The 72,089-nt window shown below is 38.9% G+C and overlaps 3 protein-coding genes across 3 annotated transcripts in view; 2 read left to right on the top strand and 1 right to left on the bottom strand.

Annotated features, from left to right (window-relative positions):
• Positions 1-332: 332 nt before the first annotated feature.
• trappc12 (trafficking protein particle complex subunit 12) lies at positions 333-15,997 on the bottom strand. The gene is given in 13 exon segments (XM_043263143.1): positions 333-840; positions 919-1,006; positions 1,536-1,639; positions 1,868-1,966; positions 2,266-2,339; positions 4,597-4,669; positions 4,782-4,894; positions 5,833-5,971; positions 6,970-7,083; positions 13,857-13,973; positions 14,039-14,217; positions 14,220-15,206; positions 15,937-15,997. Coding segments are annotated over 12 exon segments (2,310 nt in total). The 5' UTR covers positions 15,187-15,206; positions 15,937-15,997; the 3' UTR covers positions 333-597.
• Positions 15,998-16,124: 127 nt separating this feature from the next.
• On the top strand, positions 16,125-47,121 carry eipr1 (EARP complex and GARP complex interacting protein 1). Its single transcript, XM_043263558.1, has 10 exons — positions 16,125-16,277; positions 17,122-17,205; positions 19,894-20,026; positions 23,086-23,242; positions 30,534-30,633; positions 36,741-36,877; positions 42,431-42,598; positions 44,177-44,344; positions 46,531-46,710; positions 46,791-47,121. Exons 1-9 carry the CDS (start codon positions 16,236-16,238, stop codon positions 46,703-46,705), a joined length of 1,164 nt encoding a protein of 387 aa, XP_043119493.1. The 5' UTR covers positions 16,125-16,235; the 3' UTR covers positions 46,706-46,710; positions 46,791-47,121.
• A 21,595-nt stretch (positions 47,122-68,716) lies between these two features.
• The window catches only part of myt1lb (myelin transcription factor 1-like, b), a 94,474-nt gene continuing 91,101 nt past the window's right edge, over positions 68,717-72,089 (top strand). Inside the window, 2 exon segments of the mRNA XM_043263264.1 lie at positions 68,717-68,891; positions 69,184-69,344. Coding sequence (XP_043119199.1) covers positions 68,717-68,891; positions 69,184-69,344 — 336 coding nt within the window.

Raw genomic sequence — 72,089 nt, forward strand, 5'->3', positions numbered from 1 at the left:
CACTATTCCAGGTCGTTGATTGGTTTAAAAACAACCCGCCGATTTAGGCTATGTAACATATTTTTGCTGCATACATGCCAAAACAGATGTAAACATGGATAAATGGTTGACAACGGGATCACTGAAAAGGGAAAATACTTCATCTACATTCATTTAAACTTTTTTGCAGTGGGCCTCGAAAACATATGTGTTTGGTTGTGTGGGCTGTGAGTTAAAAAAGGTTGGGAACCACTGCCCTAACCTAACCTAACCCTATATATATATATACACATACATATACACACACACACATATAATTAAAATTAATTAATAAACCATATCTCAACACCAGCTCAGGTTTTCACACATTTATTACCAAGATTTCCTTTTCTCTTCTTCAGAAATATACAGTACAGTTACAATTAGCTTAGACTCTTGGAAAACAATCATTTAATGTGTTTAAAAGCATTTCTCTCGATTCTTGAAACGTAGGTAACCTTAACCCTTTTTCCAAACATCGTTGCGTTATCAAGTTAACTTTGGTCCCGTCTGAACACGGTGGAAGGTGTAAAAGCGTCAGTGTTTTCGAGCACGGCCTGCGTGTGGGACGGCGGCGTCTCATACCAGCTTGAGGCACTGGACGTTGAAGCTGTCTCCCTCCCGACAGGCGGCGGCCTCCAGCAGAGCCTGCTTCTTCTGCGTGCTGCGTGACGACTCCAGCTCGTACATGGTGGTGAGGTTGAAGAGCACGCTCTCGTGGAGGTAGAGCGCCGGGTCCTTGTGCACCAGGCTCTCCAGCTGGCCCAGGGACTCCTTCAGCCTCCCCAAGTACAGCAGGCACACGGCTGCGTTGTTGTTTGCCTGAGGAAAGAAGGCGGCGGCGTTAGCTGTGCGGCGTTCGTCCGCGGTGCGTCGCTCGGACACTCGCGTTCAACTCACCACCGGGTTCTTGGGATCGAGCTTCAAGACGCTGGAGAAACACGTGTGCGCGTCTGCATAGTTATTCTGGCTCAGGTGAACAAAAGCCCTGTGAAACACGTCACAGACCACACATCAAATCATTCTGAAAGAAGGCTCTTACGCATTTATCAGAATTTTCAGCGTGATCCTTCAGAAATCATACTAATACACTGATTTGCTGCTCAAGAATATTTCTGATTATTATCAATGGCGATGCATGACATTTCACGAAATAAAACTAAATAAATAAACGCTTGTGTTTAATGAGAGCGCGTTGAATTGATCAGAAGTGACAGCGTCTTGCTTTAAAAATATTTATTTCAAATTCAAATCGTTCATCAGATGCTGAAAAGGTGAGATGACTTGCATAAAAATGTTCGGTAGAAAAAAAAACATTAAAACATCATTAATGAATATTAACTGATGATAATTGAGCGGCAAATGTTAGACGGATCGTGTGACGCTGAAGAGTGACGCCGAAAATGAAACCCAGCCCGAAGTTCAACAGGTATCCTCATAAAGACCTGCTGTTTGAAAGCATTTCGAAATATCATGGCTTGACTGTTTTGTATCAAATAAAGAAAGCGAGCGTTCACCTGTTCATCAGCACGGACGTGTCTTCATTAGGTGTTTTTCCCTTTGACTGACAGGCTTTCTCCACGTCCTGAAAATACTTCTCAGCAGTCCTGATGTCTCCGATCTAATCGTACGAACAAACAGAGCGTTAATTATCTCCTGCGCGGAGATGAAACACGAAGAGCCAAGCAGCAATCCAGATAAACACGCCGCGTTTCAACCGAAAATGGGTTTCTTCCCTCTATTTTCCAGAGCTCCGCAAAGCCCTTGAGGGACATAATTATCCGCTTCTCTTATGGACGGCAGACGCATGCTAACACGTTCTGATGCGGTGGCTCCGGGGGTCTCTCACCTGCAGGAAAATGCGACCCATTCCACTCAGCAGCTGCACGCTTTGCTCCGGCTCGTACTCGATGATGGAGCGGTACGTCTCCACGGCCAGCACGTAGTCCTTCACGTCAAGGAGAAACAAGTCACCAATGCTCTCAAAGATCGACAAGCTCCAAAAGAACGAAAAAAGGCATATGAATAATGCACTACAACAGGAGTTACTTCGGTGCGTCGCCACAGTCTTTGGCCAGCAGATGGCACTTGTTGAACATGAGAAAAGGCATTTCTTTATGTATGCTATGAAGATATGTGCACACGCACTGTTTTCTTCAGTAGGCGCCTGCTTGAAGGAGTCTCAGCGCGAGCACGCATGGGACTCGGGTCAGATATGAACGTGTGAGTGAGTGCATGCTCACGTACCTTCATCATGAGCAGACAGTTGGCCATGGAGTACATCACCCTGCTCAGACGTGACCTCCACAGCTGGATGGAGGCTGAAACACAGAGCGGAGAGAGAGAGAGAGAAAAGACTGAGCAAATGGAATAGAATTGGAAATTGCAGTCTTTCCCTCCTTTTCCCGGCTCTAAACCATCAATTATTTGTCTGCTGGCGGGAATTATAGTGCAGGAGGAAAAGACACAGTGACAATCACATTTATTTTCCCCCTCTGGCTCACTGTAGACCCCCATCAGCGAGCCAATCTGATCTCATATGTGTGTGTGTGTGTGAGACTTCAGCGCATGTGTCTCAGTACTAATGCTGTGTGACCGCACAGACAACACACGACATCACGCTTCCTTCACTCCTGCCACACGGATCAGAACTGCGAGACATGCTAATTATGGGTCGTGAACTGAGAAACCAAAATTCCCTTGATCCTTTGACAGATAAGAGGTCATCGATCCGCATAAGCATCCTTTAAGTTACAGAAAATGTTGTCGTTGGATAAGCACCGCCTCCACGGAAGATGATATTTAGCCTATTTAGCCCCGCCCACCGATTCTACGTCACTGTCTGTTCAGCCCGCCCACAATTCCACGTTATTGCCAGTTTAGCCCCGCCCCTGGATTAAACGTCATTGACTGTTTAGCCCCGCCCGCTAAGTTGTGAGTTCTGAAACTTAAAGGAAGTTAAAAACTTAATTTCTCAACCAGAAAGCACAAAAAATGCTGAAATATTTGTATTGTACCGCATGCTATGTCATTGTCTGCACTTAACTATAGGTAGGCTACATATATGCATAAAAATATAATAAAATATGTATAAAAATAATCGCAAGGCTTTCAAAATAATTACTTTTTTTGGCTAAACCTATTTATTACTATGTTGAATTTGTCACACGAAAAAAAAAAAGAAATGTATGATCATTATCTCCATTAATGTCACAGTAAGATGATGTTTGAATGATCAAAACATAAAATGCGATGCAATCCGATGACGATCGAGAGCTAAAGAAATAAACGCTCCTCAAAAGCCTGACGATATGCAATATATAGGAAGTGTGGCACCGGGCCTGAAATCACACGCTCTCCTCACAGCTACGCTGAAGCGTGTATTTATCTCTGTCTTCACCAAAACAACATGTGAGGTAGTCAATGGAGCATGCGGGACTTACAGACGCGTCAGCTATCAGCTTTGATGGATCGCTCGAGACGAGGTCTTCTCAGGGTGTTTTAGTGAGCCAGACAAAGCTTAGAGCCTCCGAGTTCATTTTAAAAGTGACAGTAAATGTAGATTTTTCCATGGCTAATATATATTACAAGTATCTACTAATAACATAATGTGGACAAAGTATTTGTATTTTTCACACGAAAATATATTTTTTAATTACATATCATTTAAAGGAAATGTATTTCAAGGCACAGGAAAGTAAATACATTAACTTAAAATACATTAAAGGTAAAAACAAAATGTATTGCGGTTAATCACATCCAAAATAAAAGTTTTTGTTTACATAAAATATGTGTTTACAGTGTGTGTGTGTGTATATATATATATATATATATATATATATATATATATATATATATATATATATATATATATATATATATATTTTTTTTTTTTTTTTTATTATTATTATTATTATCAGTTATGTAAAAAAATACATAAATTATATATATATATATATATATATATATATATATATATATTATTCTACCTAATTCTATTTTATTTATTTAAATAAACAAACAAAACAAAAATCACCCTTGACCCTCAATTTATTCTCTAATTTTATTTTTACTAACTTTTTTCTTAAAAAACTAACGCTAGATTTATTTTTGTACTTGTTTTCTTAAAACAAACAAAACAAAAACAATGTAGGCTACATATATGCGTAAAAATATTATAAAATATGTATAAAAATAATCGCAAGGTTTTCATATATTTATTACGATGTTGAATTTGTCGCACGAAAAATAAAAAAACATCGTCCTGAATAAATTTGTGAATTGTATTTACAGTAATTTGTCTAAGAAGAATGATTCATTATAAAATGTTAGTTAGTTTTGATTGTTTCTATGGTCCTCGTTTGTAAGTCGTTAAAGGTTAATTACATTACATTTGACCTCAAACTATTTTGGTCCTAATAGGACATCTGGCTATTTTATCATGTTAAAAACATTTTAGTATTAAAAATGCATTTTTGCTAACTTATCTGGAATCTTATAAATAACTACTTCGAAGGGTGATGACTCGAGGGTTTCCTACGTGTCTGAAAGCAGAGGAGAGGTGTGAGCGGTCAGTACCGAGTCTGTTGTCCTGTGTGAGGTTCATCATACTCCCGTCCTCGGCCAAACCTTCCTGCAGGTTACTCAGGATCTGTGAAAGGACAGGAGCAGAAGTTTTACAACACTAATTACGGCGAGGCTAATTCAATTTTGCGAGCAGGTGCGGGCGCTGAGGTGTAGAGTTCAGGTCGGGCGGCGCTCACCTTCTGACAGACGCTCTTTATTCTGTGGAGACGGTCCAGGGTTTCCTGAGGCTTCTGCAGGTACTGAGGGAGCTCGGCGTGCAGGACGCGCATGGAGAAGGGCACCATCGAGCCTAGACCGCGCACGGGGGAAAAAAACCATCATTAACACTAATGCATGCTGTTTCTCCAAATGCACGGTTTTTCAGCTTTTCTGCCGAGAAGCGCACTGCGGAGACGGGCTCGTGGCGGTGAAACGAGGGCCTGCGGCTTTGATCACGCGCTTCTTTGATATCAGGACAGATCCTGTAAAACAGACCCGAGTCAAACACTGCATCGCCGTCTCGAGATTTCACCTGACCGGCTGCGCTAGGTTTTATATTAAAATAAAGCTGTCGGGTGATTTTTATTTTTTATGGGTTTTTTTTTGCTCCCTAAGCCTGCATTTACTTGTTTCAAGATAATATTGTGAGATGTTTGAGCTATTTAAAACATCTGCTTTCTATTTGAATATATTATAAAATGTCTTTTATACCTGTGATTTCAAAACTGAATTTTTAGCATCTAATCCATCCATCTCGCCATCTATCAGTAAGCAGCAAATTATTCGTTTATTCTGTAAAAAGTCATAGTTAATAGGTAGTTACTGGTGAGAATTGGGCCTTAGAATAAAGCGTGACAAAAAAAGGTAAATTTATTTGATCAAAAATACAATAAAACCTGTAATATTGCGACAAACGCACACATACACAAATCATCATTAAAGTCACAGGCAATGCTGTAGCATAATCCCAAATTAGTACACGTATAAACTACGCTAATAGAAGTTAGTTTAGTAGTAAAATGATAACTAATAAAAACAATAAAGGTAATAAGGGTGACATATACACAAAAAAAAGAGATTCAAAAAGAAAGCACATTATTCTGAGTGTGGTCAGCCATTCAATAACAATCTTGGCACAGTATTAATTTTCGCAGATTAAAAAAAACAGCATTCGTTTGAAATAGAAATCTGAGATGATACACGTCTTTACTCTCACTATTGATTGTATTAATGCATCCTAACTCTTACCTCTCCTTCCCGGATAAGCGGTGGGATAATATTCATAGTAGAGATTTGGATGATCCAGATTCCCGAAAGGCTCCAACTCCAGCTCTGCGTTCTGGAAAAGGTTGAGCTTTGCCAGTAGAGAGAGACGGACAAACCACAGCTGTAGAGAGAAGAGAGCGGCCTGCTTCAACCAAACAAATCAACATCGACTTCCTCCTGTAAGTGCTTTCTGTAACTCTTCTGGGCAGCAGCACGCGTGGAGAAAGAGCTCAAGCTCCCATGTCGTTCAGCAGGTCGGGTGCTCTGCTTGATTTATGGAGGTATAATGGCCTCTCGGATCCCCTCCGGGTTCATTGCTTGTTGGATCGGGTCCAATTCAAAGGTCCTATACATTCTCCAGCATTTGATCCCGTGCGCTTACACTCGGAGCGAAATTTTAGAAAATATTTGAATAATTTAGCATTTGTTGCTTTGTAAATCTACATGACCACAAATGCTGTCGATGCAGCTTGATTTTAAACGCGAAACACTTCTTTATCTTTTGCACAAAATCTATATATAAATGCACAGAAACGCTGCATGCATTTTTTTTTTTCAGATTTGGAACTGCTTTAGTTTGAATTATTTGTCGTCAATCATTTGCATTTTCGGCAACGGCGACATCAAATATTCAATAATATCCATTTTAAACAAAAAAATGTGGCATAATTCGCTTGAAATGATTTTACTGTTTAACATTTACATTATTAGTAGTAGTAGGCTATTGTGATTGTATTGAATTCAACATGCTAAATAAAGCACATACCCAGTAACGGGATAAAAAAAATACAGATGAACTTCAGGCATTATGAAACTAGCAAAATTCGCCCTAATATAGAGCACGCATTATCTTCAGCATTACACACAGTGGGTTAATAATACCAACATCATCTTGCAAGTTAAAGCAAATATCAAAAAGGCAATTATAATAGTCAAGTGCATGTCGTGAACTAATCATTTTGATCGCTTACCGAATGTGATCTGCTACTGATTTCAAATGACATAAATGTATGCGAAAAGGAAGTTACTTCTTGACTGACTTTGACCCGTCTTGCTTATAGCGTAGATTCGAATAGAAGCCTTTTATTCGGCGAGGTCCGTGCCGGTGCTTCTGCTCACCTGTAGGGAGTCAGTGGTGTGGTTGGTGGGCTGGCCGCTCTTGCCGTATCCCTGGCCGTGAGCCGTCAGCAGTCTGCCCGTCAGGTCCACGGCCGCCCTCCAGTTCTTAGTGCTCTGTGAGAGGAGATGAAGCCATTAAACACAGCAGGAGAGAGCTGACGAGCCTTAAAAACACTCGAAATAAGAACCGAAATGGACTGAAGATCTACTGAAATACCAGCTTCTCTCATACCGAAAACGTACTCGCATGTGGCATTATATCAGTCAGAAGTGGCTTCATGTGCATATACACAAACGAATCTGCTTTAATCATAATGCTAACTAGATTGAGAAGTCCTTGTGTTAACGCCTCAACTGATGCAATCGATTTCAAATATAAGTAGCACATGAATGAGTCTTGTCTCGACAAGAGATGCAGCTAAAATTCTCACTATTAACTAGTTTCATATTACTGATGTAATTATTATTATGTATGACCATATCTTGGATCTCTCTACTTCATACTCAAACATACTATGAATTTTTAGCAAATTATGAGTAAAAGTCGCAGTTAATAGTGAGAACTGGACCTTAATATTGATCTCAACTTCTTACAGGAAAGAATATAGATGTGTTCACGCTAATCAATCAGCTAATGAAATAAATTACTCTACAATCATTTTTTGCAATGGTCACTTCAGCACAGAAATATTCGTAATTCACCTTTGCTAAAAAAACCAAAAAATTGGATTTTTTTTCATGTTGCATGAAACGTTTTTCTAATTTGAGCAGAGCGTTGTAATCTGCGACATCCCTTGGATGTGATGCCGTTTGTTAGCACGGTTTTCCCGTCCGTGTTCATTTCTGAGCCTCACTTCTGCATTTTCAGCACCATTATAACCTCCTCTTACTTCTTTCCTTCTCTTCTGCTTTCTCTCTTTTCTGTCAGAGACCCCCAGAGCCTCTAAATCTTCATTAAAGCGGCAAATGAAGCCGAAAACCACTGGCAGGAAAACGGGCAAAAGCAGCAGCCGCCACTGAGATAAAACATAAGAGAAGTCAATGACAGGGGAAATGAGGGTCCTTCCTGATGTACTGCACACTCGGGGACTCCACACACACACGCACACACACACACACATACGCTCTATTAAAGAGAGAGTTCGGCCAAGAAAACGAAAAAACCTGCCATCATTTACTCATCCTCAAGTCATTCTAGACCTCTGTAGAACACAATAGGAGACATTTTCAATAATAATCATGTCAGAGTTGAACTATCAATCAGTGAATTAAAAAGGTTCTTCTCAAAAGGCTCACAATAATCTTTATCCCCAAAAGCTGCATAAACAAACCAGTAAACAGGTCTCAGTGTATCTGTTTGCTGGAGAAAGTGTTTACAGCAGTGCAAACTGAAAACTTTTAAATTAATCAGCTAAACCCTTTTTAGGGCAAATTTAGGTTACATTTGATTATTTCATTTTAATATCCCGATATTAGTAAGAAATAGGGTTGAGTATCGTTTATTATTTTTTTGCGATACCGATGCCAAATCAATGCTTTTAAAACGCTTCCGGTGCCTAAACCAATACTTGATGAACTGGCCATTAGCACGATAAACACATGATGTCGCTTTCATTCATACGGGACGCCAGAGGGCGCCCTTGCACAGAAAAAAAAAACATATATCCAGAGAAGTAGCTAAACTCTATCGCTGTAACCGAGTAAACAGAAGATTAGACTATAAACACTCGACTGCATCAATGTTTGGTTTATCACTATTATTCAAGCCATCTCTCTAATAGGTCCATTTCTTTCTGCATATTTTCTGCCTCGTTCTTTGGCAAAAAGCTACATCAGATCACAAAAGGAAGCATCCGATCTCTTTTGTTGGACAACAGGTTTAAAAATGCGAACTTCAGGCATTTTAATTGAAGCATGATTAGCTTAGCTAGTTAAGGGAAGGCTATCTGCTGCCTCAGAGCAAGTGGAATTAACGCATTCAAGTATTCTCTTCCTTGGTAGGCATCTTGATCAAAACAGCTCCATATTTAATGAAGCACATACAAAACTTTTCTACATTCATGTCAACACTGTGCTAATGGTAAAGCACCAAACAAGGGAATTATTAAAACGATAAACTCAATCCACTCTCAACGCCGTTCTGAAACTCATTATTATTCTGAACGTTTTCACCAAAGTCACCTTTACGGCAAGATTTTATTGAAAGTAATTTACTAATTTACAATCAGGCCAATGGCTCAAAAGGTGGAGGTGGCGCTTTACGGTCAGGCAAGCGCTGACGCCATAAAAATTCACACAAAAATCACCGATGCGTTTAAGGCTATTTATTTACTTAATCCAAAATATGTGACGACAGCCTTGTAAAACAGTTACTAGCCAGAAAGCGCTACGGAAACCTTGTTTGTCACGGTTTGGTTGTGGAAGGTGAGCGAGTTAAAGGGTGTGGATCTATTCACATCAAATATCACAAAAACATGTGATAAAATGTATTTTCCAGATTTATTGTTTTTAAATTGTTAGTATTGTTTGTCATTGGTGCATTTATTGTTTAAAAATCCATGTTGTCAGTGGAAACGCACCTTGAGTCCAAGACATATTTCCCAAACAATTTCAAATCAACTGAATTAAAAGTTGAATTCTTTTTAATTTTAACATATGCTAAGAAGCAAACCAACAAATACCAGTCAAACACTATGGCAACAAATCAAACTAAGTAAACATAGGAATCGATGGGAAGACAGGATACGTCAAATATGAAACTTGTAAATTGAAGATTGTCTTTCAAACTCAAATTTTGTAAAAAAGCCTACTTACAAAATGAATTTCAATAAACGTACTTACTGGTATGAACTCTACTAAGTGTGCTAGCGATGAATTGGCTGATTTTCTCTGGCTTTCTCAAAGAAGTCAACTCTGTTCATCATATTGGTATAAGTCGCAGCACGGAAACTTATTATTGGCGGATCGTAAAGAAGCAAGAATGCAGCAGTGAGGTCAAACAACCAGCAAACACTAAAGAAGACTGAGCTGAAACCTGCTGACCAGACAATCACCAAACTCACGCTTACTACATGCTATAATATGCTCTGATCAGCCAATCATCACCCAATGTCCAGGCTGAGTGATGGATGAAAACCTGATGAACCAAATAACTGCTAATTACTAATTAGCTTTGTCATATTATAAAAAACAATCCAGTGTATTCCATAAGTTCTTGTTCAAATCAAATGCAATTGATTTATATTGCAGTGCTGAACGATTTGGATTTATTTTGATGATGGATTTATACGTTTAGTTTTCGTAGACGAAATTCGAACCGATTTCAGACATCTCTCTCTGCTCTCTGTGACAGTTTGAGACAGTAAAGGAACATCATTGCTTTGGCGGCTCATTTATAAGCTGTCACAGCTTGACTTCTCATCAACACATCAGTTGTTTAATTAATCATTATTAAAATCAAGTTAGAAATTATGAAGCCATTTTGGATAATCTTGAACACTGTAAAAAATATATATTTTTATGTAAATAAATATGTTTTACAAAAGGTGCTTAATTCAATGCTTCTTTCCATTTCTTTGAAATTGAAATGATTGGTACATTGAAAAAAAAAAAAGTATTTTGTTTAATTTATGGTGAAAGCCTGGCAGCTGTGGTTGATGGAATTCTACAGTAAAAAAAATACGGTAACAACGTTTTTAGTTTAATACCGTAATACCGTCATTAACTGATATAATGTAAATTTATCGGCGTATTAAGGAACTGAAATCTGTTTTGCACCTTTGAAATACATTGGTAACCAAATGCAGGTGGTGATGAGAAAGTCACATGATGAACCAAAGCCCATCATGAGCAGCTTTTAAATGATAACATACATAGAAGCTGCTAAACACTAAACACAATCATGGTGAGACTCATTAAACTAAAATATGCAATAAACAACAAACAACATTAGATGCAACATACAACCAAAACATAACTGATAAGAAAAATTTTTGAATTGCAATGCAGGGAATTCTGGGAACGTCAATTCACGGTTTCCCCTGTAAATTTTACAGGAATGTACCGTTAACCATTTAACAGGTTTTTACTGTAGCATTTACAGTTTTTTTTCTGTTAAAATCAGTCATTTTTTACAGTGTAGATTTGTCATGTTTATAAATATTTGATGACAGGTTTTTGTATCTGACAATGTTGGTAAGGAAAAATACTAAACTGAACGAAATTTTTATTTTTGCACTTTTGTGGCCAGTCTCGTCCCACCTACTGAGGGTTTGTTTTACTATAAACGCATTAACCGCTGGATGTAACCCTATGCAAATCCCGTCACATTTAACAGACGACCTCTAAGTGATCGTTTCAACGTAAATGCAATGTTAGTTATCTAAACTGAACCGAGAGACGGAGTGAGATTCGGTGCAACATTATTTTGAAAAGCTGGAGAAGAAGTCAGGACGGTGCGGCAAGAAATAAGAGTGATTCAGAGCCAGAAATAATCGCTGGAACCCCGTACGGAGAAGACAAGAGCCAGATGAGGAGAAATAGAGAATAAAAGAGAAACGAGCAGACGAGGGGAAACGGGGGTCTCCTGCAGAATGAGTGATTTCTCTCAGGTTCGGGTGAAGCGCACTCGTCTCTGTCTGACACACACATCTCTTCTCTCTGGGGATGACGGATCTGGATCAGCATGTGCTTCTACACCAGTCCCAGACTCATTTCAGTAGTTATTCCTTAAACGCCCTGTGTACAAATATTATTCAACACACCTCTCCAAACTATCTGAGGCTTTTCCTTTGCACACTGTAAAAAAATCCATCATGTTGGGTTTCCATGTTTTTTGGGGACTCTCTGTAGGCATGGCGCTTTTCATACTGTACAAATTATATTTTCTGTCACCTTACCCCCGACCCTCACACAAATGTTTTCCTCGTGGGGACAAAGACATGTCCCTACAAGGACAAAACTGACTGGCATCTGACATTACTATCCTTGTGGAGACATTTGGTCCTTATGATGTAGTGCGTGCACACCAACATTTAAGATTTATGTATTTGAATCGCAGATTAATTTGTATTGGTGAAAAATGCAGATCTCTTCACATACTTTGTCCGTATTTTTACATTAGCACAACTTTTTTAGTATAGGATTTCAGAAATGTTATGGTTTAAATATGCAAATGAGGAAGCGTCTAATTAAATATGCACTTTTTTGTTATATACTGCAGTTAACGTTTTTTTTACAGAGGGCGGTTTCGTCTTTTTGTCTTTGCCTTTAAAGACATGCATTGGAATTGAACTCGAGAGACACAAAGCGAAGAAGATAGACAAACATTTAAAAAGTGAATTTTGGATGTTTTCTTTGCACTAGTCTGCGGTGTTATTTACAATAATCACTCAATAGAGACTCCTTCCAACAGCTGACCGTATCGACAATGCAACAAATTACAAGTTAAACGCTAGAAGACGTACATTGTGCAAATTCCTGCACACACCACACACAATGCTTCTCATTTAAATACATAAATGGCTTTGCAGTCTAACATACACCCCGAAGAAAAGCCAAACAGATTCACTGAACCAAAAAATGAAGGTATTTGGAAGCGCATCTTACATAACCTTTCTGAAGGTTAATTTAGGGATCTAAAAATTTGAAATGGCTTGTTTTTAGTTAATATTTCCTATTTGTTAAGAGCGGTACAGTGCACTGCCTGTGAATGCTTTTCTATATACAGAGAGGACTGATCTTCTGTGTGTTTCTCTGCTCCAGAGCTTTGTGATCTGGTCTGTGAAGTCCAGGATCTGGGGATTAGAGCTCAAGCTTCCACAGGCTCAGCACTAACGCTAGACACACACACACACACACACACACACACAGTGTATCCTTGTCATTCGGTGAAGGACGTGGGCACAGCGGGCAAGGCTGTCTGTGTGTTCAGAGGTAAATCAGTGAGGCAGTAATTCTGGGACCCTAGAGCTCCAGCTGACACCTCATGCTGCCCGATGCAGCACTGCACACACACACACACACACACACACACACACACACACACACACACACTCAGACAGAGACGGGCAGCACGATGGGATATACCGTGTATATGGATGACCTATTGAATGCTGGGCTGATGTATACCGTATACATGTGCGTGATGATTTTGCTAGCGATGTAAAATCAAGCAACATAAGCATGTTTACATGCACTCAAACGACCCATTTATTATCAGATTGAATCGAACCGATTTATCATCAGCTCAGTCGAACTGAAAAATCTTCATGTTAACGCCTCAATTGATTCGGAGTTCACTCAGAATGAAATTGATCGGATCAGAAGGAGCGGTGTAGAATTTAAATGATCAGATTCAACAGAAAACGAAAAGTGACAATTTTCTCAAAGGGATAGCATACAGTTGGAATCAATTTGTCTTTTTTTTCCAGGTCTGCGTTTACTTCTGTCAGTTGTATTTCAGAATCCATAAGTTGTGTTCATATTGGGCTAAACACTTATCATAAACCTCTGCTGGTCACACAGCAACAATCTGATAGCCAATGGAAAAATCCTATTGGGTTTATGTTGAGAAGATTCAATCCAGATAGCACTATTGTAAATGACTTTATTATATTTTGTTTGTATGTCCTGCACTAGTCTGAGAGAAACATTGTTATTTGCCAACTAATGGACGGAAGGGTTTTAGCTCCAATTTTTGCACCAATTTCCAGGTCGGTGCAAATCAGTGCTAGCTTTTCCAAGTTTGTTTGGACATTAATGAAACTCTAAAAGAAATGGAGAAGGTGAACAAGTTCGCCATAAATGTTGCTCACCTCAAACTTTAAATGTCCCAGCCATTACACAAAAAGGACACAAATTAGGATTAAATGTGATGTGCTACTCACTATTAGCCGCTTGAGACCCAGGAAGTTCTGCTCCACTGAGCTGGCCGAGAGAACCTGTCTCTTCATAGCTGCCTGGTCACCCAAAAAACGCTGCATGAGATCTTTCACCGCATCGCCCTGTAAATCAGAGAGCTTCAGTTTCTGCTGTTAAAACACCAAGATAAATGTAGTTTTGCGCTGACCTGTAGGTTGTCAAACTTGAGTCCGGGCATGGCCAGCTGCTCTCTGTCTATCTGGACAGGACTGATCTGCTGCGTGGCCACCGATATCAGCACTTTCCTGGTGTCTTCTGAGGGAAGCCATGCGTCATAGCGCTTATCCAGCTCGCTGGTGATCAGGGCGCTTGCGAAGGGGTCGTCCCGCTCGGGAACACAGCCTGGAGCTTGTTCACGGGCTCTACGGGACTTACTGGAGGTTTGGTAGCGACGGGGGTGAAGTAGGTGCTGGTCGGTACAGCTTCCACCGCCGTGGGAGCCGATAAGAGAGGAGACTCCGGAGGGGCGGCTGTCTTGGGAGACTCTGCGTTGGGGTTGCTGATTGATATGAAAGAGGTGGAAGTCGTGAAGGAATCGAAGAAATCGGAGGCGGGGTTGACCGCGCCGTTGTCCGTGAAGAACTTGCTGAGGCTGGGGCTCGGCTGGCACACCTGAGGGACCAGCTTGTTGGGGGTTTCTGTGTTGCCGATGGTGAAGCTTGGAGATTTTACCAGCGTGGGCTGAAAGCCGTCGGGAATCAGGGCTTGTGCTTTGGATTGTACGCCCTGGCTGAAGATGGTACACACCGGGACAGCCTCGTCTTTGGGGGGCGTATCTGCATCCATCTCAAGCGCTGTATCCTGAGTTTTGGGAGCCTCTGGTTTCGGGTCATCCGGTGAAACAGTTTCCCTTTTGTCATCCGCCTGCACAATCTTCTCCTCCCCGTTCTCTTCTTTAAACAAAGCCTCAGATGTCTCCTCAAGTTCAGCAGCGCTGGCTGTGCTAACGTCTTCGTTTCTCTCTTCTGTATCTCCGTCGGATGTTTTGGCCTCCTCCTCTTCATTCTGCTCCAAAATCGAGTCAATGGGAACCACGTCCTCTTCCTCACTGTTCGGGGAGTCGGATATCATCACGCTCTCCATCATCTGGTCGTTCAGCTTGCCTATTAGGCTCTCAGAGTGACTGCTGTCCTCCTGAGGTGAGACAAACGCTTCGGCGTCCAGGTCGATGCTCTCCTCTCTGAAAGATGCTTCTGCCGGGTCAGTCTGGGGCGGGACGGAGGTTTCTAGCATATCACCCGCTCCATCTATATCCAGAGTAACAGGCCTCTGGGCTGGACCTTCACTGCTGTCCATGAGTCCAGCCTGGATGTTCCCTGCGATCCCGTATCAAATAAAACACAGACCAACGATTCAGGATAAATGACTAATAAATATAGTTATACAAACAACCTTGTAAAAGTAAAGGACACTTTAGCATATTTGCTGAGCCTGGACCACAAAACCGATCATAAGGGTCAGTTTTTTAAAATTGAGATTTATTATAAATCACCCGAAAGGTGAATAAATAAGCTTTTCATTGATGTATTATTTGTTAGGATAGGATAACATTTGTGCAAAATCAAAACAAAAAATTGCCCTAATGAGGTTCTTAGCAATGCGTATTATCATATAATTTGTTCATAATCATAATATTTAAGGAAACAATCACTTTCCAAAATACTATAACACAAACCAGAGGAGTAAATAATAGAGAAATATGATTTGACAAATAACATTTAACTTGTAATATTTTAAAACAATAATACTCGTAAACCTTTTTTGGTTTTCTTACTAAATACAGAATATCAAACGAGTCCCTGCAAACTTCATAGTAGGCAAACGTTCTGAAGGAGAAAATTAAAACAGAAATATGACTAAAATGTAGTTTATCGATAATGCTGATCATATGCTGCATATCTGAAGAGCTCTGCTGCAACTGCATGATGACTTTAGACTGAAACACAACAACCCTGAATTGTCTTTTCTGACACCGTCGTGTTCTTCACGGCACTTCCGCATAGAACATAAACATATTATAATAAAACGGTAAAAACAAAATTTTACCTTCTGTGAAATGAACGGTAGGATGACAGCAGTGTAAACACGCGCATGCGCAATGACGTATGGAAACTAAGCCTACGGCGCGCGAAAGGTGTCATACGTCGTCGCTACGGCGGAGGCTGGTATTCACGAACGAAACTTACGTTCACAAGCCCTAAAGCACTGCGAGTGTTACGGTAGTTTCCGTGCGCCGTTTGCGTAAGTCTTATTACGCTTCCGCGGAACTGCTGTACCTGTGTTTGAGAAACAGGAGAATGTTTTATTCTGAATTAATAGATAAATGAATACGTGAATGAATAAAGATGGAGGATGATGCACCGGTTATTTATGGCCTGGAGTTTCAGGTAATTACTGTATCTCTGTTTACCTTTTCAGTTTGTCACACAACATAGAGACATTACTTGAGCTGTTTTGCTTCTGGTGCCTGTGTTTCACATGTTAGATATAAGACGGTTATTTAAAAATATCTGTATTAAACTGTATTTAAACGATTTGTATTAAACGTAACAAATGGCGGCGTATTTTCCGTTTCAAACGTCTGTCGCAATGTAATAAGTGCAGAATCAGATGATAATACCATAGCGCTTAAGTGTACTATAACTGGCATAATCATATTTCATATGCCATGGCAAAAAATAAAATGCATTTATAGCAAATGCAATATATATATACATACATACATGCATACATACACACACATATAGATATATTATGCATTGTGTGTGTGTGTGTGTGTATATAATAGCCTCACCAGACTAGATCAGACAGTATTTATGTATTCTAGCTATCTAGTGAGCTGCCTACCTAGCCAGTATTTTTTGCATTGCCTACCCAGATGTTCTGCTAGATCTCTTAAATGATTGATTTATCCAGACAACATATTTGGGCATCTGTTGAGCTCTCTATAACAAAGATTTTTGATAAATAGCGAGCTGCTTGTCTAGACTGCGTTGCTTCCCACGTAGCAACAAACATGCATCTAGTGAGCTGCTTGCTTAGTCAGCATTCTTGCGTGAACTAGCTTCCCATTAGGGCAGCAAACATACTAACGAGCCCGCCTCGTAATACCTAAAAATGCAGTCTAGGCAGCACCTCGCAGGCATCCGGCGTCGTATATGTATTGCATTTTTTAGTATTTTGGCTGTGTATCATTAATGCATGGGCTGTCGTTCTCTCCGTGTGTTTCAGGCGCGTGCTCTGACAGCGCAGACAGCTGAGACAGATGCCATCAGGTTTCTAGTGGGGACACAGTCACTCAAATTTGATAACCAGGTGAGTGGACAGATGCATGGGACTTTTCTAGAATCCTCAAATTTGCTGTAATGATGGGGACTCTTTTTTTAACGGGTTTCTTTCTTAAGTCGTGTTGCATCAACCGATGTTAGGCCTAACATATAGAAACGTACTGTGAAGTGCAAAGACAACACAAATCTTTTTATTTGTCACCGTGGGTTAAGAGCAAATCGCAGATGTACGGGTTTAGTGCATATGTAATGACTTGCCGGCAACCTTTCTGATACTGTATCAAGACTATTTTATTGTTGTTTATATCAGACTTTGATTTAGTTGAAAAATTAACGTAGCTACATAAAAAAAGGCATTAATAGTGATTGGTAGCAATTGTATATCACAAAAAAAAATAACACAAGGCAAATACATTTATAATAATTGAGATCGTTAATAAATAAAATACAACAAATGAAATAATAATAAAATATATAATAAAAAATACAATCAATAATACATGAGCATGAATCTAAAATGAGTAAAAAGATCAATAACAAGATGACAGTAATAAATAAGATCGTGCATTAGACATTTAAATGGCAAATTTAGTAATATTAATAATATAAACGAATAATAGTTATGGTCAATAAGTAGTACTAATACCATATAAGATTATTTAACAAATAAGGTGATAACTGCAATTAAATAAGTTAAATAATAAACACATAAGAAAATTAAATGATTAATGCAAAGATAAATTAAATTCACGGTAAATAATATCAGATATTATTATTTAACACATTTAATATACATGACTGTAAAAAAAAAATAAAGTTAAGAAAACTTAAACATTTAAGGCAATCTGTTATTTTCTCAACTTTTTGTTGTATGAACTGAATAAGTTGAGAAAACTCAAAAATGTCCTGAAAGCTGGTTGCTTTAAACTTTTAAGTTGTCTTAACTTAAAACTTAAAACCTGATTTTTTTTTACAGTGTATTGTTTTCTAATAAACAAAAAAAATTCCAATTAATAAATAATCATTTATAATTCATATTTATAAATCCAAACCTGTTTGGCTTTCTTCTGTGGAAAGACGTAAAGAAGATATTTAGAATCATTTAATGTGCAACCAATCCGTCGATCCTGTGTGCAAAGAAACCTCTCTGGCTTTCGTACTTTTAAATAAAAATAAAAAGTTATGAGCACGACTGTATGACGGGTGATCGCGATTTTCTTATTTTAAGCATATATAGTTGAGCGTAGCAAACGCAGTGTTGGAGAACCCATGATGTTTGGCAGGTGGGCTCGTGTCATTGAGCCCCTGACCGCTCCTTCACATAAGAGACGAGGCTCATGTGATAATTCACTCAGCTTCTGTAGAGGCTGATAAATCACGAGCGAGTCTCTTCGAGCCCGGCGCTCATTACAGAACCTTCCAACGCCTCCAATTATCCTGTCCAGCCATCGGAATTTATTTGTATTGCTTCCCTCCATAAAATTATAACGTTGCTTAATATTTCTCCTTCAATGCAGTCCGAGCCAAGGTTAATGGCTTCCTCTCCAGCTCTGAGCAGACTGAGCTGAGTTGTCCTCATGTGTGCGTGGGCTTCCCACACAGGTGACCAGCAGGACACGTCCCTTTCGGCCAGGTTTTTGCAAACGGTTCATTAATATGATGATCATTTGCTAAAATCGTGATGTGGAGAATGATTCTGTTTACTGAGGATACACGGCAGAATCCAACATTCAGTATAAAAACACTGAAAAAAAGGGTGCCAAAAAATTATTTTATTTATGCATGCCAAAATAACCGTCATTTTAAGCAAAAGAGTACGAAAGTTTATTGTAAATATGTGTCACTATATATTATATATATATATATATATTTATATATATATATATTTATATAAATATATATATATATATATATATATATATATATATATATATATTTATATTTATATATATATATATTTATATTTATATAAATACAATATAATTATTATATTTATATATAATATATATTTATATATACATATATATATATATATATATATATATTTATAAATATATATATATATATATTTATAAATATATAGAGAGAGATATATGAATAAAATAAAACTGCTGCTGAAGTGTATATTTCAGACTCATTTTTGAAATCCACAGATACAATTGATGTAATTGAAATCTACAGATGCAAAAAAAAACTGCTGCTGAAGCATACTCATTTTGCACAGATACAATTGCTACAGCAATTGCATTTGCTTGGAGTGCCTTGTCCTGAAAGATTATCTAAATTATTCACCTAAGATCAAGATTAAAAGTCCAAAATCTTCTTCGAGCGAACTGATCTTGTTTAAAGGCTGTTTAGATGTTTTCAGGCACAGAATATGATTTTCATACAACTCCATTATGCCCATAAAGACAACACTTACAGTAGAATATTACCCACAGCGTGCATGAAGCAACTTCCGGCCGCCTCTTCAAATGTGCCGTGCTTTGCATATAACTTTTAGGCATCTAACATAAGTTCAAAAGATGCAGTCACTTCAAAGTTGAAATAAAAGCTGGGAAATGAGTGTCAGGAGCGTGTGAAGTTAAAAAGCGTTTGAGATTTCATTTACTGTCATATTAAAGTAAATATCTGCGAGTGAAGTTCCAGCTCTTTGAACTGCCGTCAGGACGCTTTCCTCAGCGCTGTGCTTTTTTTTCCTCTCTCTCTCCTGCAGATTCACATCATTGACTTTGATGATGAGAATAATATGATTAATAAGAGCGTCCTCCTGCATGATGCTGGTGAGATATGGCACATCGGCGGCAGTCCTGCAGACAAGGCTGTGCTGACCACGTGCTACAACAAGAGTGAGTCTGTCTTTCTCTTCCTCTCGCTGCTGACCGCTGACCAAATGAAAAGGATTCGACGACGAAGGCGTTGATGGGTGCATTTGTTTTTAGGCGGCAGATCTTATTGCTTATTCATTTTTTTGTGAGAGGACGATATGAACCACGCAAAGTGATTTATTAAGGTTCGCCATGTCGTGCTGATTTGTTCTGCTAAGTAAATCTGACCCTTAAAGTCAAAAAGAAATGTATTTACTTTCCTGGTCTCGTTATGTACAATTCAGCGAAGTGAAATATTCATAATAATGGCTTTTTTGTGCTCAATAATTAAATCAATAATCCATAATTATATATGGATTGCATCGTATCCGTTTCTACAAGTATATCTGACTGCTTTTGTGATCGAAGGTCAGATATGGTCATCGAAAAAGGCATTAATACGGCTTTAATAAGTACTAATGATCATCCACTAGGTAGTAGTTCGCTATATAGAATCGCATTTGTATTTTGAGCATTACAGTGTTGAGAAGGGAGGTTAGTTTCTTAGTAAGTTGTCTTCCGCCAGTACAAGGTTTCGTACTCGCGTTCGGTGTACTTCTAACCTCAAGAGTGAAACTTCACAAAAGACTTTATGTGGTTATATTCACCGGCACAGTCATGTCACAGAGGCTGTTAAAGCAATATATGACACATCCTTGCGCTCGCCTCGAGGCAATTAAAAAAAACGTACACAAACACGAAGAAACAATCGAAAGCGGAAATTTTAATTAAATCCCGTGTTTGTGAGACCGACGCCCGTGGCTGGTTACTGACGGTTCACGTTCTTTACCGAGTGAAAACTAGGATACCGCTTTTTTTTTTTTTCATTTCTCCTTCCATCTTCATTATGATGAGGCCAATGTGCAAGATGTCATAGTGGAGTTCAAAAGAGGAATGTAATTACCGTGACATTCAAGCTAATGGAGTAGCCGGGCGGCGCTGAGTCTGCCTCCATCATCACCCCCACCGCGTCCCGCCGTCTGATCTGAGAACAGCTCTTGCTCTCACACTGCTGTAGGCTTGTGCTCCGCCGCGCTTCCAGAGCCGGTTCAACGGCTTTAGCCGCAGAAAAGAACCGCAGGATGAAATCTGCACGTTCGTAGCTTAGTCAGCGATGCATTAACGGACTGAGATCTACAGCGTTGGCCAAAATGATGGGAACACTGGTGTCTTCAGCGGCTGAGACGGTTTTAAGTCAGTTCTTTCATTTTGCCGTTAATTGGGATAATCCGGTGAGATTTATGATTGGAGCGAACCGAGATTAAATCCAGTGTGAGGACAACATCTCAGAGACGCTTCGAGAAAGCTACCTTCAGAAGAAGCTCTGCTCAGGTGTAACGAGGGCAAAAGCTGCTTTAAACACAAACGAATCGCTGATTTAATTTAGTTAATGAACGTTAATTGATAATGAAATCTCGCTGTTTTTGACAGCGTCCTCATTTTACAGCGTTTCACAAAACTTTGAGGTTTATAGAAGTGTCTTGAAGACGTGTATCTCTTCAGAATCATTAATTCATTATTTTTTACCGGGAATTTAATCCAGTGTTTCTACAATGTGAGATTTAAGATTTAAAATAGATGAGAGAATACCTTAGCCATGCATTATGGCGTATATATATATATGTGTAATAATTGGCTACAGGTTTTATCTGTAACCCATAACCAGCAGTACGCTTTTCGGCTGATGCAGAAAGTGCTGAGGTGCATTTCTGAACGTCTCCCAAAGCGGCCGTTACACCGGAGGAAGCAGCCCTGCACGAGCTCCCACACATCAGAAGAGAGACTGCTGCCTCTTTTATATAACATTACTTCATTTTTAATCATTTTTCCCGTAACATTGTACAGTAAGATCCAACATTAACATTAGTCGATGCATTAACTGCTACCAAGTGACAATTAGCTTTTTTTTAGTTCGTGTCGGCTCAGTTCCATTAAATGATCGCAAATATTAGAGTGTCTATTTACGCAGTGCAAACAGCCCATCTTGTTGGCTATTTACACTGACTCCGCCCACTGACGTGGGATTGGGCTAGTCGAAATTTGAAAAGATAGCCGTCAGTCATTAGCTCCAGTCGCGCAAATGGTAAAGCGTTGTTTTACAGTTTTTGGCGTGATGGACCCGTGTTCGAATCCGCACTTGAAAAATGTTTGTTTTCAATAAAAATGAGGGTAATAATCAAAAAGTTTCAAATAAAGTATGGGGTAGGTGTAGAGTGTGCTTTATCGTCCCATTTAATACATTGAATTTAATTAAAACTTTACTCTCAGTAAGTTATCGTATGTTTGCAATGTATTACAAAAACTGAGGTGCAGCTACGTGCAAAAAGTAGAATAAATAGCTGAAAACCTGGCTATTTTAACAGTTTAAATAGCCTCTACCTTAAATTATATGAACAGATGAAACGTTTGATTTTAATGAATACAATTTAGCAAATGTTGAATGTTAGTTAAATGAACTAACATTGTTTAGACAGCTTTTTAAACGCTTTAGAAGTTAGTTCATGTTAACCTTAATGTAAAGTATTACAGATTTTCTTTGTTCGTTTTATTATTTCCAAATCTCCAATGCAGTGAGCAAGATATGTTTGTAACAACATGATGTTAATTCATTCATTCATTCATTCATATATCTATTCCAATCTTAGAGATGAGTATTTGAAATAATAAAGCGCCATGAGCGATGTGGCCTCCAGAGGCAGTATGCACTACTGAAAGCAGAAGGCCGCACGCTCCTGTACTGTTCATATGGCATGTGCTGCTGGAAGACAACCCATAGATGTATTAGAAACAGACCACACACATTCCTCATGCGTGCATGTATATCGAAAGCGTTAACTGTCAAATAGCGTGATCAGACTGATACGGTTGATGGTGTGATAATGTCTTAATGCATCTCTAAAAACTCAGCCACTTTTGGTCTTTGTGCATTCTGCGTGCTTCGGATTGCAAATGAGCCGAAGCGACAGCGCCGGTGTTTTTAAGCTGTTTTGTGTGCATGCATGCTTATGTGAGATTCTTTGTGTGTGTCTCCTGTCGGCCAGCGTCTGAGAGTCGAGTGCTCACATGTGCAGCAGTGTGGAGGATGCCCCCGGAATGGGAATCAGGCAGCCACGAGTCCCCCGATGATTCATCAAACAACCCGCAGACCTTGGAGCTTCTCTGTCACCTTGACAACACGGCCCATGGCAGCATGGCCTGGTACGCCACACGCTATCGATTTAACCCTGCAGCTTCCCCGTCCTCTCTCGCTCTTTCCTAGCTTTGCTTTCCTTCTCGTCATGGCTTTTATTTCCCTTTCTCTCTCTCCGTCTCGCTTTGTCTCCATCTCTTGCAGCATTTTGGCTCTGCCTCCTTTCAATCTATTGTTCAGTTCTTTTGTAGATGTTACAGAAATCTATTCGCTCTGTATTTCATGCACGCATCGGTTTGGTTTTATTTTCAACCTCGGCACATTTCTTTTGTCTCAGTCACACGGTTTATTTCATGCACCATAATTCACAACACAGAGTAGAACAAAAAAAAAATCCTGGTTGTGTTTTGAAGCTTTTGCCAAATGCTTTTGCCATCATACTCATATCCATCAGATGAGGGAGTTGCACATACTAATGGAATTTCTCTTCGGGTAAATGGAAATATTTCGTGAATTCAGATCTCCTCCTCACTGTATTAAAATAATAGTTAGAACAGTTAATAGCTAAATAAAATTTTTGTCATTGTGATGTTGCTCCAAAACCTAGCTGCTCTTTTCTAGACCACCAAAACAAACGTCATTGAAGTTAAAATTGATGCAACATGTTGCTAGTTTGAATATGGATAAACATGAATGACTCTTGACTCTGTCATCAGGAATAGCTTGATTGAAGATATTCCTGACCATCGTTTCCCCATCATTCATCCATCTGCTAGGGTATAGTGGATACCGCACTGGGACCATCAAGCAGATGCCAGACTGATTAAACTGCAATGTTTGTGCTATACCAAAAAATCCAGTGTTTGATAAACAACAGCCTGATGATGGATCAGTATGCCCGAATTACAGTAAACCCCAAAGTAACCCATATGCAGCCGTCCTAAAGTGAGACTGAAGTAATAATGGGACATTTCTTAGCAAAGGCTTCGTGTCACTGAAAAACATGGCAGCTTGGAGCGTGTTTGTCTTCCCCTGAAGAGAACAAAAAGGCTGTAGGAATGATATTTCTTTTTTGGGTAACACTTTATTTTAAGGTGTCCATAATACAGAGTAATTACCTAGTAAATAATTAGTAGTAGCCGTCGTACACAAAACCTAAATATAGTTTATGGAACAGTTTGTGCTAACAGTTATGTAGATGTAATAGGCTGCTACTGTTTTACACTTGTTACAGAGTCTGTTGCACAACTATTTATGTAACCAAATGATTGTCACATACAGTATGTGTTGCAGATTTTATACAACTTAAATATCAATTGAAGTACACAGCCATAAGCTGCTTAAAATAAAGTGTATCAGGATCGTACTTAAGTATAGTAGCTGTGCAACACACACTTGGTCTGTTACATCTACGTAATTAAAAATTGTAATTATAGTCTGTGGCATAAGTTAATTACATGATAAGTACATTATATTTAATGTACAACAGCTATTACTAAGTGCCTAATTTGGTAATTACTCTGTATTATGTCATCTTAGTTAACTGTTAACTGTAGTTATTTGTGATCTCTACCATTGTGTGTTTGAGTACTGGAGTAAAGATTACAAGTCAACAATATTTGAGTTTCAAGTGTAAATTATATTGGCATGCTGGCCAAAGCAGACATGCAAATCTAAATAAACAGATAATAGTTTTTGGTTTCAGCAGATCAGGTGGAGGTTGGCAGTCCATTCCACAATGGAGGAACAAAGACGGGTGAAGGTACTAGAAAACGACTTTGTACCTCACAGTGAAGGAACCACCGGGAACCACAATGACTCTAAATAGGGTGATAGAACATGCACTTGTAGGAGATTAAGTGAGTAGGGTGGTGTATTGTGTCAGTCCTGAAGGTCAAAGTTGGTACAGTTGTAGGTAACCGGTGGAGTGAGACCAAGACAGCTGTTTGGGGATCCTTGTTGGCTGATTAAAGACTGCATGCACTGCCATTTTCAGTATCACTTGCAGGATTTAATCATGTTGGCCAAAAGTCTGAATAACAGCCTAGTCCAGTAGTCCATTCTTCTGGCTGTCCTAGAGTTGTGGGATACAGTTGTATAGTGCTGTTGTGATTGACTGATTTCAAAAGGATTAGAAGAAGCTCTGTCCTTTTTGAGCTTAAATAAAAACTGCCACTCCTTCGTCCATGCTGAAAGGTCTGAAAGGCAAGCAGAGATACGAGTTGAGATGGTGGGATCATCAGGTTGGAACGACAGATAGAGCTGCGTATCAGTGACAGGAGAAGCTATGTGCCTTTATGATTGTGTCCAATCAGTTTGCATATCAAAGAGCATTAGTGATTAACCGGTGTGACTCAGATACCCCTCCTCTTCAGGAGACCTTGTAGGATATGCCTGTGAGGCTGAATTGAAAGCAGCAAACGGCATTGTAGAAATACAGTATTTTGCAGATGTTAAAGGACTGGATATAAGGGATAGGTTCTACATTATATGACATCTACAACAAATAAATGATGGTGAAAAAAACTTAACCATGTCATTAGCAGTCAGAAAGGATATTGGGATATAGGGGAGAGCAATGTAAATCATTTGCGGATGTCTGATCTTGATTTTGACCACAGAAGCACTGCAGTTGTTGGAGAATGTCTCACATATATGGATGTGTAGAATCATCTACGAAGGAAACGTGAGCAAAAGGATGCAGATACGGCAGAAGCACGTATGGAAGAAAGCACAAAGGTTACAGCTAGATGTTTGCATCTGGGATGTGCCTTAATTCTTGCAAGATTGAGCAGTGTAAGGGACAAAACAAAGTTGGTTGGAAGATCGAAGGGATCACAGATCCACCTCTCAATTCAAGATATGACAATGGGTTTTGACTAACTGGTGAGGAAAAGGGGTGAAGTTAGCTCAGTTTACAGCCAACTGACAATTTCAGTCTCTACATTATTCAGTAAATCAACCTAAAAAATCCCTAGTACACAAGTCAACAGACTAGGACAACTCACAAGTATTGCACATTAGACAGTAAGTACAAGCTCAAGGCAGTACTTATAGATGTTTCTGTACAATAAACTTGGATAAGAGTATGAGTATAAGATTGAGTATGAGGTTTAATTGAGGTATTGTTTCTGAGATTAAATTGGATTTTATTAATGAGTTGATTGAGATTGACTTCCAAGTGCTGCTGAGGTAGGGGTTACGTTACTACACCATCTCCATGATTCTGTTTGAATTGGCAATACATTTATGTCAATCAAGCCTCTTCCCCCAATCTAAAACTGGTGTGCAACCACCAATAGTCTAGGTCTTCATGACTTACAGTACCTGACAGTCATTGAAAAAGAACCAGTAGTACCAGAAAGCAGGTTCATCCTACTGAAGCTGATTGGATGAGCAAAGATGTGAAACAGGTCATGAAGTTATGAAGTCCAGGTCACTGGTCTTAATGGTTTAGCAGGAGCCTGAAGGCCACAACAGCAGTTCAGGCCACCTGTCACAAAACTGAAAGGTCGGTTGAGAGCAGCTGACTAGTCACAGCTGCCTGTACAAAGCCTGCATGGCATCCAAGTCTATAGTGGATGTTGTTGGTATATGAGTTGAAGTATGCAGGTCTGCAGCTTTCTTCAGCGTTCAATGCGATACTACAGTTACCCTTGATGTCTCAGACAAGTAAGGTGATGATGTACAAGGATACCAGATATCCAAAGGTGGCCCAGATGGAGAGGGGAATGTTGTAGTGTGTTTCCACTGGGACAGTTTCTTTTGAAAGAACAGCAAGGTCCAGGAACCACCACAGGCTTCCATCCAAAGCAACTTGCATTGTATTCAAGGTATGGGTCCTTACATCGGCCCATGACTGGTAGGTAGGTCTCAGTAGCTTTGGTTAAGGAATTTAAAGTATTTATTCGCTGTTGGGAAGATGGGGTGTCGAAAAGTTGACTGTCGAAAGTCCATCAGATGACTTTTCAATTTTGCTGACAAATGAACCGGTACTGGTAACACAGAGAATGATTTAATAAATCTTTTACATATACTACTCTTTAAAGGGTTAATTCACCCAAATATGAAAAATAGCATGTGATTTACTCACCCTCACAGCATACTAGGTGTATGTGACTTTCTTCTTTTAGACAAATCCAAATGTAGTTATGTAAAAAATTATTTTGGCTATTCCAAGAGTTATCATTGCAGTGAGTGGGTGTCCAAAAGACGTAAAATAAAACGTATACATCCACAATAAAACATATTTTGCATGGCCCTGAGGCGTGAATCAAGGGCTCTTGTTGTGAATTCATGTGATTTTGTTTGAAAAAAAATGTCCATATTTCAAACGTAATAAACACTTCTCTCTCAAATCATCTAACTGTCGTAGCATGACGAATGCGGAGAGAGAACAGAACAAAAAATGCCGGTCATGAATTAGCAGTGCAAACCAAGGATTTATTAAAAAAAAAAAAAGATGGAGGATTTTAATGTAAACCAAGAGGATGCTAGTTTTTCTTTGCTAAAGTAAGGAAACTCTGCTTTCTTTGCTCCTGTAAACATACTCAGAGGCACACGTGACTCATATGTTACCTTCCACGGTGTTCTGGTAAATAACAGTGACAGATAAAAGTGTTGATAACACTTTAGAACAGATAGCACTTGTGAACTATTAACTGCAAATTGTGCGTCAATACAATTTGCTGCTTATTAATAGTAAAGTGGTTATTAAGTTTAGGTATTGGGTAGAATTATGGATGTAGAATAAGCTCATGTAGAACAAGGCATTCATATGATACGTGCTTAATTACTACTACTAAATGGCTAATATTCTAGTAATATGCATGCTAATGAGCAACTAATAGGTATAGCCATAAAATAAAGTGTTCATTACATTTGAAATATATGGATATTTTTCTTACTTTCAGGCTTTGTTCTGGTCTTTCAGACAACCAAGTTCTTCCACCTTTTGTAGAGTTCTTTGCTCTAGATGGAACATTTATAAGAAGCCAGAAAATTGTCTAGTAGGATTTTTGTCCAGTGCTTTCTTCAAGAGTTGGCCATGACAGAAGAGCCATGAGGAGTAAAGGCATTATCAATCTGAAAAACCCTCAAGGTTTGGATAAAGACTGGAAGCATTGTGAATGATCAATTGTACTTTATCTGGGTGAGGATGTGTTGATCAGAAAAGCGTGGTTAAGTTATGTAGTGTGACGACTGAGTGAAAGTAATTGTTGTGGCAGGCTTTTGGCAGCGTTGCCAGAGATGGTGAGAAATGTAGTTCCAACACTTACTGGAAGCCAGTGTAGAGCGCCAAACTGATGATCAAATTGTTGGATGTAAGTCAATTGGCGGTCTTTAATATGTGCTTAGTGCAGGTGTTGGTGAATCGACAAGGTGCGAGGTAATCTAGTCATGAAATAGAAGACACTGGGCAACTGTTTGTAGAAGACCTTGATTTCCCTTGCACCGTAAACCATAAGACAGCAGAACTGTGATGCATCGGGGTGCTCAGATTTGATCATATTTGGGTTTATTTCTGTGTACAGTCAAGCGTAATGCATTTTTATGTTCTTTGTAATTTCAGGCAATTGGCTGTGTGATTGGGATCTGATAATGTGTTTGGACTACTGATATTCTCTGACTTCTGACTTCTCATAGATCAGATACAGATGCATTTCACACATTCTGGTCAAAAAGACAAGACTCTGACCATGTGACATTAATGTTAACACGGATTGCAGGGAATGTTCATGCCAAAATTTCTGTTCTGCTCTCTCTAGCGAGTATGTGCCTGTTTTGAAAACATTCCAATTTAGGTTTCCCTGAAGAGTATAGATGAGATATCAATGAAAAACGTACCAAAAAGACTTGTTGTCACCTTTGTTCGCAGAAAAGAATTGCTTGATTTTTGAAAGCTAGCGGACGCCTCTTAATCATTGCCCATTGAGCACTTTGTGGCCAATGGAGCATTTGTGAGAATTTGTGCCTGGGACGTGCTGAGCGTGTAGCGAAGGCAGCGTGAGACAGGCTAATGGCTGTGTGATGGGTTATCAGAGCCACCGCTGCTAAATCAATTGGAAGAAGAAACGAAAGCAAACTGTGTTATATAGGTCAGTCAATACTTTCAGTAATGATGGAGTAATCTCTGTGATTCGGGGGCTAGTCGATGCTCACACACCTTTTATTTTGTGGACATTTGGTACACATGGCTTCCCTCCTGACATCTCTCCTGCTGCTTTGCCTTCTCCTCAGATCAAACTTGAACCATTTACCAAAGCATCAAATAAACTTCTTCCTGGTTAGTTGTATATATGCTGCAGATACATGGATGTGTGTTTTTTTTTTTATCGACATCAATATTTTAATGACATTTACTAAATAAAATATATATTTTAATACTTTTAGGAATTTGTCTCAGCAATTTTTGCAGTACTAATATTCCATTTAGTCTCTCAGTTTAGTTTAGATCATAAAAAGCTGCATGCATATTAATTATGAAAGTAAATGGGGTGAAAAAAGTTCAACAGATGTTTTTCCCAAAGTTGACATGCAAATGAAATATAACGTCACCGACTCTAAAAAGTGGTCAAATTCACCCCAACTTTGTTTTTTCTTGACTACAGATCAATAATCAAAACATCTAAACTTTCATCTCAGTACATTCACTGAATTGTTATGCTCTTATCAATATTGTCTGTTCATCTAAAACATATGTCGTTTTAATTTTGATGTAAAAAAAAAAAAAAAAACTCTTGAGGTCTGATAGAGGTATTATTTAATAATGGATTAGAATTAGGTTCATTTAAAATATCTTCATTATTCATCATAACCTAGGGAGCAATTGAGTCGAGTCATTTAATCTTATTTGATGGTCTGTTATGACATCCCTTCAATTAAAATAAAAGCCTGCATATTATTCATTAAATTATTATACTGTAATTAATTAATAAATCTAAACTAGACTGTCAAACTGCATACATTTACCTTGAATATGTGATTTAGTATTTTACACTAATGATACCTTATTAAAAAAATAAATCATTAATGACGTTATCGGGAAAAGGAAATTGGGCTTGATGACTAAAATCCGCGTAAACAAAAAAACTTTACTGGTTAAAGTTTGAATGATTATTGCACTCCGTTTGCATGACACGTGCTTCGTATAAAAAAGTTTTCTCACACGCAGGTGTTTTCTGTTGATAGCTAGTGATAATAGATGTGTGGTTAATTGCTGTACACCTCGTAACTGTATCAACAGTCTTCATTCATATGCAAAGATCATTCAAACATTGTATGATTGTCACTGGATTAATGCACATGACTGTATTTGTGGCCATGACTTGTCGGTGTCCTCTCTCGTGTCTCCTGCAGTGTATTGTGGGAGCCCATGGGTGATGGGAAGCGTGTGATATCTCTGGCTGAAAACCACGTGCTGCTCTGGGACCTTCAGGAGAGCTCCACCAAGGCCACGGTGAGGTTCATTATTTTCATAATAGCTGCGTTTCGCTGCTCTTCTCACACGGCATATCAATGATTCAAGGCAACACGTTCAGGGTCCTAACAGTGACATTCACTTGAAGTTCCCACTAGATATTACTGAGACAATCCGATGAGTACAGATGTATGACTTGCTAGTGAATGTAGTTAGAATTTGTGTGAAGGAAAAAAATTGTTCCCATACATACTTTCGAATCTCTGTGAACTTCTTTCTTTAAAAGAGTGCAAAAAATGGGCTTCGATAAATGTCCGTGCTTTTCGTAAAATGAAAACGCATGGACTAGTGAGCTCTGGAAATGATTAAAAAGCAAAAATCTTAACAATTTTGAATCCTCCAATACAGTTTTGTATTTTTTTTAGAGTGTCTCAAGGGCAAAAATGATATAACATTAGCTTTAAAGGATTTTTCCAACCCAAAATGAAAAATTTGTCGTTAATCACCCCTATGTCGTTCCAAACCTGTTTTAAGATGATAAAATAATTGTCTTCTGGAGGCTTGTGGCTGTTCTGCTGACTGACGAGTAAATAAATATGAAAGACATCTTCAAAACAGTCCATGTGCCATCAACTGTGACGCTACTGAACTATGAACTAGTATGAACTATACTTTTTGCACTGAAAGAAAACTAAAATAATGACTTTGTTCATTAATTTGGCACCGTAGCATCTCCACAGTGCCATTTTTTTTCTAATCTTGTTCCGCTTGTTAGCCTCCTGTAAATGTACAGCCCTTGTGTTTCTTTAGTTCTTTGTGAGTTGTTGAATAAAATGTCATTCTGTTCTTTGTTCCCTGCGTTTTTTGGGGAAATATCTGCACATAGATCCTTGCCTCTGCCTGTTTTCTCCAGTAAAAGTTGCTAATGTCTTTGATACTATCTGAGAAGATACTTTATTACTGTAATTAGTTTTACTCTAACATCTGTGTTACCGTTGAACCACCGATGGCAGACTCTTTTTCTGGACCTTGACCTCGTTCATTACTTGGCAGTCAATCAGACGATCACAAGCCTTTGGCTATTCATCCACAATATCTTAAATTGTGTTTCCGAAGATGAATAAAACTTTTACTGGTTTGGGACAACATAAGTTGTAAGTGATTAATTTTGGGATGGAGTAACCATTTAACACCATGTCAAGCATGCTAGTAAAAAAATGTAACATATTAGTCATTAAAAAAATCAAACAAAGAATAGCATCTATTTTTTGAATGAGGGTTTCTTGTCAAAGAGAAAAGAAAATTGATTTACCAAAGTGAATTGATTGAAAAGAGTCTATGAGGAAGTTTTTTATTAAATGCAATTTGCAAACATTCTTTAATGTAATCCCGAAAATGTTTAGAAACTGGCTCCAGTTTCATCGTTCGTATCCCTGCATATTACTGTTGTTTGTTTGACGTTTTTATCATTTGCATTTGTAAAATTGTTTAAAATGTGCTGGAGTTCTTGCTCAACTTCTGTAAAACATAGCGGTAACAGACAAAAATCATCTTTGTCTTGATTGGTCATCTCACGGACCAGACGGACCATAGCTGTTAGACCAATGATCAGAGTTGGTTATCTCGGTATTGAGAAATATCCTTAACGCTTGAAGTACAGTTATAATGCAGTTATAGCACAATTTTTACTGTACATATAAGAAAAATCACTGGGGCCCTCGGGTAAGGCCAAGATCATGCACTTTACAGGTCATTTAAAGCTATTCAGCAGCGTTCTATGTTCCTCTGTTGTAATGGATTTAGAATAAAGCATTTGCTAAATATATGTAAATGGATGCTAAATGTAAAACCTGAATGTAAATTTCAAATTACTTCCCGAAAACCTTCCCATCTCCCGTTGCTTTCATATCTCATTCACACTTCCACAAATGTGGTGCTTCACAATAGAAACCTGTGAGATGGGATTTCAGCTGGTGTTGTTGATGTCTTCATTCACCCAAATGTGCAATAAGCTAGCACAAAAATCATTTAACATGTTAATAAAAACTACACAAAAAATAAGCATGGTTTGGTCAAAACCTGGAACAATTTTTTTTCTGAAGCTTAAAGTCTTACCGAGTTACCCAATGGCTGGGTCACAATAAAAATCTGTTTTATTTTTTTCTTAAATTAAATTTTTTCAAAATTCCGTGTTTTCTGTTTTAACTTTTATGGATTCTAGATTTTAATTCAGTTTTAAGTAACTTATAAAACTTCAACAAAATGTTAACAACTTTATTAACATTTTAACAATAATATAATATAATAGAACATAACATAATATAACAGAATATATAATTAATAGAATTATATCATTCAAGTTTTAATTAATCGTGCACATTTTACAAAATTGACTTTATTTTAATAATATAATATAATAAAAAGGTATTTTATTTAATCAGAAATTTTGTATTTTTCTGTATTCTCTTTTATAATAAAAATACCAAAAAATACCAATCAAAAATGGTGGTCAATGGATCAAAATAATTTAAAAAAAGTGTCTTTTACAATGCGAGCATATAAAATTTAAACTTTTTTTATGTTGAAATGAAATGAGTGATTGTCAGAGCAGCTCTGGAAATGAAGTTGATTGTTTTTGTATTTTTACTTATCAAACGTACATCCCTACTTTTGATTTGTCCTTCCGAAATTCGACAAATTTGCCGACATTTTACTGAATTCTGTGATTGTTTTCTGCGCCCTAAATGCCTAATATTCGTAGCGAGGAGAATCTTCCCCGCTTCGCTGTCAGTGCTATTAGTACGAAACAGCTTTGCGCATAATGTTCAATAATAATCAGCTGCAGTCGTTACTAATTAATGCCTCCCAGCCCGGCGCTCACAGACCGCGGTGTCACAGGCCTTCGCGAACGTAACCTTGACTCGACATTTGACGAAGCGTGGCTCGCGAAAACACTCTCGCTCTCCGTGGAGGCTGGAGAAGAGGCCCGTGGTTGACATCACACCGAGCCGCTCCATGAGGTCCCGCTATTGTCAGCTTTGCATGCAAAGCGTGGGGAGGTTATGGAGTAGCAAGGCCTGCTGAGTGCAGCGCCCATTAAAACACCACAGCCAGGGAAACGAGGGGGAGGCAGAAAGAGACAGAGAGGATGTTCGCAAAGCTCTCGGCACAGCTAGATTCCAGCGGTGTCGTGAAGAATGCTAATCTGCCTCATGCAAATCTTCCCTCATGCCGCCCCCATCCTCACAACACACACACACACACACACACACACACACACACTCGTCAGCCTCCCCCATCCGCTCATCCCTCTGTTCTTCAGAACAGCTCAGGTTGATGTGTTTATCACCACGCTGCGTCTGCCAGTGTTTTATTCGGATATCGCTGAATCCCACAAACAGAAAAGGAGGCGAGGAGCAGCCACCACGCTCACGTCTGCACGTATCTGGGGCGTTTTCTCCAAAGAAGCGAGCGTCCTCAAACTAATTGGCTGAGAAAATAATCAACAGCGCACTCTTGAATGTAAAGGTTCTTTATTGGCACCGATGGATTCACGAAGAAGCTTTAATATCATGAAATCTTACGGGTGCACAGAATGTTCTATATAGCAAAAAAATTGGAATCGTTTTAAGAAAAAATGCAATTTTTGCAAAACAAATATATCAAAATATGAGCTCAAATAGTGCTTCTAACTAGGTCGGTAAGCTTTGTTAATTGCGTGGCTGACACTGTTTGCCCAGGTTGGACTGATAGAATACAGTGTCATTTTCTCAATGCGATGCTACGTTAAATATAATGAACTATAAAAATCACGTTCAATAGAGCTGACAAGCGCGCAGCAATTCTGTCTTTTGAGCTCCCAGTCTATAGCATCACCTTGAAGAGAAATAAGCTGCTGAAGTGGATTGAACGAAAGTTACCATATGCAAATAATATTCGAAGCGGATGTCATAACCAATATCGGTTGACCGGGAAGATTGAGCAGTTGAGGAAATAATGAACAGAAGATGAAAAGGGGCGGAGCTTGAGTATACAAATAAATTGCATAAGTTGGTAATATGTTTCTTTATTTCTTTATTTATCACTTTAAAACATGACTGATGAAAAAAAAAAAAAAAAAATTAAACGCTTTTTTTATTATTTTATTTTCAACATGGGCAGCAAGCCCTGCACTAGAGACTTCCATTAATTACCGCATTATTGCGGTAATACATAGATTATTGCGGACTTAATTACCGCAAAAAAAAAAAAAAATGTTTTTTTAATACAGACCCCTAAACATTTTTTAAATCAAAAAGTCATTTTGCTTCTCAAATAAATGGATCGTAAATTTTAGACAAAAATACTAAGAAAAGTATGCTTGATAATAAGCTAAAATATATAGCACAGCAATATTTGGCTGTATATTCCAGTTTAATTTGACTGAATTGTTGTTATACGTTCTTTAGCGTTATATAAAAAAATAAGTATATTTATATTAAATATTTCTCTCTTTTGAACTTTTCAGTGAGCTTGTTGGAATGCATTTTGCGTTTCATCTCCTCAGCAAAGGACTGCCTTACAATTTAGGCGAAAGAAATCATTTTAAAAAGGAGCATAATACAAATAATGACGCTCCCTGCTGTTTTTGAGTGTTTAGTATGCATTCAAATGTCTGATAGGGAGATTATCAAAGGTGGATCAATGTATTATTGTTCAGTCGCTCAGACTGGTGTTTGTGCAGGAATACTGAATGTGTTTTCTCTGTGGTCAATGAGCTACGGCAGAGCAACAAACCCTGAAAAAAATCCGCAGGAGGGGTTCAGAGAACGGGAAAATCTGCTTCTCAGCCACAACTGAGTACATAAAACAAAGCGCTCGCTCAATGCTCTGTGATTATTTATTAAAGAAAAGACCGCTTTTGTTAGGTTTCTGAGTATTTTCTAGTGACTTCTCAGATTGCCTAGACTATGTTCTGGTTTTAGCGGCTTACATCTCACTTTAGAACATGCCTCTACCTTGATTATTAACAACGTAGCTATGCATGCGCTTCACTTCAGTTTTTCCAGCTGAAATAAACACGAGAGCCAGTAAAACGCACAAAAAATCTTCCACAATTAATTAAATAAAAATTTTTGCACATACTAGCTTTAAACGCTTGTTATATAGAGCATGATTTGTAAACAAAAGCATTTTGGTGTTTGCATCACATAACCAGCTCTATAGTAAACTTGCTTGCTAGCGCACCCGGTACAGCAAAGCTTACAGACTTTCAGAAGGAAGATCAAATTCTATGGATGCTTCGGCAATTTAATTTTATCTCCTGTTTGCTTTTGTTAACTTAGGAGTCAGGTTTAATGTAGATGCTACAGTATGCCACTCACTAGACATTTCGTTACCGAAATGCCACGGTACGTACAACAACCGACAAAATAAAACATTTCATATTCATTTCGTATCGCTATTAGCTTCACTTACTGGACTTTTCAGTTTGAAAGTGTCATGAAACATCATTTTTTTTTGCAGAGATGCCATTACAGGCAGGCTTTTGCCAATATAGGTTATCGCTAATTATTTTTACATGATATGTGAGTGTGTACTGTGTATATCTATTATGTATATATAAATACAAACACGTGAATGTATCTATTTAAAGGTGCAATTGTAATATTTAGGAGTATCTATTGACATATATGCAATATGATACATGCAACTATGTTTTCAGAGGTTTACAAAGACCTTACACACTGAACCGTTTTCATTAACTTGAATGAGCTATTCATATCTACGTACACCACGGGTCTCCTTACGTTCAAGTACAGAAAACTGAGTGTGTTTCATCCCTGTGTTCGATTTATGGTATAATTAAGTAAATATAATTAATTTGCCTTTGTGAAGAAACATCTGGCTCAGACTATGACATAATCATGTAAAGGCCACTGTAGCTTCTCTAAAGGATAGCAGAGGAATGAGCCGTTGAGTGCATGTTTATGCATAATAGAGTAATCTAAATATATACTGCATGCATGTGCGTTAATAGACTTTCCAGGCACCTTTTGCATTGATTGTAAATGGCGCACTGCTCTTCGACAAAGGCACCGCCTCACATTGCCGGCGAATATGCAGCCATCGATTGAGACGTATGTGGATCGATTCTTCTCTCGCAGATCTCGAGCAGCGCCACTCTGGAGGGCAAAGGGCAGCTGAAGTTCACGGCAGGCAAGTGGAGCCCACATCACAACAGCACACAGCTGGCCACGGCTAATGACACGGCCATCCGAGGCTGGGACCTGCGGAGCATGAGGTAAGACGCCAGGAAAGCCGTGCGCATACAGTGCCTTTAAAAACCTCGTTGGTAACTTCTGAACTTTTGAACATTAGCTCGCATGAAAATGCGTTCTTAATGTGTTCTAATCCACGCCATCATCACGTCTAGAAATCTTCATGTCTTTTTGCGTTCGTGTAAAGAGTATCCAGCTTGCCAGACAGCGGTATGGTTGACTGAACGCTTTCGACTTTAACGCGGTGTCAAACATCACACCTTAAAGAAATGCATCACAATATGCTCGTTTTAACACCGCGATATGTTCCTCATCGCTCGTGCATTTCCGATTCTGGTGATCCGGCGTGTGTCTGTGAGCAGGGAAGCTTCTGGAGAGAAATGAACGTTCACGTGAGCTCTGCTGGAGCAATGATAATCACAGCGCTATTGATCCTGGATAACAGTCAGACCTGATGAGATCAAATGAGATGAGAGAGTTTGTGTCGAGGTACAGAGGTGAATCCTTACTGAGGTTATTATTGCATTTATGCTTTTTCCGTGCACGTACATTTATCACTATGTATGCACACATAAACACGGCGATGACTCTACACTGTCATATTCTAAAAAGTTACTCCAAAAAGTACTATCTCTGTTACTTATTTTTAGCCTTACGTGATGAATGTCGGAGCAAGAGAACTCTGTCATATTTCCATCCGTAATGCGGTTTACATCAAACTATGTATTAAACCCACAAAGCTGAGCTAACTTGAATATGATCGTATTATAACATTGATAGAGGATGCTCTGGTATAAAGTGCAGTCTGTGATAGATTGAGGTCGTATGATAACTGTTGAGTAAAAATATGCCCTGCAGTTTGATTGCACTGATTTCAGGAGATGTTAGCACATTCATTTACAGCTCAGTGAGGAAGGTGTTAAAGAAAAACTTCTTCAAGCTTCGGCATAAATGCATTTTTCTTTCTCGCTCTCCAAGAATAATATGTCCAATTTAGTTTGCTCTTGGCAGTGATTAACATTTTCTGTATCTATTTCAGATTAACTGGTCATAAAAAACTATTTGGATGTTGTCTATATGTTATGTTTTTTTTTATGTTGCTTCATCAACCAGTATTGAGTCCAGTAAAAGGATTCATGTGAATTTTACTGGTTTAATTTACCAGAAACATACTGAAATGACTTATTAATAATCAAACAGAAACTGTTTGACTGATTTGATTTACATATTGTGACATCACGAGCTCTTCACTACAGAAAAATGCGAGCCACGCACGTCAGTGTTTTTACACCGGACATCTTCGCAGTGTGTCAAACATCCACACACTGTCTGCTGACCTTTTAACTTTCCTGCTGTCTGTCTAATAACCCGTAGCCTTCAGAAAGGGCCATTTCCTGCGGAGCATTTAAGAGCTGTTTGAAATCCACATGCTTTTAAACTGTCTTCCTCGCAGAGGCAGACGTCGGGCCTCTAGCCCTTCCGTTCAGCCGCCGGTGCCTGGCTGTTGCCATGGAAACAGCGGTCCGGCTCCTTGAGCGCCGGGGAGCCGCAGCCCGATCCGCTCAGCCTCGTCCATTTATCAGCCGGCCTTGCTTCGCTGCAGTGCGTAACCGCGGCTCAGAATGACTTCTGCGGCCAGGAAAGGGATGCAGATTGGCCTGTGCGTGTCCGCAGGCTTACGGATCAACACAAACTAATCTCTGTCCGATTTTGTGTGGCGGGTGCTCACCCAGGCTTTGCCTGATCGGATCCCAATTTCACATTTACAAGCATGAAGGACTCAGGAGCAGCGCCGCTAACCTCATTTCTTGCTCCATTTCCTTGGCTGGGTCGGCGCTGGCTGTGGCTCGGGACACGTCCCTTGCTCCTTAAACGGGAGAGGGAGAAAGTTCGCAACCCGTCCGTCTGCTAGAGGTCTGCTCCGTCACGTCTGCGTGGTTTGAGAAGGCCAACTAGAGGGCATGAAACAATATCAGCATAGAGTCCGGTCTGTTTTTTAAGAGCAGCCTATAATGCCCTTTTATAAGGGACATTTAGTGTTTGAGGGATAGTCCAGCTAAAATAAAAATTCTGTATTCCTTAACTAAACACAAAAGAAATAATGTGTAAGCAAGCAGCTGGTGCCCGATGAATTCCACAGTCTAAAAAAAATGACCATGGAAGTCAGTGGACCGGAAATAGGTTATTTTATTTAAATATAATCTTTTTAAGATGTTGGTGCATTGTATAAACTCTTAATGTCATGTATCATGCATTACTTCACTGGTCTTGGACTATGTGTACTAAGATTAAATACCTACAAGACTATACATTTACTGTATAAACTACATGTTGTTCTGTAAAAGTTGAATTTTTACTGCTAATATTCCGTATTCCGTATAACAGTAATGCTACGGTTAGGATTGTAAAGGTTTTGCATTACAATTAGGGATGAAGCTAACAATATAGCTACTATGCAAATGATGATTAATGCAACTACTTTAAATGTAATTATGGTGATACTTTATTTTAGGGAGCACATATTCACTATTAAGTACTAATAAACTGCTAATGTTATGCATTCTAATTAATAATGAGTAATAGCAGCTAGTTAACAGTGTTCTGTAGTGTTACCGTAATTACATTGGAGCAGTAAATATATCGTATCACACAGTTAAGTGTGTAGTATGTAAGGCCACCAACTTATATAATCATTTCTTTTTTAAAGGTGTAATTCTAAGTGAGCTTATGAAGAACCGAATCACTTCATAATTCATCTTTTGGTCACAAAATTCTGAAAAAGATTTCTACTTATAGACTTCAAGACTTGTGCTGTTCATGAGTCTCTCATTTGGTGTCCGAGTTAAATCGATTAAGTAGATTTTTTTAAATGCAATTTTTGTTCCTGATATAAACCTGTGCACCTCAACTCTTTTATCTTATTTAACAAGCTGATAATCTGAGCCTGTATTTTCTACTTTTGTGGGCAAAACGCGTGAGACGGTCAGTAAACAGACTGAGGCTGTGCAGAAAATGCTAAGATGACGGAGTTAAGGCTACAGCAACTAATCAAAAGGAGCACTAAAAATCAATAATGATGGTCAGCAATAAATTTCATTATGAATTAAAGCTGCAAGCGTCGTTGAAAGGGTCCTTGCACCCAGGCTCTCTGCTGCCCGCTGGCTTTAGGAAACGGTGAATGGTCAGCAATATACATTTCAATTGGTAAATATAGGCCGGAATATGTCAAATACATGTATGTGTGCATTTATATTTGTAGAAGACCTTTTATATGAAGTTTGGTGCAGAATGAACATGGCATGTTTGAGTCAGTGTAAAACATGACATATACGGGATGTGTTCAGGTCACGTGAAGTCTAGTGCAGATTGGACATTGCTTGTTTAAGTTATTACATTTTTCCAGCAGATGGTGTTATGGTTAACAGAATTTTGGCCTCAAACGAGTGAAGTTTGAGACAGATTGGACATTGGTTTTTATCAACTTCTATTCCCCGTGGACGAAACATCAAACCCTTTAACGAAAACTCAAGATCTTTACAATTTAACATCGCAAAGGCCTTTGGAGTAGACTGACCAAATATAATTTTTCATGTCAAATCACTAGGAGGAGTTTGTTAGAGAGTAAATGCCACTTCCTGTTTGAGGCAGGTGGCGCTATTACTATAACTGAATATGGGCATATGTTCAGGACAGGGCTATTATCAAACATGTGAAGTTTGGGTTAGATCGGACACTGTAAGCCTGATTTAGAGCAACTTCCCGTTTCCTAGTAAGAAATCTAAGGTTGTTAAGCTGACACAAACAAAGCCTTCAGGGAAAACTAAAGATCTTCGCAAATTAGTGCCACAAAGGGCTTTAGATTACACTGACCAAATTTAGTGTTGACCTGTCTAAATCACTAGGAGGAGTTTGTTAAAATACAACGCCAGCAAATTCTTGACTTCGTTCTTTTTTGTAGGTATTGTTGTGTTACATGTGTCTGCTGAATTTCATACAAGTACATGAAACGTAGCTCGAGCTCGAATTTCTCAAATCCCTATACAATGTAAATTTTCACCAGTTCTGGGCTGTGTGCAAAGTTTTTGAGCACATTTAGCCCATAGATATGTATACGTAGATTCTTCATATAGTGACTGTTTCTATGGGCCGCTATACGCAAGTTATCTGTCATATTGTAATGGCCAACTTGGCGTCATTCACCATAGTGATTGGTGATCTTGGGCAGAATGGCGTAACAGTTCTGTGTGAACACCAAGTGAACCGTTCCAATATGGCCGCCACATCTATGTAGCTGCAGTGGTAGAATGGGGGATCTATACATATCTGTGGTCAAGGCCCTCAGAAATTTGATTGATTTTAAAGAAGAAGAAACTTTTAAATTAGCTGGATCTGTGCAGTATTAAGAAACCTTCACGAGTAATGAAAATAAAACCTTTTTATTAAAATCATCAATAAATCTCAGTTTCACGTGACAAGATTTGTGTCTTTGATAGATTCTCTATGTGTTGTATAGGTGAACTATAGGTATACCATTATCTGTAAATGTGATTAAATCATAATGTCATCAGTAGTATTGTCATTACTGCTTGGCAATACTACTTGAAATAGAATACTAGCATATTACTCCGATAAAAATCATTCTGTACATCCTATACAAAATATAGAAAATGAAAGTAGTATGTTATGCTATTTTAATTTCTGCTCTTATTTCACAGAAAATGAGATGGCGATTTGACAAAGGGTTTGTTGTTCATCAATGAATGAATCATATTTGATTGAAAAATTATTTCCTGATTACTTAAATATGTAAATTTACAATTGATGAAGGGAGAACACCAAGCTAGATCTATTAAATTAAATGATCATGAAATAAGGAAACATATATTTTTAATTATTTGAAAAAGAATTAAACGATTGAAATAAATATGTGTAGATAAATAAAGAGTATTTAGTTGCAGCCCTAGATGGCATCTTAATATCCTTTGCTATTGATTTAGTATTTCCACTCAATAAAACGAGACTCTCACTGTTAACATGACTCTCCAGTGACTGAGTTAGACTTGTCTTGGATGGAGACTTAATTGAAGCTCCGTACACTCTCACGCGTCAAATATTTCACTTCCTGTTTTAATGAGATTTTTAATTAGCATGTTAATTGTCTAATGAGTGTGCGGCAAGATAGCCGGCTAATGGGAGTAGAAAAATCCAGACGTGATGGTGTAGTAATATGTCTGGACTGCGTTTAGGCCATACAGATGAGCCAGAGGTCCACACACACACACACACACACCCTCACACCTTTACTAATCCAGCCTGCAGCATAGGAAGTCATCACCTTGCGAGAGGACGCCAGCAGCCTGTACTTTATGGCTTGTCACACTTTTATACGCCGCTTGATGGAGGTTTGACCTTCAGACCCAGACGCTCGGGCAGCATTTGATTCATGAGAAACGCTCTATACTTATCTCTCGCTTTCCCGCTCTGTCTGTTCCTCTCGTTCTCTTCTGTGCTTCCCTCTCCATCACTCTCTCTCAGTTGTTCGTTTGCGTTGATCTGAGTGTTTTTGTCGTTCACAGCCAGATCTACTGCATTGAAAACGCTCATGGGCAGCTGGTGCGGGACTTGGACTTCAACCCTAACAAGCAGTATTACCTGGCCAGCTGCGGCGATGACTGTAAAGTCAAGTTTTGGGATGTGCGTCACATCAACGAGCCCGTCAAGTGTCTGGAGGAGCACTCTCACTGGTCAGACACAGAAATGACACACCTACCACTTACACTACCAATCAAGCACTGGAAGCTGAAATAATAGTGTTTTTCAAAGATGCATGTTTTTTCATCCAAAATATAGCATCTATTTTCTACGTGAATATACTTTCAAATGTAATTTATTTCTGTGTTGTACATGACGGCATCATTACCCCAGTCTTCAGTGTCACATGATCCTTGGGAAATCTTTCTAATATGTTGATTTATTAACAATGGATCTTTTTGTGTTTTTAATAACAATTCTGTTCAAATTTTAATGCATCCTTTTTTCAGGATTCTCACTTTTAAAAAACATTTGAATGGTGGCGTATCACCGTTTCCACAAAAATATCCATCAGCAAAAATACAGCTTTTTTATATTAATAATAACGATAAATGCTTCTTTAGCAGTAAATCATCATATTAAAATGATTTCTGAAGGGCCATGTGGCACTGAAGACTGGAGTAATGTTACTGAAAATGCAGATTTGAGCTAAATGTCTTCATTCTTTATTCAGAAATATGAGAAAATCTTACCAACCTTAACTTTTTTGAACTGTAGTATTTTTGCTTATTTAAAAACAGAATCGAATCTGTCAAATAACGAGTCCACCTTGTGTCCTTTTCATTATATCAGTAGTAAATGACACCCAGCTTTTTATGAGATAGAAATGCCTGCGTGTGAGATCTCTGTTAATTAGCCGTTAATCTGTCTAATGTGACTTACCTTTGCAGGCGCGTTTATAATTGTATTTCAGCCGAAGATAATCGTCTTTTCGTGAGGTTTGAGGCTTGTGTTAGCGCGATCTTTCGCGTCTTTCTTGAATCCAGCTGCACTCAAAGCCGGTCTTCCTGCGCTATTTTATCTGCGCGTGTCGGGTTTCAACGTGGTTATCTTAAATGTAGAAGACAGTATTTTAATTAGTGTGTGTATATCTGTGCTCTTACATCTTGCTGATGCTATAGTTGTGTGTTATAGCGCTCTGGGGTGTGTTAGCGTAGCTGGATTTAGCTCGCTGCAGATCTATTTCAGTGGAGAAAGAGGAGTGTGTGTGTGAGATTGCGAGAGTGTCTGCTCGTAGGTGTGAGTCACTGGATATAATTGCCTCAGAATCGCGCGTATTGCTTCCTGCACATACACACACACACACACACACACACACACACACACACATGCGCACGCACCAATCAAGGCATGATAGCATGTCAGCCACAGGATGCTATCTCTTAAAGATAGAGGCGCCGGATCAATCAGAGCCGTTTTGATCCTATTTAGATAGGAAACAGCCACGACAACAACGTCCCGAACATGATTCTCATTTCTTGTGTTTGCAGCGACAGGGATTCGTCTGAGCCTCGGGCTGGGAGGTATTAGGGAATATTTGGGGATAGGAGACAGATTAGTTAGGGAGAAGTCTTGACTGAGCCAGATTTTACTGCTGACAGCTGAGTTATCCTCCCACAATCCCTGGCTATGAGGGCTGGGATCCTTTTCTGAGCCGTGCCCGGGGCTTATGCAGACGGAGGAAGAGAACAGAGAAATAAGCGAGGGTGTCGTGTGTGTGTGTGTTTCAGGGTGTGGAGTGTGAGGTACAATCACTCTCACGACCAGCTGCTGCTCACCGGCAGCAGCGACAGCAGGGTCATCCTGTCCAACATGGTGTCCATCTCCTCAGAGCCGTTCGGACACCTGGTGGACGACGACGAGCTCAGTGACAACGACGAGAGCCAGCAGGAGGACAAGTACGCATCCCTTTCTGTCTCTCTCAGCTGGAAAGAGCACCTGAAAGCATTCCCAGAGTGGGATCGCTCCACTAGACGTTAGAAGTCACCGATACCAAAAGAGAGTGCTCTGATTTAAACGGAACTTGAGTGTTTTACTTCCATTAAATGCAGGCTAGTCAAAATGACGTGCCAGCGAAAGATTTAACTTCGTGGAGAAGCTGGAGAAAGTTGTGCAAAAGCTAGAGCAAGCAACGAGAAACCGCGAAGGAACAAAGAACGGGATGACATTGCGTTCGACAGCTCACAAAGAACTAAAGAAACGCTAGGGCTGTGTATGAACGGGAGGCTAACGAGAGGAACAAGATTAGAAAAAACACCACTGGAGACAGGAAGCGACGCAAAAGAAACGCAACAGAAACAAGAAAGAGCAGATTTGCGAGGAGACCAATCACGTTTATTTTCTAAAGCCAAAATAAAACCTCAAAAACAGAACAAACTAAAAAGCTATATCCTTCAAAAAGCTTTCTTCGGGATGACGGATAAATAAAATAATGTTAAGTAAAATTAAAAGTGCCCTGTAGTTGGCGATGGCGAAGAAATAAAATGACGCAGAAAAGCTTGGTTTCATGCTAAATGTAATGCGTAACTACAGCAAACTATTCGATTAAAGTAGAAGTAGTTCAGATACTCGTTCAGAAATATTGTGAAGTAGAGAGTAAAAGCTGCTGATGTTTTTGATACTCTAGTAAAACTAAATAGATACTTAAGTACGGTAATTAGTTACGTTTACTCAAGTACTTTACGCATCTGCATCAGCTTTTTTGTGTATATAGACTTTCCGTATATAAATGCAATGGAATTGGTTCCTTTGGAATTCTAAGATATTGAGCTTCAGTTCCATTCGATGGGGCATCTATCCTGTGAAGTAAATACATTGTCACAGAATATGCAAATAACTCAATTTTGACAAAATGTCAGTTAGACAGATGTTCCTAGGATCTTCCAATTTGAGTTCAGTACAATTCTATTCATTTAAATCCCATTCAGGCAAATTTAGTTCAGCTCAGTTCAGTGTGTCAGTCTGTTTGATTTGGTTAAATTCCACAAAATGTCTTCTTTTTAAATGAGTTCAGGACATTTCAGTTCATTTCCAGGTCAGTAGAATTTAGTTTAGGTTAGCGATGGGGAACGAAATTTCAACAATAATTAATGTGATTATAATTCATAAAAGTATATAAAAAGTAAGATAAATTCAATACCATTCCATTAACTTCCAAAAATTTCAATCCATATTAATATAATTTAGATCAGGTCAGATCTATTTTGTTTAGCTCTTTTTCAGTTTAGTTTGATGCAGTTTAATTATTGGAATTATATTTGCTATTTTCAAAAGAGTTAAATACAGTTCAGTAAATTTCTATTTAATTCAGTCAAGTTCAGTTAAGTCTAACCATTTTTTTCCAGTCCAGTTTGATTGAGTTAATTTCTCAAAATATATTTATTTTCCACTCCATTTATTTCAGTATAGTTTAGCAGAGACCAGTTTAGCATAACTCGGTGTGGTTCTATTACAGTTCTATTCATTTCAGTTCAGTTTAAATCAGATAAATTCCACAGAATATATTTTATTTTCAGTTGATTTGAAGAAAATGATTTTTCATTTCAATCCAGTTCAGTACGATTTATTTCAGGTAGATTATTTTTCAGTGGAGTTGGATACCGTTCTACTAAGTGATCGTAATGTCAATCCAGTTCAGTTCAGTATAGATGAGCTCAGTTCAGTTGAGTCTAGCTCTGTCAACCTCCACCAAAAGAACCTATCTGTTAACTTTAGTTCAGTGCAATTCTATTCATTTCCATTAATTTCAGTAAAATTTAGTCGAGGTCAGTCCAGTTCAATCTAGCTTGGTTTTTGCTCCAGTTTGATTCCGTTTCACAAAATACGTTTATTCGCAGCACTGTTCAATTCTATTCATTTTAGTCTAGTTCTAGCTCACTGTAGCTCAGTGTTTTCATTCCAGTTTGCGCAACATACGTTTGTTCTTTTTGTTTTTCCAATTACGTTCAGTACAATTCGATGCAATTTCAGCCGAGCGTGATAAAATGAAATGCATGCTAATCATTACGTGTCAGTTCAGTTGAGTATGGTGCGGTCGCTATATATTACCAGCGTCACTTACTCCGCTCGTGTCTGTTGTGTGAAGAGGGAAAGAGCCGCTGCAGGACAGCATCATTGCCACGTATGAGGAGCACGAGGACAGCGTGTATGCGGTGGAGTGGTCTGCTGCGGACCCCTGGCTGTTCGCCTCGCTCAGCTATGACGGCCGGCTGGTGATTAACAGAGTCCCCCGAGCCCTCAAATACCGGATCCTTCTGTAGAGCTGGTGAGCATCAGAAGGACGGAAAACAGTGGCGCTGATGAAGCTATTCAGCAAAATAACAGCAGGTCTTTCTCTTTTCCCAGGATGAACCCTCGTACCCGGCTCCTGCAGACGTGGATGAGCGAAATCCCACTTTGACTTCATGCACGGGACGGTTTGAGCGAACGCATCAGACGTCTGCAGCAGCTGAACTGTTGGCCTGCCGTTCGCCAGCGCCCGCAGACATCGGTGTTCTCGTGTTTTTGCGCGTTCTGTTTGGTGCTGTGGGAAATCAGAACCCTGAAGATTAATTATGATTATGTGTCTTATCATGTACGCCGTAACAAAAGCAATGCTCTGTGGAGCTGTCAGAGAAAGCCTAATTACCCCTGTATGTTTCCCATAAAACGGCTTTAATTAAAGAGCGCGATTTGATGTCCTTCTCTGCTTATCTGGCTCTGCTCTCCTCCGTCTGTAATTGCGAGGCGAGTGTTGGTTAAAGCACCTCCAGTGACAGTCTGCTTTAATTGCAGCTTGACTCTCCACGTCTCGGGCTGCCGAGGGACAGGCCGCGGTCCGATCCGTCAATACCAGGGCCGGCGGAACGAGTCTCTGAATGCATAATGTCAGCGCTCGCTGTCTCGAGCGGCGCCTCGGATTCTTCACGTCCCCCGTCTGTTGTCAGTGATGCGGGGAAGTTAAATGCGTTTAGAGGATTTTAACCCTCCGTGGACCGTCACAAGCCCGTGCTCTTCTGCGTCTCCGTGAAAGGTTGCGTTCACTTGTGAAGGTGCCTAGAAGTTCAGAAATGCTAATTGAGCACAACAGGCTCACATCACATTCATTACGCCGGGTTTCTGTGGGGTTTGGAAAAGTACGGGATTTAAGTATTTTTTGAGGTTTGGAAATCGGAGTCTGGAAACGTGCATTGTAAAGTATGCATCTCTAAAGGGAAGATTTTCCGGTCAAAGACTACACTACCCACAATCCCACCAGTTAGAGAAGCCACTTTTACTGTGAAACTCAACAGTGACCATTTATTGCTCTGAAATGATGAAACCTCGAAGATGATCGAGTTGCTTTTTATGCACTCAGACTTGCCTGTGCTATTTAATAAATCAAAAGCAAATATAATACAAGCACTGATGTTGATATACCAAAATATTTCACATTAAATTCTACTTGATAACTACTGTAATGTAGTAAAGTGGAAAGCCACACGATAAATCTGAGTTATCGTACGTAGCTGTCTGTGATCAATGGCCATATAATTCATATTAAGGGTCATAAACAACACAACACACAACACTACAACAGTGCCATTGTCTTAAACTGAATAAATGCCCTAATATTATGTCAAATATGAATTTTTAAAATATATATTTAATGCAATAGTAATTAATCATTTTCAAAGGGTCATAAACAACACACAACACTACAAATAATTATATGTAATATTATGGCAAAATATAATCATATTTAATGCTTTTAAATGCAGTAGTTAATAGTTTTCACCTGCAAGATGATGTAAAACCATTAAAAATGTTTCACGGTGTATAAACTAGTAGTAAACTAGTAAACCTAGTAAGTTTTTTCTAGAAGCGAGTCCATCCAGTCCAGTATGCATAGCATTTGAGTATTTTCAGACGAACATAAGTGAAGATTAACAAATAAATAAATAATAATAAACGGGTGCCCAAATTTTGATGCTCTAAAAAGCGCATACAGCCACCGTGACAATAATCCATACGACCTCACACGATAAATCAGTGTTATCTGAGACTGAGGAATGTATAAGAAAAATACAAATATAGTAAATGTTTAAAACTTTAAACCAGCCGATTTCTCCAAATAAGTTGCTGAAGAGCCCTAAAGCAGTACAGTAACGTCAGGTCACTGCTCAATGTCGCTCATCTGTGTATTATATCTCTGCGGTTTGATGATTTGATTGCCGTCTCCGTCTGACCGGAGCTCTCTCGTGTGTTTTCGGGCGGTGTGTATTTGTATCCGTCGTATTTAAATACTGTTAAATCTATTGAATACATTCAATATTAAAACCACGGGGTCACTGTTGTGCGGTTCCCAGAGGGCCCAGCCAAAATTGGATTCAGCTGCTCGCAAATGAATTAAATGAAATTAGATTTCATTTAATAATTTATTTCTGTCTCTTGTGCGGGAGAGCGGCCCTTGGGGAGCCCAGGTGATGATTACCTTCACAAGAGCTCTGATTAGCATTCAGAAATAAACCCCGGCAAATAAAAGGAGCGTGCGCACGGAGGGAACGGCGGGAGGAACGCGGAAGGACTGGCTGGGAATCAGTAATCAGAGGCTATTGGGATAGCCTTGGGAACGTTTCTGTTTTTTTCTGTTTGAGAAAGATTCTTTCATATGGCTCTCTGCACGGCTGCCTCTCTCAGCTTATGTCTCTTTTTCAGATTATTTGCATTTCAAAAGCGTCATATTTTTGGATCCCTTGCACCAGCCGACTAGTGTCCTGCTGCGTTCGGATAACGGCTCTACCCGGAAATTATGGACATTATGTCATTTTCCTGATAAAGGTCGCAGGGAGTCATTCAGGCTGCATTTATGTGATCAAAAAATCAATAAAAATTATTACTATTTAAAATAGCTGATTTTTTATGCGCATGAATAGTAAATGTAATTTATTCCTGTGTTCAAAGCTGAATTTTCAGCACCATTACTCCAGTCTTCAGTGTCACGTGAGCAGAAATCATTTTAATATACTGATTTGCTGCTTGAGAAACATTTTGTATTATTATTATTATTATTAATGTTGAAAACAGTTCTGCAACGCGTCATTTAATGGTTTTAAGTTCGGTTTTGTTAACTATAATAACCCCGGTTCTATTGTGCATTAGTTGTTGGGTGAAAGAGAATGATTTTTTTTGCATAAAAATTTTATTTCAAAATAAGACCAATAGCATGCAAGATTTAAGATGAGTAAAATGCATACACAAACTACAACATGAAATTCATTTTAAAAGTGCATATGAAACGTTCCAATTAATCTCAATCAAATCCAAGTCGAGTTATTTTGATCGTGGGGAAAAAACACTAAAAATGTACAGCTAACCGACACAGCAGAACACAATTGAAACGTGATAACAATAAAAAGGCAGGGTTTTTGTTGCATGAAGATTCCACAGAATGTTTATTTCATGAGGATGATGAAACGATGAACGTTTGGAACGTTTGGCTTCATCACAATGGGACGACGTGTAACAGTGGTTATGTGAAGCAAGCGTGACCAAAAAACCAAGGGTTAAATAAAGCAATTCCCAACCTAACGCACATCAGCCGCCCTTAATTGTGTTGAACTTGGGCTTGTGAAAAAGAGAAATAAAAGCCCAACGCAGACTAATTTACTTTACTCGTGAGCGACATCTTCCAGTTGGACAATTATCATGAAAAATCCACTTCGGTTTGGGCAAAAACATAACGCGCCACGCATTTTGCCATACGTGAACTTCTAAAAAGTGTGCGTAGTGTGATATTTATGGGCCTCGGCCAACGCGCCGAACATATAATTGGTTGTGGAATGGCGTAATTGCGTTCATTCCTCATGTCCGTTGTCTCCAGCGATACGGCCTCTGAGGACTGAGTGAGATGGAGCTCTTCTTCTGGAGAGTCCTGGCTCACAGCCATTGATCGCTTTCAAAGAGCAGCCGTTTCTGTCCTAACGGTGATCTGGTTCCTCATCTCGTAACCTCCGGTCCGCCGCGGTCGAGGGTCTAACTTTCTCCTCGCTCACACCGCGTAGAGATCTCGATGTATGTCGCGAATAAATTAGAGCCAAAATAAAACAAACGGTAAAAACACTGAGCCTTTGCGTCATCCGTCTGGAGCTGCGTGACAGCTGTATGGCCGCGAACGAACACTAAATATAGAAATATGTGCAAAATTTGCTCTCATACGTGTGCTAAATTCATGCAAAAATGGCCACACGAATGCTTCAAAGTCGCAATGAAACAGAAGTAGCAAAAAATAATAATCTTTTGTATTGTGACGTATATCTGAGTGAATTTGGGGGATTTGGTTTAGGTTTGATAGTTGAGGCACTGTTATAGGTTATTAATATAAACCCTTTATTTATTAGACGTAAAATCTTGAATTTAGAGGAAATAATCTAGATTTAGAAGCAACACATTTCCTTATGGCCGTGCTGTACCTACTTAGTAGCACTATTACGTTTATTACCGGTATTTACGTACACATATTATGAAATATCACTACTGTATATTACAGTAAGTTACTGTACATCGGTCGGCTGATTCATTTTGGCCTTCTGGCTTTTATCATTGCACACGCAGTTATTCGGTCAAGAAGCTGAAGTCGGCTGCGGATCCATTTAATGATCGTTTCGCTCTCCCGTGCTCCGAGCCTTGCTCCGCGTTCGCTCTCGCCCGCATTTCAAGCCATTATTACTGTTTTATGCGCAGTAATTATTCAGATGCGTTTTGCCGTCGTCGCCGTCGTTGTTACCAGAAAGCATCTCGGCGATGCGAATGTAATTGAACGGTGTAATTATTCAAGCGCGTCTCCAGCCCGAGCGCCGAGCGGCGTACGAATGTTCCTCCCACGCTCTCACAGCGGAGTTATTTCAGGGAGCGCGGCGCTAGACCGTTTCCCAGCGGTGCTCGCAGCCCCCTCCTTCCTCTGGAGGAGAAAATATCCGTCTCTCCTCTCCTCCTCTCTCTCGCTAGTTTGTTATTACCTCTATCTAAGCCACCGGGTCCGTGATTTGAGAATTAGCAAGCCTGCTTTACGGGCTGAAGCTGCTTTGTCCACTGTGTGTGTGTGTGTGTGCTATAATAAGGACGTGTGCTGCGTGGAGTTCCTTTTTCCTGCGAGGAGGAGGAAGTGACCTACATAGCGGCGTCTGAGTGCATTCAGAAGAGCGAGGAAGAACAACACGAAGACGATGCGATGCGATTTAGTGGCAGGGTGGCGCTGTGAGAAACAAAGGCTGGAGCTGATAGAAAGCTTCTCGGGTTGTTTTGTGTTAAATGGTGGGCAAATGAATGCGGGACCACTACGTTCTGTTTCTTTTTTAAAGATCGTCTCTCGAAACATCGCGTCCGTTGCTCTCGCATCTGCATCTATAGCAATGACATGATTATTTTCGCATCCGTATTTGAATTTTTGCATCACTGATATACTATTATAGTGATAATATTTCAATTTCTTTTAATTATATAATTTTATTTTTATTATATAAAATATTGCCTTGACAACTAGTTGAAAAAATAATTTAATTTAATTTAATTTAATTTAATTTAATTTAATTTAATTTAATTTAATTTTGAATGCAATTTTTTCTTACAGTTTTAGTTTTATCCGTTTTATTTTATTATTAATTACCTAATTCGGATAAAACTGGACGTGGTGCTTCAAAAATATTTAAAAAAGCCCTTTTTTAAAAAAAAAATAAGTTTAAAAAAATATATTAATTTTTTTTTTTTTTTTTTTTTTTTTTTTAATTTTGCAGTTACAAAATTTCTGTAAACATTGTCTGTTTAAAACCGTAATTTGCAAAAAGAAAAAAGTTCACTAACGTACCATCATTTTCATATAGGTCAGGTACGGCTTGTCCTCTTTCAAAGGCATTGTAGCGTCGTTAAATCATTTTTGTGGGCAAACAGATACGTTGTTTGTCGCTGATGCCAGAGCGCCGCTCGAAGCCCGGCTCACACCGAGGTCAACCCGAGCATCGTTCTGTCGGTCAGTGGTGTGGAGAATCCCTGTGATCAACTTTCATTCCCGACTGGATTTTCCATCAAAATTTGGCTTAACGACTGTAAATGTGACCCCAGCTTTAAAAAAAGCATCGTTTCTGCGGCTGTCCAGCAGTCTGGTTATCCGTTAATAAAAGGGTGGAAACATCAGAGACTCTGCCAGCTCCCATAAACACGGCGAGGACGCCGGTCTAATCTGTTGTGTCCTAAACAACAGCCTGCTTTCCATAAATTCGGTGTCTCTTCATCCCTGCGAAAGCATCTGCATATTGTTGGCTTTTCTATACGAACGCGAGCCGCGTTTAGCACTTGGCATCGGTTTGCCGTGGATTAATAGGACTCAAGTTTTATGACGGGTTCTATCGGGTAAATGAGCTTAGAGCTAAGCTAACTGAATAGGATTCGTATGAATTTTAATAGGAGATCCGTTAGCGCGCGAAACCAAGGCAGGATAATGTATGCCGCTCACCAGCAACCAAAAACCAGCGGAGTCATTGTGTTAATTCCACATGATAAACATAATAAAGGAAATCATGCAATATTCATGCGAATGTTTGTGGGTGAAAGCCATTCGTATTTCTCTCCCTACCACGCACTTTGAAGAGAGAGGCTTAATGGAATAATTTGTCAGATCTTTGACATGTACAGTACCGTCTTGCTTTATGTTTTCGCATCAGTAGCAAATGTGCGGCGGCTCTGTAAATGGCTTTGGGACATCAGTGAAAAGTCTCACTCTCATCGCTCTGAAAAGACGCTTTCATGACACTGAACTCAATCAAGCATGTTTGAAAGACATTAGGTCTACTTGTGTGTGTGTGTGTGTGTATATATATGTATATGTATATCAGATTCCATCCGGTTCCGTTTACTGGCAGGGCAATGTGTTTTGTTCTTAAACGTATTGCATCATAAAGTACTGTAAAGATAATGGCTAGAATGTAATTTAAAGAAAGAGCTGGGACGCAGTGAAAGTGTGATGTGGTCTGGAGAAATATATGCATATTTTTTAAGCAGCGATAGAAATTTCTTCTGCCTTTCTGATTGCATTGAAGGCAAGATACTACAGATTCATGAATGAACCGCTCTTATTGCGTTGTAAAAGATGACACGGTTTTATTTTTGTGCGCGAACTATCCCTTTAATAGCCGTGTTTTTTTCCGTCTCGCGTATTTTCAGCAGCTCTCCGGTGCTCGAGTCTGTTAATGCAGAGAAGGGAGCTAGAGGACAGAAGCAGCTGTGTCTCCGCGGGGCCCTTCTGAGGCTTTTAATTGTTTTATCTGACAGACAGCACTGAGAAGTGGACTAAACTTTTGTGCCTGCAGTGCACATTTGGGTGGTGGAAGATCAGAACGAGACGAATGTCCCTGAGGTGGGCATATGTGTGAGAGATAACACGGCGCTCAGACTGACTTTCACCGAGTCTGTCTGCATGCTCTGCTTATTTTTACACACACCCTGGAAAAACAGCCCACACCAGACAGAAGAGCCTGTCAGATGCATCCAGCTGCCGTTTGTAAACCCGTATTGCAGGTATTCATATTAAATCACCGTAAGATTAAAATGATTCAAAATGCAAACTAAGCATTTACTAAAAATAATAAATATTTTAAAACTTATTATCAACTAATACGTTCCATACACTTTAACGGCCACGTATTTTTAAATTTTTTTATTTAATTTTTACATTTATTTTTATCACAATATTTTTATTGGTCGCATTAATCACACCGCAAATACAGCTAATTGGAGACATACATGCATTTTCATAATTCTGAAAGGAATCCAAGAAATCTGAACTTTTTGTTAGTTGTTATTTAGCATTTCAACAGAAACATTCTGTGAAGGCTTCTGATACAAAACGAAATAAATGGTGAAAGCTGAATTGCCAGTGTTTACAAGGTTTGAGGCAATGTGATTCAAAAAAAAAAAAAGTTTTGCAAGAAGCTCAAATAACCAGGCTGTTGTTTTAATGTTTGCCAACAAATCCTTTGAGCACATCTGCATATTCCGCTTTGACTGAGTCTTTTTTTTTTATATTTCAGTGTTCATTGCTTCTAGATGGAAGGGAACAAAGTTTGTGCAATATGTGCCAGGCTTCATGTAAACGGTTAAATATCTGGTTTGTGCGATAGTGGGATATAATCCTAGAAGTCTTGTGGATTACTTCAGGATATCTTCATAAACTGTAGTGCTTTAAAACAAAACTATTGGAAATCTTACAAAGATTTGAGTCCGCTGTGGAAGCCAGTGTCACTGTTTAGTTCAAATATTAAGTGATGGTGAGTAAATGATGGCAGATGACTTTGTGTCACGTACAAACGGCTTTTTGAGGAAGCTCTTGTGATTTTTGTGTGCAATATCAGAAAGTTCATATACAGTGCCTCTCACTGACATTGGCACTCTTGGTAAATATGATCAAAGAAGGCTGTGAAAATTTATCTGCTTTGTTAATCCTTTTGATATTTTATTTAAAACATTCACAAAAATATAACCTTTCATTGGATAATGAGAATTTAAAGTGGGGGGAAATATCATTATGAAATAAATGTTTATCTCAAGTACATTTTGGGAACAGTTATTGGCACCCTTTTCCCTTTTAGGGTTCTGCTCTGTTCAAGGTTCAGAGGACTGGAATGGCCCATTTTTGTGTTTTTTTTTTTAATTTATGTTTGGATTATTGTCTGGTTGGAAGACTATGTCTATTATTAAAACCTTTGCACTTGGATCTCCGCTCATCCCCACCCATTCGTAACAGAATAATCAGCCATAGCTGGATCCAGTGGTTTTACTTCTACAACCTGGCTCAACCATGGACCCAGTCGACCAGTTTCTACATCTGTGTCAAGGAGGCCAATCGATTGAGGAGTATGTACACCGGTTCTTGTGAGTTATCATATGATGTACCACTTTACGATGTGTTTCCATTTAAGGACTAGTTCCATTTTGGACTTAATGAACCCACTAAGTCTCAGTTACCCAGAGGGGAATTTAATGGCAGTCTAAGGGACATTATGGACTATGTTATTTTGTTATGTGGTTCTTCATTTACCGTGGGTGAAGCAGAGTACTATGTTTGAACCCCAAAGAATTTGACCCATCATGGCCACCAGCAGGTTCTGTGATTTTTGCAGCAACTCCTGTGTTTGCTGCACCATCATGTTCTCTGGCCACAAGTTCAGCGCCTTGTCACAAGATGGCCACCAACCCAGAGTACCGTCCCAAGATGGGCGCCAATTTAGCGTTTATTCTCAAGATGGCTGCCAGCCCAGAATCTTTTCCCGAGATGTCTGGCAATCCTAAGCCACTGCACAAGATGGTCACCAACTTGGAGCCACTGAACAAGATGGTTGCCAACCCAGACTCTCTTCCCAAGATGGTCGCCAAACCCAGAGCCACTGCACAAGATGGCTGCCAACCCAGAGCCACTTCACAAGATGCCCGGCAACCCATAGCCACTGCACAAGATGTCTGCCACACCAGAGCCTTCAGCCATTATGGGAATCAAGCCATACTCTTCAGCCATCACGCATGCCACTCCAATCTTCCCGAGCATCGTGCATGTTGCATTTGAAGACACCAGGACTTTCCAAGGGCAGTTCAGTGCAGCAGGTGTCCCAAGAACTTCAGCATTGGTCATCTAATAGACTGTCCCCTTATCCTCTGTGCTCCCTGTTATGGGGGTTGCCATTATGAGTGTGTGGGCCACTCACTGCACCCTAGAAGCTTCACCTGTCCACCAGTCTGCCCCAGAGGCCTCACCTGTCTACAAATATGCTCTAAAGGACTCATCTGTCTGCAGGTCTGCTCCAGAGATCTCACTCATTTTCGAGTCTGCTTCAGATCCTCCAGAGGTGTTGCTGAAAGCTACAGAAACAACGGAGGTGTCGGCTTGTGTCGTAGATCCTCCAAAGGGGGCACCACCCACTACAGAAGCTCCTGAGGAGGGGGTGCTCATCTGGGGACTCACCTGTGAATCCTCAGACTGTTCTGCTATGGCTAGGGAAGCCATTTGCAAATCCTCTGACTGCTTAGTCACAGCCAAGGTTGTGGGCTCCAGCTCTGTCTGTACCACCCCTGAAGGCCTTTGCCAAGCCTGCTTCGCGCTGGAGAGCTTTCATCATGCCTCCAGCTCCACCCTGGTGGTCTTCCGCTATGCCTGCTCCACCCCTGGAAATTCTCAGCCCTGCCTGCTCTACTCTGGAGAGTCCCAGCTCTGCCTGCGCCACCATGGGTCCCAGCTCTGCCTTTGCTCGATGGCCCAAGACCTCCACAGTTTCATTGTCTGCCACTGCTCCATGGTCCAGGACCACCAAGATACCATGCTTCAGTTCCCAGTTCATATCCACTTGGATCTGGCCCCCATCCTTCCCCCTGTTCTGCCTCTGCTATGCCTCCTGCCTGGACTTTCATCTGTTTTCGGTAAGGAGCGTCTGGTAGCCCCTGAGCACTTGAATCCCCACTTACCCTCAAAAAGGGCTAATTTTTAGTTTCATCTGACCACAGAAGCCAGTCCCATTTAAAGTTTTAGTCATGTCTGATAACTGAATATGCTGGAATTTGTTTTTTAGATAAGCAAGAAATTTTTTTTTTGAAATTCTTCCAAACAACATGTGGTGATGTAGGTACTGTTTGACTGTCTTTTCATAAATGTGTTGAAACTAAAGATTATGAACTATGAAGGATGCAATACTGCTCTATAGGACAGTTTTGCCCAATCTCATCTTAATCTTGAGTACTTATAGTCTATAGACAAACTTTGTGTGTGTTATGTCCAACTAGCATCTATTCCATTAAGTACTAATACTTATTAGCTACTAGTGCTTAATCTTTAGTTAATAGTAACTTTTTAATACCAGCACTTATTCATAATAGTGCTTTCAAATAATTATTTGCGATTGATTGCATCCAAAAATAAAAGTTAACATATTTTTCTTAAATATATACATGTGTGTGTTTGTATTTATATATACATAATAAATATATACACTGCACACGTAAACAAAAAGATACTAGTATTTATGTCAATAGTAACTAACTATACTGCTGTTACCCATGTTTCCATTAACTTCTTTTGGGATCTGACAGTAATACTAATGCTAGCATTTATTAAATCTATTACCTTTTAATAGTAGATACTAGTATTCATTCATTTGGTAGTATTTATTTATTAGACACTAACAATTTTTATTGTACTAGTAATGCTTGAATTAATATATATTAAGTACTAGTATCAACTGCAAAAGTAATAGTAACTAATCAGCAAGTTTTAGTATCTTTTTAACGGGCGCTACTATATAATGAACAAGCACCAGCTTCTTTTAAAAAGCTACTAGCACCTAAAAAATAAGCACTAGAAGCTAACAAATAAGTATTACTTATTAATGGAATAGAGTAACAAAAAAAGTACTAGTAGCATGAACAGATAGAAAAGGTCTTCCAGGAACTGACGTCGCATCGAACCCTTTATTTTCAAGAGTGAACCTTCATCTTCTGCTGTCCTTAAGAGTTTATGTGCTCAAAAATATACATGCGAGTGATATTTCTTTCATAAGGAGAATGTAAGTTATCTGTCTTCGAGCCGGAGGGGACAGCTGGTAGCTCTTGTAGACAAAGAGCAGAAGCGATTTGATAAGAGAGTACAAGACAAACTAATCAGGATGAATCTACACGTTATTACAGAAGTCTAAAGGGCCGTTCTGTCTCAGTCGAGACTCCCGCTGCTCATAAGGCTCTCCGGATCTCTTCCCCTCCGAATTGTGCCATCTATCACCCTGTATATTGTTTCTTTCATAATCCTGTCTCCTCTGCTCTCTGCATTTCTTCAGCGGGGAGGCAGAAAGGTGAATTATCACGGGACTCGGCGTGCAGGCTTCTTTCTTCAAGGTGCTAATAACCAGCTCTTCTTTTCCTTCACCCCCCACGTTTCTCTTCTTCCTTCCTTCCTTCCTTCTCTCTCTTTCTGTCTGTCCTTTACTATTTCTACAGTTTCTCTTTCATCCTGCTGGTAGTGGACGCGTGCTGCGCTCTCATTATAGCGGGTGATAATTACGTGAGAGACAAAGAAATCTGATTGAGGCGCCCACTCAGAGCAGGAGAGAGTTAATTTCACACTTACAGCATGCTTTAATTAAAGAAAAAAAAGAAAGAAAGGTAAACATCCCTGTCATATTGTGTGTGCGTGCGTCACACGAGAGGGACGTTACACTCTTCGAATCCTACGTTATTTTTAACGCTCGATAATTGATTTGATTGTCATGCACATTAGCAGGGTGCTGATACATTTGCTGCGGTTTAAAGCAAAAAACTCAACATATCAGTAGCTATCATCTTTTGCGGGCACGAATGGATATCAAAAACTTAGTTTTTAGGTGCATGATTTTGATGTCGCATAGATCCGTTTTGGAAAATCCACCGTCAGTTACTGCTGGTTTGTTAATTAAGGCTAGATATTCATGTTTTATGATCTAAATAAGTAAATAAATCAGCGTGGGTCAGGAAAGCGTTTTTATATTAAATTTCAAAGAAATGATTTCCGTTCTTTAAAGAAACCGTCAAAAATCAAATGAAAAATGTGAAGCAGCACATTGGTTTTTTACGATTATAATGATTACAATAATGAGAAATGTTTCTTGATCAGCATATCATCATATTAGAATGATTTCTGAAAGATTATGTGACACTGAAGACTATTATGCACTTACATTTATATTAATAATTTAGTACAATGCACTTACCATATCCATACATTATTACATTGTACTTATATATATATATATATATAATTACATCTGTATTACATTTTTGTAGTTACACTTATAATTACACCGTTGACCCATCCTTTACACCTTAACCTACCCATAACCTACCCATACCACCAAACCTGTCCCTAACCTTACCCGTATCCACCTCAATAGCAGCAAAGTGCTATATAAACACAATAACTCCATAGTAGTTTTGGTCACATGATATAAAGTGTGACCACAGAAATAAATTACATTTTACTATGTATTCACATAGATAACATGCTATTTTAAATTGCAGTCATATTAATGTTTAATGCATTTCTTTTGTCCTGGTGGTAAAACGCAAAGGTCCCAGATCTCAAAACGCCTTCAGTTATCCTTATCGCAGATCGTAGTTTAAAGACACGAGTGCTTCTTTCTGCACGTGCTGCATTCGTTCTGCAATTATAAAGGGAAATAAAAATAGCAGAATCAATTTCACACCATAGAGGCAGACAATGAGATTTTCTGCTAAATGTTTCTTCTCTGATTAAGATGCAGGTGTCTTTAGTTGAACGTGATTACGGGCTTATCTTATCATGCAGTAATTACATATAATGTTTGCTGATGATATATCAAATCAGATATCAAGAATAATTTGTGTTTGTTTATATATTTGTGCTTGAAGCCCGGTCTCTACGCAGAACGTGTTTCCCAAAGAATGATGGGATGTCACATGTATAGTTTCTTTAGGTTACAGGGGTTGAAGTCATTGTCAGAGCGTATCTGGTTATTCGCAACCACTAAAAGACCACTGTTTTGTCCATAAATACATTTTATACATTGTATTATGTATAGATAATGTATTATGCACATATAATGCATATTCTATGTAGTGTATAGAGATGCCCCGAAGTTAAAATGTCTTGATGGATTAGTTTGTGATGTTTGGACCCACTCACTGCAGGTGATGATTATTTATACAAGTTAGTTATTCAACTCGTTATTTGAAGGTAACTACCAGAAGGTTAAACTCAAGAAGGGAATTTTGCATAGTGTCCGTCTCAAGAATAAGAGATTTTGAGTACAGAAAATCTGAGTTGAGGACTTTCGATAGTTCCCTGGCACGCCCACAGGTTTGGTGGGCCAATCACAGACAAGAATTTCACGAATCCGTTTATGAACCATTGGCATCTTTATTGCTGGTCTGGAAAGTTGGTGTAGTTTTATTCCAAAGCACGGTAAAAAAAATTGTACGATGCATTTCATGATCCTATAGTGTACTGTTTGAGGAATTAAGAGAAGATCATTTTGATACCAAGAAAGAAACCTCTAGAAGATATTAAATTCGAGATATGCTCATACACTTGAATATAGTCTAACTAAAGCGAATAAAGAGTTGTAACAAGGCTAATGAGATAAGGGAACACACATACAACACATGCATGTGCGATATACATTTAAAGCTGTAATCATGGCCTAAAATAAAGAAACATGTATTACAATTGTGGAGCCAGACCATGTCTCTAGTCAGGTCATTGGAGCCTTGCAAAGAGGTCTTTGAAATGTGTTTGAAGTTTGATGTAGGGACTAGAGAGCCAATCTGTTTAGCATCTTCATGATAGTGGGGGGAACCATTGGCGATTTAGCGCCATTCAAGTGTAGAATGTGGGTCCAGGTCTTCATACGCAAATGTCAAAAGTTTAGAAGGGTCTTCTTATAAGACAAAGTCCAACCAAGCATCTACAGTCTTAAGCAGACGCTACAGTAGTGTGCAACCACAGTGTAAGTTCACATTGTTAGTACCTAACTACAGTACTGCATACTTCTGTTAAAAAATGTAGTTATATAATTGCTTTTACACAAAGAGTTGTTATCAATGTTCTGTTACACATGTGTACTTACACATACCATTCTGAGGGTCGATACATGTGTGTAGCTCCAGAAATATTAGATACTATCTACCAGTGTGTACTTACACTGTGGTTACATATCTAGTTACTACGTAAGTACACAGGTATTAGAGCCATAATAAAGTTTTTGTGTGTGTGTAAATGTCCGTCACATTCAGAACTTTCATACGGTATGTTCCTCCACGATCCATTTTAAAATGTATGCTTTAGCACTTTCTTTGCAAGGTCAAACTTTGCTGAAATACAGAATATATTTCATCAGAATGTAATGCATTATGTTTTGTTCTGGAAAGTGTCAAGTGTGTATGCCCTGCTACCTGAAACTGATAAATTTTATATAGGTAACCCGCATAATGCTTTATGCTGCGCCTGAAACCAGAAAGATATATACTGTAGGTACAGTGTTGCTCCTCTGCCTGAGAGAAAATACATTTACATTTTTTTTATATATAGCAAATGCCTTTATTGAAAGTGACAAAGCACGATAGCGTAACATGCCACTTTTTGGCAAATACATCACAAAACTCTCTGAAAGGAGGCATTGGTTATTTCACTCTTCAATATCGGTGGAACTGGACTATTTGTGTTGCTTATATATTACGCATGCCATATGCAACAACAAATGTGCTGTTCATTTATTCTAATATATACCAGACTTAAATTAAAATGCACTTCTGGTGATCATATAACAACTATGATTACAATGTATGAAGAGAATGAGGCAAAATGACTATATCCAGGGCAGTTTGGGTCGTGTTTCTCTGCGGATGTCTGTTTTCTGAGCTCTGTAGATGGTGATGTGCAGCAGCATGGACTGATGGGTAAAACAGCGTGCTGAGCTGTAGCAGGAACACATCGATGTAGCGTGGGAGGAGGCAAGAAACCGCAGTATTGCCTGAGATGCAAAAGGCCAAAGGGTCGCTGCCGACAGAATTAATTTTTAAAGACCTCAGATGGAGGGAGAGATGGAGAGAGCGGATAGTAGAGGAGAGTCAGAAACGGCAGCACGAATTCAGCGGACACCCAATCAGACGTGTTGGGGTGCTTTTATTTAATATCGTATGTGCTTATTTCAAACAGGGTTGAATTGGAATTCTTCACAGTTGCTGTTAACTAAAACCAAACTTAAATAAAATGAAATTAACTAGTGAAATTAAATTTTGCATTCTTTAGTTTACAGTGAGGATGATTTCAAGCTGCTGATTTCGAATGCTCTGTATTATAGGACAGATTTATTGTGATTTAAAATACAAGCTTCCCATGGTCAAAAATGATCGATACCACTTTACAGTAAGGTTCATTAGTTAACATGAACAAAGAACGAACAGTACTTCTACAGCATTTATTCATTTTAGTTAATGCTAATTTAAGCATTTATTAATGCACCATTAGTTTTGTTTGTTAACATTAGTTAATGCATTGTGAGCTAACACGAACTAACAATGAAAGATTGTATTTTTTATTAACTAATGTTAACTAAGATAGTAATACTGTAATAAATGTATTGTTCATTGACTGTGTTAATAAATGGATATTCAGTGGGTACAAAAGTATACACGCCCCCCCGTTCGAAATGAAGCTTTTTGAGATTTTTCACATCAGACCTTTCATGCAATACTACAACCAAAACAATTAATGTAGCAAACAATAGTAACTTAATAAGAAAAATAATCCAAATAAGAAAAAGACTTAATGAACTAATGTTAACAATTGGCACCTTCGTGTAAAGTGCTACCAAAATAACAAATGTGTCAAACTCCACTAAAGGATTTCCTGGATCAGGTTAACCTGATTAACCTGATTAACTTTTATTTACCTGATTTGTTGTGACAGCAATCCTTATACAACACACATACACACACTGGATAAGATAATATATATATATATCTTATCCAGCCATCATTATCAACTGCACTCTCAGAAATAAAGGTACAAAAGCTGTCACTCTGGCAGCAAGGTTCAATTTTTTACCCATTAGGCTCTAATATGTACACTTCATGTACTAATATGTGCCTCTAAGGTGCCAAAATGAACTCTTTAGGTACAAACATGTACTTTTTAATAAGGCCCCACGCCAGTGACAGCTACCTTCATTTCTGAGAATCTGAAAAAAATCTAGAGAATGAATTATTTTTAAAACTAGGCGCATTTTACAGTAGGTTGATACTTAAAATTAATTTCTCCACAAATGTACGCCACTGAGGTTATAAATCTTTGCAATTACATACTGATATGACAGCTTTAACTTTCACTTTAACTTCAAATACACTATACAAAAATAATTTCTCAGGGTTTAAAGGAAAATACTATTTAAGCCTTTTTTACTTCAGAATCACATATTTAGTGACACTGTTACTTGCCATTTCAATCATGTGGGAACTGAATAGCTGTCCAAAACAGCTGATTAAAACACCACACCACTCCAGTCCATCAGTTAACATCTGGAGAAGACAAAAGCTGCGTTCTCGTAAAGAGCAAATCCATTTATATGTGTTAACTTTAAACTTGTTTCCGCCTTAAATTGCTGTAAATCTGTAATCCATGATTGATAATCCAGACAGATATATTTGTGAACACTGGAAAGATGACCTGTCGATGAACCTCTGATGCTAGCAGCTGGAATGTCTAGAAATGCGAGGATATTCAGTAGTTACAAAAGTATACACGCCCCTGTTCGAAATGAAGCCTTTTGAGATTTTTCACATCAGACCTTTGCTGGGATATTAAAACCCAAAAAATGCATGTAGCAAACAATAGTAACTCAATAAGAAAAAAATCTAAATAACAAAAAGACTTAAGAATAAAACAACCCGGTTGGATAACTGTGCCCTACATTTTGTTATGGGGCCATTCACATTCAAACTCTTGCTAAATATTAATTATGATCTTCTGGTCATGCTGATTAACTAATAAAAATATGTATGATGTCAAAATCATACTTTCTACTAAAACTTGTTTACTAACGTGCGTCATTCGTCATTTTTTGAGGAACATACCAGCCATTCCTGAGTCAAAATAGTTTGAAGACCTTTTTTCAGTGTTGGAAAAATCAAAAGATGTCTGTAGGCATTTATATCCACTGGACTATATTCTGGACATCCTCACAGTCTTGTAGCCCTTGTTTACTCCATCCTTTTTAGGCAAGATTGTGCTTCTCTTGAGACGACCACTGGCCACCGCCGGCACACGCTTGCAGTTTCAAACAATCCTTCACTTCTTGAGTCTAATTTACCAATTAACGCACACTATCTCCCCGGGTTTCTCAGTCCTTTCAGCAACTCTTACAAGAATGTTTGGAGGAAAGCGCTTTCATCCACGCTAACCGTCAAAGTAAAGTCACAAAACAGTCGGGTTTATTTGTCTTTTAGCCGGTACGATACACAAACGCATTTTTCACATAAGAAAGTCCTGTAATTTAAAGCAGGACAGTTGTAGCTGACAAACCGAATCATTATCACTGGGCTTGTTTTTCCAACAAAAGATGTACTGTAAAAAAGTAGTCCTTAAAATACGACAATAAAGAAGACACTGTGTTAACAGACAAGCATCTTATTTGGTGAGCTTTAAAATGTAGCGTAAAAAAAAACTGCTATGTCAAAAAATATATATAAATTAAATTTATAAAAATAATTAAAATTACTGTTACATAGTTGTGACAATGAACATAAATTGTTTGTGGCATCATTATCAACAGGCTGATCACTTCAGTTGTGTTTTTTTACTTCTTAATCATTTACATGTAGATTATCGTCTCCTTTCAAAAAGAGATATCTTTTGTCATCATTGATTTTCATCTTAATTATCGCCTTGATCACCGCCATTATCATAATTATCACCATCATAATCATAGTCATTTTAAAAGATGGCGCATGAAGAGATTTCAAAGTTTTTTTCCCCTCTCAGTTGTATTTATATAGGACTTTTCACAAAACACATCGCTTCAAAGCAGTTTTACATTAAATCATGATTTTGATTTAAAGTCAAATTTATTACATTAGGGAAGGATAATAAGATACATTTTGTGATAATAAAGATTTTCTATTTATCACTTTAAAGAACTATATGCAACTTTATATTTAGTGTTCTGTGATAGTTTTGTGATGAAAAAAAGATAACATTTGCTAGATGATTACTGTGCAATTACATATTATGTAAATCAAGCGGATTTTCTAAACTGTATATTACTTTATGTCAGTATACCGTGCATGTAATACATATCAAACCTATAAAAATAAAACATTTTTTGCAACAATAATATACCTTTTTGTAGTACCAAATTCGAGTTTTGCTACATAGTGCAGTGTGTGTCATTTTAAATAATAAAAAAAGTGTTTTTTCATGTCCAATTAATCCCAATCAAACTGCAGTTGTTGTTTTTTTTGACTAGCTTAAAGAAAAACACAGCTTATTACATGATAACATAATAAAAAAACATGATTTCTGAATTTTTTTTGCAAATAAACTCTTCCTATGTATGCATTTAAGATGTGAAATACTTAACTAACAGATTCAATAAGGAACTAGGCGATAATATAGTTCCCTCGTGCCATTTAGTGATTTTTGTATCTGTTCCAGATCCCGTCATTTGTTTTTGCTGAGCTCTCTCCGCGTCAAGAGGTTTTGTCCAGGATGGGCAGCACCCCTGGCTGGCAGTAAATGAGGGGCTCTGGAAGAAGCTGGCCTACCTTTGCCTGCCCTTGTGTGTGTGTGTGTGTGTGTGTGTGTGTGTGTGCGTGCGTGTGAGTGTGTGTGTGTTGTGGGTTCATTAGAGGGCTGCTTCAGCAGATGCTGTGACCTGCTGTGAGGCAGGGGTCAGTGAGGCGTGCCACACATCCCAGCGCCGCCGTCGCTTTAAGGACACACTGGGGGTTCTGGGTCATCTACTGTAGAGTGACAACATCAGCCCGCGGCAGAATAACGGCTGATTATTAGTTTTTACCGAAATCATGTTTTGAATGCGAGCGCGGGGCGGAATGCAGTCCTTCGCGAGATGAAAGCGTCTGCGCGCATGGAAAAGCCCCGGCTGTTACACCCCTCTACTGCAACCATCCATTTTCCCGTTCTGGCTGATGAAACGCTTTAATTGGACGACGCTGAGAGCCTGCGAAATGCTGTTTGTTTACTCAGCTGCATCAGAGCAAACAAACAAACACGGGGCAAGCCAAAGAACATGGCTATCTAAAACAGACAGATTCGTTTTCTGCGACCTTTCCATACATATTAGCAACTTAGTGAAGTCCCCCGATTTATCGGTTTTGCTCGATCTCTAGTTTTACGAAGCGTTAGATCTTGCAGAAAGCTCGCGGTCAGATTATATAATGCATTAAACAGATCAAAACCGTCAGTAAAGACATTTATGACACATATATACGTACCCAACTCCACCAAGACCAAACAAAATGAACACTGATGTATATTTTGCACGCATATATTGAAGATTTTCTTATTTTTTACAATTAATAACACACTTACTGCAGCCTTTTAATAAGCTAGGCATATGCATCAATTAAAAGCTTTTTTATTTGAATTTTATATAATTGTAAAAAACTCAACAGCTACGGTTCAGGCTCGCAGTTCCGGAAACATTCTGCCCTCATCTCCTGACGCGATCTTCCCCAAAAAAAAAGCTCGGGAAGACATCCGTCTCGTTCCCCCCAGGGCTAGTCAGCCAGTGTTGAGGAGTGTTGAATCTTCTCCTCCAGATGATGCTCACCTACCTGCAATCAAGCTAGAAGACTTGCAAAGCGCTGAATCACTGCGCTGAGATTGCTCAAGCACTCCGTCCACCTGAGCCCGTGCTCGATCCGATCTCACTAACTAAACAGCATTAAAAATGAAATAAAGATATTCGTTTGAATATGGAACGGAGCGATGATGCAGAAAACGTTGAAAAAATTGAATGTGAAGGGTTGAGATGAATCTTGTAACTCCGAATCGATGCGTTGAAGATTGAAAATGATTGTTGTGATGTCTTCACCGGTTGCACACAATAAATTCACAACAAACCAATGAATGAATGGTAGGCGCAATGTTGGCCGTCCTACCAATTAATGACTTAAAGAGAGAGAGAGCTGGTAGAGAAACAGAAAGATTATAAGGAGAAGCTGGGATCTAAAAAGGTATCTGCGAGAACAACAAATACATATGTGGCTGTTTTATGTTTGAAATGCCCTTCCTCCCCCCCTTTTCTTTCATTATATCTCATTTTCCTCTATGACCTCTTAGTGTTTTCCCCCCTCATTTATATAGGAGCCATACTGTGCATGCGGCTGTAATTCAGCATTGGTTGTACGCTTCCAGACGGAGCGCATCCTCTCGTCTGTGCTGGCAGACACATCAGGGAGCACTGCATTATGGGTATTTATCCCTCTCTTTATTTTTCCCTCAATCGAAGAGAAAATGCATTATTTACAGTAGCGGTTAAAGTAGGACACAGAAGCCTTGGTGATGGCCATCCGGGAGCTGCTGTTTCTCACACATCTCACACGCTCTGTCGTTTACCAGCGTTCTCAGCTCGCCCCGCTGTTGATGTATGGAATATAATTGCTGGCTCGGGGAAGGAAAGAGAAAGAGAGAGAGATCTGGATCTATCGCAGGAATGTAGTAGTTCCTGCGTACGATAACTGCATCTGTTCATTGTACATAAATCATTCTCTCTGACTAAGATTACACATATTTTGCACATCCTCTCTCTCTCTCTCTCCTTTTTTTATCTCTTTTTGAATTCTCCTGTTGAAAATGAGTGCAAATTATTCCCATTGCGGTAACTATTCGCATTACGTGAATTGTATTTTTATCGTTTTCAGAATTCAAATGCGCCGAATTTGAAATTACTGTTCGAAAAATTCTATTTAAAATCAGCATTAAAGTCACATGTCGGGAAACAAGTGAAAGTCTCGTGATTCAATTTTTACGTTTTTCTCCAATGCATATTGGTCATAATTATTGGCACCCCTAGAAATTATGAGTGAAATATCTCTGAAACATATGACTAGGTGCGTGAAATTGTCCAGCCGTGACTTCCTGTTCCACGGGATTATAAATATGAGGAACATGAAGCCGAATAACCTTAATCATCCATCGCAAGGAAGTTTTTTGAGCTTTACAAAGATAAGCTTTAAGAAGATAGCTAAAGCATTGATAACATTTCCACATTTCCACCATTAGGCCAATAATTAAGAGGTTTTAATAAACTAAAGATGCTACAAATCTGCCTTGGAGAGGATGTTAGAGTCTTGCAGCCATAAACTTAAATAAAAAAATAAATCAAACTACCAATACATCATCACATATTGTTCAATTCTCCTCGCTCATCCAATACTCCAGCATATACAGTTGTCCGACACGACTGGAACTTCAAATGCCACCGGCTTCTATGGGCAGATGAAACAGAAAACGTGCTTTTCGACAGCAAACCCACCAGATGGGTTTAGTACTAACAGGACTTAAAAGTACCCCGTGTCTAAAATATACTGTCTTTCTGCCTGGACATCTTATTGGTACGCACGGCTTCGTGGATTCTCTTAAATACCAACAGATAAAAAAATCCGACCGCCTCTGTTAGAAATCTTATAATGGGCCATGGCTCAATCTTCCATCTGGACAATAATCCAAAACAAACATCAAAGTCAACACAAAAATGGGTCACCGAGCACAAAACCGAACTTCTCAGCTCCTCGATCTGAACTCTATAGAAAACATGGAGCTTGAAAATCTAAAGGGTCTGGAGAAATCCTGTATAAAGGAACGGTCTTTTATCTCTTATGAGGTGCTCTTCAAACTCTTTGGGCATTATAGGAGAAAACTCAGAGCTGGTGAGAAGAAGGCGTTGCCAATAAATCGAGCCTCAACACACAGAATTTTAAAACTTAAAATGATGAACACTACAGATTTAGTTTTACAGCCACCTTGGCTCATATCTACTAAGGGTTCCAATATGGATATTAAAACGATACATATTATATTAATATTATACACAAGTTTTGAGTGAGATTTACCTCTTTTTCTCATTGACTTATTTCTTTCAACCTTCCTTGTCTTTTAGTCCTTGTGTAGTCCTTTTAGTCACTTTTCTAAATGATTCTTCTATCCTCCTGCATCTCCCAGAGAATCCGTTCTTCCGGCCTTCATCTAACGGTGAGGCTAGAGGCCAGCGCCGAGCTAACGCAGACAGCAGACACATGCGTCACTCCATCACCCGCAAACCTGCTGACTCATCTCACAGGAAGTGCTCCGAGGACCGGACACAACAGGAAGCGCTCGAGCAGGTAGGGGGCAGCAGGGCCTTGCTTATTGCATTAATTCTATTTCTGAGAGGACAACGCGGAGGGGATGATGAATGTTTTGGGGAAATTATTGCCGCGGACATTTCAGTTGCCTCAAAGCAGAGGTTCTTGATCTTTTCAGCCGGAAGAAAAGCTGAAAAGAGAGAAAAGGTGCATGGCCGACCAAAACCTTAAAAGAAAATACAAAATCTATCATATGCGTCTTACAATATTTCATTGTGTTGAAATGAACTACACTGTTACTATGATTTTTTTTTCTTTGACAGAATGCACAAAGAATATACTGTTAGACACTTTATTTAATGGTCTCTTAACTAGTTGTTTGTTAACATGCATATTACTAGAATATTAGGCATTTATTAGCAGTAATTAAGCACATATTCACCATGACCTCTCTAACCGTACCGATACCTAAACTTAACAACTACTAACTAATAATAAGCAGCAAATTAAGAAAAATCACAGTTAGGAGTGTTACCTATTCTAAAGTGTTACCAAAAAAACCTCGATAAAAATCTGTGCGAACAAAGCGGTGTTGAAGGTGAACGTCAGTAACTGCATTTTCATCTTTTAAGAGTGATTTGCATGAATGATAGTTATTGATTTTTGTGTGGCATGAAAACAAAAGACTCAAAACTAAACTCTGCACGTAAATTACAGTCAAGTGAATACTTAGCGTTCTCTCAAACATGGGCTACTGCTTGCATAACGGAATTGCGTTTTAATTTCAAACTTCAAGCGCAGTCCCACATTAAATACACGATGCTTGACCCAAGACATTAAGATTATTTCCGAACAACGGTTTCCTGCAAATGGTGAATAATAATAACAATAATGATTTCAGTATTTAACAGCAGCATCGGAGTAGATGGCGCCTATAGAAGAGGAGCATCAGAAGAACTTGTTGTAAACTTGCGAGGGTTTCCCTGGCTTAAACTTTGATTCACAGGACTGACAACCTTATTATGCGCCGTGCTTGTTATTGATATTACTCTGGGCTCCGTTGCCATGACCACCGCACAAGAGACATTTAATTTTCTCTCCTCCATCATCATTATCTATGAGACCATCTGTTGTGCAAAATGAATTCAGCCTCATTTGCATGACTGATAAGCACATTCTTTATCTATTTAACAGAAGGTCATATGCCATGGGTTTGGAGGCAGCAAAGGAGAGAGACGGAGAGGTTGTGTGTGTGTGTGTGTGTGTGTGTGTGTGTGTTGTTTGTTTAGGGGGTTGGACGAGTAGGAGTGTGTAACATTATTAGCACAGATGTTTATTCTGGTGAGTTGACTGTAGTTGCTGTGCTTTAGAACAGTTTGCATGCTTTATTACACCAGCATCCAACAACGATTAGCAAGAGGGCTAAACAGGGTCCTCATTTCACTACACTAAAACACTGATTCTGATTGGATGATTCTCAATCCTGGTGCACGCACGGAACTCCTACTCGTATCAAATCAGACATGCTTGCACAAAAAAGCATATAGGAATTTTTAATACATGTGCATCGTTCATTCAAACCCACAATAGGACGCTGTGGCGAACGCTCGCGTGCCCTCTTGATTTATGGGAATTATTCAGGTCCTCTGATTGCCAGTCTTGAAATGAAACGCTTGTTATTTCAGTACTTTGCATTTCCCAGTTTCTGTGTGCGTGAAATCATTTAATCGTCTTTGCTATGGTAAATTTACGTTCTGAATCCGGTAATGTTCGATTCACTAATCTTTAGCAGCCGTATTTGATTTCGTCTGTAAGCGGCACGAATGTCATGTGAACTAAATGTCTATTTTTGCTCGCTGTCTGTTGTGTGGCGGGCTATAAAACCTGACCTAGTTCCTAAAATACATGTGTGCTGTAGCTGTACAGCCTTCTCAAATCAAAGCCAGAATGCCCCACTCCTTCAAAACACAACCTATTTACGCTCGTCTGCTGTGTTTCTCAAACTGTCTCCGCTTCTATCTGTGTTTCAGCTATTTTTCAGCGTAATATCGGTGAATGTGGGCCGATGTTCCTTTACCCAGGGCTCCTCCTCTCTCTGTCTTGCCCATTAGCATCGCAGCTTTCAGCACCAGGCGCTGTCCACTCCATGAGCAGTCAGAAACCTTTGGCGTCAGTCCACCAAGTTTATGTAGAGAAGAATGAAGGTGCCGCTAGAGTCAGATTTTAACCATCAAACAATGGAATTTAAATGATTCATGCCCTTTTTTTCAGAACTTTGCTTGATGTTCTGACCAAGGTTTTTTACTGAACATTTTTTAACCACTAATGTTAAGATAATATTCAAAATGAACACTGCAGATGATAAAATTAAATCTTCCTTTAATGTTTTCACTGTTGTTAAACATTATTTTAGAACATAGCTACATTTAAACAGTGACATTACAATTAATATTATTATATTATATATATATATATATATTTTTTTTTCTTCTTTCTTTCTTTCTTTCAATAAGTTGGCTTATGTTCTGGCCTGTCAGGCTATCATGGGAATCTATTACGCTCTTTTTTACAAGCTGTGATATAAAACTCAAGTGAGAGAGAGAGAATTTATAGTAACATTTATAGTAACATTATTAAAGCATTCTTAGAGCAAAGCCAAATCGTATTATTATTATTATTATATTATTAGATATGCCAGTTAAAAGTAATACTATGAATTTCAATTGAATGGCTTCGCTCAATTAATGTATGTTGAAATGAAATGTTAAGTTGTCTGAGAGACAT

The sequence above is a fragment of the Puntigrus tetrazona genome, chromosome 17 (assembly GCF_018831695.1).
Source record: "Puntigrus tetrazona isolate hp1 chromosome 17, ASM1883169v1, whole genome shotgun sequence".
Taxonomy (NCBI): domain Eukaryota; kingdom Metazoa; phylum Chordata; class Actinopteri; order Cypriniformes; family Cyprinidae; genus Puntigrus; species Puntigrus tetrazona.

What these genes read in the sequence shown, in the direction of transcription:
- eipr1 (XM_043263558.1), top strand. Translation starts at nt 16,236, where the DNA reads ATGGAGGATGATGCACCGGTTATTTATGGCCTGGAGTTTCAG. An exon ending in CTGGAGGAGCACTCTCACTG is followed by an intron (nt 42,599 to 44,176) that starts GTCAGACACAGA and finishes TGTGTGTTTCAG; the next exon opens with GGTGTGGAGTGTGAGGTACA. An exon ending in GAGAGCCAGCAGGAGGACAA is followed by an intron (nt 44,345 to 46,530) that starts GTACGCATCCCT and finishes TGTTGTGTGAAG; the next exon opens with AGGGAAAGAGCCGCTGCAGG.